The following is a 56,635-nucleotide window of genomic DNA, read 5'->3' on the forward strand; positions in this document are numbered from 1 at the left end:
GGCCTGGCCTGTTCATCAGGGTCCCCCCTACCGTCATATTTTCCATTGGATTTGGACTTTTTTTGAGCCATATTCGCCTTGCCCTTTTGCAAGGCCCATAACTCTGCCCAGGAAGGCCCTAGAGGCCCCAAAGTTGGCCTGGCCTGTTCATCAGGGTCCCCCCTACCGTCATATTTTCCATTGGATTTGGACTTTTTTTGAGCCATATTCGCCTTGCCCTTTTGCAAGGCCCATAACTCTGCCTAGGAAGGCCCTAGAGGCCCCAAAGTTGGCCTGGCCTGTTCATCAGGGTCCCCCCTACGGTCATATTTTCCATTGGATTTGGACTTTTTTTGAGCCATATTCGCCTTGCCCTTTTGCAAGGCCCATAACTCTGCCCAGGAAGGCCCTAGAGGCCCCAAAGTTGGCCTGGCCTGTTCATCAGGGTCCCCCCTACCGTCATATTTTCCATTGGATTTGGACTTTTTTTGAGCCATATTCGCCTTGCCCTTTTGCAAGGCCCATAACTCTGCCCAGGAAGGCCCTAGAGGCCCCAAAGTTGGCCTGGCCTGTTCATCAGGGTCCCCCCTACCGTCATATTTTCCATTGGATTTGGACTTTTTTTGAGCCATATTCGCCTTGCCCTTTTGCAAGGCCCATAACTCTGCCCAGGAAGGCCCTAGAGGCCCCAAAGTTGGCCTGGCCTGTTCATCAGGGTCCCCCCTACCGTCATATTTTCCATTGGATTTGGACTTTTTTTGAGCCATATTCGCCTTGCCCTTTTGCAAGGCCCATAACTCTGCCCAGGAAGGCCCTAGAGGCCCCAAAGTTGGCCTGGCCTGTTCATCAGGGTCCCCCCTACCGTCATATTTTCCATTGGATTTGGACTTTTTTTGAGCCATATTCGCCTTGCCCTTTTGCAAGGCCCATAACTCTGCCCAGGAAGGCCCTAGAGGCCCCAAAGTTGGCCTGGCCTGTTCATCAGGGTCCCCCCTACCGTCATATTTTCCATTGGATTTGGACTTTTTTTGAGCCATATTCGCCTTGCCCTTTTGCAAGGCCCATAACTCTGCCCAGGAAGGCCCTAGAGGCCCCAAAGTTGGCCTGGCCTGTTCATCAGGGTCCCCCCTACCGTCATATTTTCCATTGGATTTGGACTTTTTTTGAGCCATATTCGCCTTGCCCTTTTGCAAGGCCCATAACTCTGCCCAGGAAGGCCCTAGAGGCCCCAAAGTTGGCCTGGCCTGTTCATCAGGGTCCCCCCTACCGTCATATTTTCCATTGGATTTGGACTTTTTTTGAGCCATATTCGCCTTGCCCTTTTGCAAGGCCCATAACTCTGCCCAGGAAGGCCCTAGAGGCCCCAAAGTTGGCCTGGCCTGTTCATCAGGGTCCCCCCTACCGTCATATTTTCCATTGGATTTGGACTTTTTTTGAGCCATATTCGCCTTGCCCTTTTGCAAGGCCCATAACTCTGCCCAGGAAGGCCCTAGAGGCCCCAAAGTTGGCCTGGCCTGTTCATCAGGGTCCCCCCTACGGTCATATTTTCCATTGGATTTGGACTTTTTTTGAGCCATATTCGCCTTGCCCTTTTGCAAGGCCCATAACTCTGCCCAGGAAGGCCCTAGAGGCCCCAAAGTTGGCCTGGCCTGTTCATCAGGGTCCCCCCTACCGTCATATTTTCCATTGGATTTGGACTTTTTTTGAGCCATATTCGCCTTGCCCTTTTGCAAGGCCCATAACTCTGCCTAGGAAGGCCCTAGAGGCCCCAAAGTTGGCCTGGCCTGTTCATCAGGGTCCCCCCTACCGTCATATTTTCCATTGGATTTGGACTTTTTTTGAGCCATATTCGCCTTGCCCTTTTGCAAGGCCCATAACTCTGCCCAGGAAGGCCCTAGAGGCCCCAAAGTTGGCCTGGCCTGTTCATCAGGGTCCCCCCTACCGTCATATTTTCCATTGGATTTGGACTTTTTTTGAGCCATATTCGCCTTGCCCTTTTGCAAGGCCCATAACTCTGCCCAGGAAGGCCCTAGAGGCCCCAAAGTTGGCCTGGCCTGTTCATCAGGGTCCCCCCTACCGTCATATTTTCCATTGGATTTGGACTTTTTTTGAGCCATATTCGCCTTGCCCTTTTGCAAGGCCCATAACTCTGCCCAGGAAGGCCCTAGAGGCCCCAAAGTTGGCCTGGCCCGTTCATCAGGGTCCCCCCTACCGTCATATTTTCCATTGGATTTGGACTTTTTTTGAGCCATATTCGCCTTGCCCTTTTGCAAGGCCCATAACTCTGCCCAGGAAGGCCCTAGAGGCCCCAAAGTTGGCCTGGCCTGTTCATCAGGGTCCCCCCTACGGTCATATTTTCCATTGGATTTGGACTTTTTTTGAGCCATTTTCGCCTTGCCCTTTTGCAAGGCCCATAACTCTGCCCAGGAAGGCCCTAGAGGCCCCAAAGTTGGCCTGGCCTGTTCATCAGGGTCCCCCCTACCGTCATATTTTCCATTGGATTTGGACTTTTTTTGAGCCATATTCGCCTTGCCCTTTTGCAAGGCCCATAACTCTGCCCAGGAAGGCCCTAGAGGCCCCAAAGTTGGCCTGGCCTGTTCATCAGGGTCCCCCCTACCGTCATATTTTCCATTGGATTTGGACTTTTTTTGAGCCATATTCGCCTTGCCCTTTTGCAAGGCCCATAACTCTGCCCAGGAAGGCCCTAGAGGCCCCAAAGTTGGCCTGGCCTGTTCATCAGGGTCCCCCCTACGGTCATATTTTCCATTGGATTTGGACTTTTTTTGAGCCATATTCGCCTTGCCCTTTTGCAAGGCCCATAACTCTGCCCAGGAATGCCCTACAGGCCCCAAAGTTGGCCTGGCCTGTTCATCAGGGTCCCCCCTACGGTCATATTTTCCATTGGATTTGGACTTTTTTTGAGCCATATTCGCCTTGCCCTTTTGCAAGGCCCATAACTCTGCCTAGGAAGGCCCTAGAGGCCCCAAAGTTGGCCTGGCCTGTTCATCAGGGTCCCCCCTACCGTCATATTTTCCATTGGATTTGGACTTTTTTTGAGCCATTTTCGCCTTGCCCTTTTGCAAGGCCCATAACTCTGCCTAGGAAGGCCCTAGAGGCCCCAAAGTTGGCCTGGCCTGTTCATTAGGGTCCCCCCTACGGTCATATTTTCCATTGGATTTGGACTTTTTTTGAGCCATATTCGCCTTGCCCTTTTGCAAGGCCCATAACTCTGCCCAGGAAGGCCCTAGAGGCCCCAAAGTTGGCCTGGCCCGTTCATCTGGGTCCCCCCTACCGTCATATTTTCCATTGGATTTGGACTTTTTTTGAGCCATATTCGCCTTGCCCTTTTGCAAGGCCCATAACTCTGCCCAGGAAGGCCCTAGAGGCCCCAAAGTTGGCCTGGCCCGTTCATCAGGGTCCCCCCTACCGTCATATTTTCCATTGGATTTGGACTTTTTTTGAGCCATATTCGCCTTGCCCTTTTGCAAGGCCCATAACTCTGCCCAGGAAGGCCCTAGAGGCCCCAAAGTTGGCCTGGCCCGTTCATCAGGGTCCCCCCTACCGTCATATTTTCCATTGGATTTGGACTTTTTTTGAGCCATATTCGCCTTGCCCTTTTGCAAGGCCCATAACTCTGCCCAGGAAGGCCCTAGAGGCCCCAAAGTTGGCCTGGCCTGTTCATCAGGGTCCCCCCTACGGTCATATTTTCCATTGGATTTGGACTTTTTTTGAGCCATATTCGCCTTGCCCTTTTGCAAGGCCCATAACTCTGCCCAGGAAGGCCCTAGAGGCCCCAAAGTTGGCCTGGCCTGTTCATCAGGGTCCCCCCTACCGTCATATTTTCCATTGGATTTGGACTTTTTTTGAGCCATATTCGCCTTGCCCTTTTGCAAGGCCCATAACTCTGCCCAGGAAGGCCCTAGAGGCCCCAAAGTTGGCCTGGCCTGTTCATCAGGGTCCCCCCTACCGTCATATTTTCCATTGGATTTGGACTTTTTTTGAGCCATATTCGCCTTGCCCTTTTGCAAGGCCCATAACTCTGCCCAGGAAGGCCCTAGAGGCCCCAAAGTTGGCCTGGCCTGTTCATCAGGGTCCCCCCTACCGTCATATTTTCCATTGGATTTGGACTTTTTTTGAGCCATATTCGCCTTGCCCTTTTGCAAGGCCCATAACTCTGCCCAGGAAGGCCCTAGAGGCCCCAAAGTTGGCCTGGCCTGTTCATCAGGGTCCCCCCTACCGTCATATTTTCCATTGGATTTGGACTTTTTTTGAGCCATATTCGCCTTGCCCTTTTGCAAGGCCCATAACTCTGCCCAGGAAGGCCCTAGAGGCCCCAAAGTTGGCCTGGCCTGTTCATCAGGGTCCCCCCTACCGTCATATTTTCCATTGGATTTGGACTTTTTTTGAGCCATATTCGCCTTGCCCTTTTGCAAGGCCCATAACTCTGCCCAGGAAGGCCCTAGAGGCCCCAAAGTTGGCCTGGCCTGTTCATCAGGGTCCCCCCTACCGTCATATTTTCCATTGGATTTGGACTTTTTTTGAGCCATATTCGCCTTGCCCTTTTGCAAGGCCCATAACTCTGCCCAGGAAGGCCCTAGAGGCCCCAAAGTTGGCCTGGCCTGTTCATCAGGGTCCCCCCTACCGTCATATTTTCCATTGGATTTGGACTTTTTTTGAGCCATATTCGCCTTGCCCTTTTGCAAGGCCCATAACTCTGCCTAGGAAGGCCCTAGAGGCCCCAAAGTTGGCCTGGCCTGTTCATCAGGGTCCCCCCTACCGTCATATTTTCCATTGGATTTGGACTTTTTTTGAGCCATATTCGCCTTGCCCTTTTGCAAGGCCCATAACTCTGCCCAGGAAGGCCCTAGAGGCCCCAAAGTTGGCCTGGCCTGTTCATCAGGGTCCCCCCTACCGTCATATTTTCCATTGGATTTGGACTTTTTTTGAGCCATATTCGCCTTGCCCTTTTGCAAGGCCCATAACTCTGCCCAGGAAGGCCCTAGAGGCCCCAAAGTTGGCCTGGCCTGTTCATCAGGGTCCCCCCTACGGTCATATTTTCCATTGGATTTGGACTTTTTTTGAGCCATATTCGCCTTGCCCTTTTGCAAGGCCCATAACTCTGCCCAGGAAGGCCCTAGAGGCCCCAAAGTTGGCCTGGCCTGTTCATCAGGGTCCCCCCTACCGTCATATTTTCCATTGGATTTGGACTTTTTTTGAGCCATATTCGCCTTGCCCTTTTGCAAGGCCCATAACTCTGCCCAGGAAGGCCCTAGAGGCCCCAAAGTTGGCCTGGCCTGTTCATCAGGGTCCCCCCTACCGTCATATTTTCCATTGGATTTGGACTTTTTTTGAGCCATATTCGCCTTGCCCTTTTGCAAGGCCCATAACTCTGCCCAGGAAGGCCCTAGAGGCCCCAAAGTTGGCCTGGCCTGTTCATCAGGGTCCCCCCTACCGTCATATTTTCCATTGGATTTGGACTTTTTTTGAGCCATATTCGCCTTGCCCTTTTGCAAGGCCCATAACTCTGCCTAGGAAGGCCCTAGAGGCCCCAAAGTTGGCCTGGCCTGTTCATCAGGGTCCCCCCTACCGTCATATTTTCCATTGGATTTGGACTTTTTTTGAGCCATTTTCGAGCCATAACTCTGCCTTGCCCTTTTGCAAGGCCCATAACTCTGCCCAGGAAGGCCCTAGAGGCCCCAAAGTTGGCCTGGCCTGTTCATCAGGGTCCCCCCTACGGTCATATTTTCCATTGGATTTGGACTTTTTTTGAGCCATATTCGCCTTGCCCTTTTGCAAGGCCCATAACTCTGCCCAGGAAGGCCCTAGAGGCCCCAAAGTTGGCCTGGCCCGTTCATCAGGGTCCCCCCTACCGTCATATTTTCCATTGGATTTGGACTTTTTTTGAGCCATATTCGCCTTGCCCTTTTGCAAGGCCCATAACTCTGCCCAGGAAGGCCCTAGAGGCCCCAAAGTTGGCCTGGCCCGTTCATCAGGGTCCCCCCTACCGTCATATTTTCCATTGGATTTGGACTTTTTTTGAGCCATATTCGCCTTGCCCTTTTGCAAGGCCCATAACTCTGCCCAGGAAGGCCCTAGAGGCCCCAAAGTTGGCCTGGCCTGTTCATCAGGGTCCCCCCTACCGTCATATTTTCCATTGGATTTGGACTTTTTTTGAGCCATATTCGCCTTGCCCTTTTGCAAGGCCCATAACTCTGCCCAGGAAGGCCCTAGAGGCCCTGGCAAAGTTGGCCTGGCCTGTTCATCAGGGTCCCCCCTACCGTCATATTTTCCATTGGATTTGGACTTTTTTTGAGCCATATTCGCCTTGCCCTTTTGCAAGGCCCATAACTCTGCCCAGGAAGGCCCTAGAGGCCCCAAAGTTGGCCTGGCCTGTTCATCAGGGTCCCCCCTACCGTCATATTTTCCATTGGATTTGGACTTTTTTTGAGCCATATTCGCCTTGCCCTTTTGCAAGGCCCATAACTCTGCCCAGGAAGGCCCTAGAGGCCCCAAAGTTGGCCTGGCCTGTTCATCAGGGTCCCCCCTACCGTCATATTTTCCATTGGATTTGGACTTTTTTTGAGCCATATTCGCCTTGCCCTTTTGCAAGGCCCATAACTCTGCCCAGGAAGGCCCTAGAGGCCCCAAAGTTGGCCTGGCCTGTTCATCAGGGTCCCCCCTACCGTCATATTTTCCATTGGATTTGGACTTTTTTTGAGCCATATTCGCCTTGCCCTTTTGCAAGGCCCATAACTCTGCCTAGGAAGGCCCTAGAGGCCCCAAAGTTGGCCTGGCCTGTTCATCAGGGTCCCCCCTACCGTCATATTTTCCATTGGATTTGGACTTTTTTTGAGCCATTTTCGCCTTGCCCTTTTGCAAGGCCCATAACTCTGCCTAGGAAGGCCCTAGAGGCCCCAAAGTTGGCCTGGCCTGTTCATTAGGGTCCCCCCTACGGTCATATTTTCCATTGGATTTGGACTTTTTTTGAGCCATATTCGCCTTGCCCTTTTGCAAGGCCCATAACTCTGCCCAGGAAGGCCCTAGAGGCCCCAAAGTTGGCCTGGCCCGTTCATCAGGGTCCCCCCTACCGTCATATTTTCCATTGGATTTGGACTTTTTTTGAGCCATATTCGCCTTGCCCTTTTGCAAGGCCCATAACTCTGCCCAGGAAGGCCCTAGAGGCCCCAAAGTTGGCCTGGCCCGTTCATCAGGGTCCCCCCTACCGTCATATTTTCCATTGGATTTGGACTTTTTTTGAGCCATATTCGCCTTGCCCTTTTGCAAGGCCCATAACTCTGCCCAGGAAGGCCCTAGAGGCCCCAAAGTTGGCCTGGCCCGTTCATCAGGGTCCCCCCTACCGTCATATTTTCCATTGGATTTGGACTTTTTTTGAGCCATATTCGCCTTGCCCTTTTGCAAGGCCCATAACTCTGCCCAGGAAGGCCCTAGAGGCCCCAAAGTTGGCCTGGCCTGTTCATCAGGGTCCCCCCTACGGTCATATTTTCCATTGGATTTGGACTTTTTTTGAGCCATATTCGCCTTGCCCTTTTGCAAGGCCCATAACTCTGCCCAGGAAGGCCCTAGAGGCCCCAAAGTTGGCCTGGCCTGTTCATCAGGGTCCCCCCTACCGTCATATTTTCCATTGGATTTGGACTTTTTTTGAGCCATATTCGCCTTGCCCTTTTGCAAGGCCCATAACTCTGCCCAGGAAGGCCCTAGAGGCCCCAAAGTTGGCCTGGCCTGTTCATCAGGGTCCCCCCTACCGTCATATTTTCCATTGGATTTGGACTTTTTTTGAGCCATATTCGCCTTGCCCTTTTGCAAGGCCCATAACTCTGCCCAGGAAGGCCCTAGAGGCCCCAAAGTTGGCCTGGCCTGTTCATCAGGGTCCCCCCTACGGTCATATTTTCCATTGGATTTGGACTTTTTTTGAGCCATATTCGCCTTGCCCTTTTGCAAGGCCCATAACTCTGCCCAGGAAGGCCCTAGAGGCCCCAAAGTTGGCCTGGCCTGTTCATCAGGGTCCCCCCTACCGTCATATTTTCCATTGGATTTGGACTTTTTTTGAGCCATATTCGCCTTGCCCTTTTGCAAGGCCCATAACTCTGCCCAGGAAGGCCCTAGAGGCCCCAAAGTTGGCCTGGCCTGTTCATCAGGGTCCCCCCTACGGTCATATTTTCCATTGGATTTGGACTTTTTTTGAGCCATTTTCGCCTTGCCCTTTTGCAAGGCCCATAACTCTGCCCAGGAAGGCCCTAGAGGCCCCAAAGTTGGCCTGGCCTGTTCATCAGGGTCCCCCCTACCGTCATATTTTCCATTGGATTTGGACTTTTTTTGAGCCATATTCGCCTTGCCCTTTTGCAAGGCCCATAACTCTGCCCAGGAAGGCCCTAGAGGCCCCAAAGTTGGCCTGGCCTGTTCATCAGGGTCCCCCCTACGGTCATATTTTCCATTGGATTTGGACTTTTTTTGAGCCATATTCGCCTTGCCCTTTTGCAAGGCCCATAACTCTGCCCAGGAAGGCCCTAGAGGCCCCAAAGTTGGCCTGGCCTGTTCATCAGGGTCCCCCCTACCGTCATATTTTCCATTGGATTTGGACTTTTTTTGAGCCATATTCGCCTTGCCCTTTTGCAAGGCCCATAACTCTGCCCAGGAAGGCCCTAGAGGCCCCAAAGTTGGCCTGGCCTGTTCATCAGGGTCCCCCCTACGGTCATATTTTCCATTGGATTTGGACTTTTTTTGAGCCATATTCGCCTTGCCCTTTTGCAAGGCCCATAACTCTGCCCAGGAAGGCCCTAGAGGCCCCAAAGTTGGCCTGGCCTGTTCATCAGGGTCCCCCCTACCGTCATATTTTCCATTGGATTTGGACTTTTTTTGAGCCATATTCGCCTTGCCCTTTTGCAAGGCCCATAACTCTGCCCAGGAAGGCCCTAGAGGCCCCAAAGTTGGCCTGGCCTGTTCATCAGGGTCCCCCCTACCGTCATATTTTCCATTGGATTTGGACTTTTTTTGAGCCATATTCGCCTTGCCCTTTTGCAAGGCCCATAACTCTGCCCAGGAAGGCCCTAGAGGCCCCAAAGTTGGCCTGGCCTGTTCATCAGGGTCCCCCCTACCGTCATATTTTCCATTGGATTTGGACTTTTTTTGAGCCATATTCGCCTTGCCCTTTTGCAAGGCCCATAACTCTGCCCAGGAAGGCCCTAGAGGCCCCAAAGTTGGCCTGGCCTGTTCATCAGGGTCCCCCCTACGGTCATATTTTCCATTGGATTTGGACTTTTTTTGAGCCATATTCGCCTTGCCCTTTTGCAAGGCCCATAACTCTGCCCAGGAATGCCCTACAGGCCCCAAAGTTGGCCTGGCCTGTTCATCAGGGTCCCCCCTACGGTCATATTTTCCATTGGATTTGGACTTTTTTTGAGCCATATTCGCCTTGCCCTTTTGCAAGGCCCATAACTCTGCCTAGGAAGGCCCTAGAGGCCCCAAAGTTGGCCTGGCCTGTTCATCAGGGTCCCCCCTACCGTCATATTTTCCATTGGATTTGGACTTTTTTTGAGCCATTTTCGCCTTGCCCTTTTGCAAGGCCCATAACTCTGCCTAGGAAGGCCCTAGAGGCCCCAAAGTTGGCCTGGCCTGTTCATTAGGGTCCCCCCTACGGTCATATTTTCCATTGGATTTGGACTTTTTTTGAGCCATATTCGCCTTGCCCTTTTGCAAGGCCCATAACTCTGCCCAGGAAGGCCCTAGAGGCCCCAAAGTTGGCCTGGCCCGTTCATCTGGGTCCCCCCTACCGTCATATTTTCCATTGGATTTGGACTTTTTTTGAGCCATATTCGCCTTGCCCTTTTGCAAGGCCCATAATTCTGCCCAGGAAGGCCCTAGAGGCCCCAAAGTTGGCCTGGCCCGTTCATCAGGGTCCCCCCTACCGTCATATTTTCCATTGGATTTGGACTTTTTTTGAGCCATATTCGCCTTGCCCTTTTGCAAGGCCCATAACTCTGCCCAGGAAGGCCCTAGAGGCCCCAAAGTTGGCCTGGCCCGTTCATCAGGGTCCCCCCTACCGTCATATTTTCCATTGGATTTGGACTTTTTTTGAGCCATATTCGCCTTGCCCTTTTGCAAGGCCCATAACTCTGCCCAGGAAGGCCCTAGAGGCCCCAAAGTTGGCCTGGCCTGTTCATCAGGGTCCCCCCTACGGTCATATTTTCCATTGGATTTGGACTTTTTTTGAGCCATTTTCGCCTTGCCCTTTTGCAAGGCCCATAACTCTGCCCAGGAAGGCCCTAGAGGCCCCAAAGTTGGCCTGGCCTGTTCATCAGGGTCCCCCCTACCGTCATATTTTCCATTGGATTTGGACTTTTTTTGAGCCATATTCGCCTTGCCCTTTTGCAAGGCCCATAACTCTGCCCAGGAAGGCCCTAGAGGCCCCAAAGTTGGCCTGGCCTGTTCATCAGGGTCCCCCCTACCGTCATATTTTCCATTGGATTTGGACTTTTTTTGAGCCATATTCGCCTTGCCCTTTTGCAAGGCCCATAACTCTGCCCAGGAAGGCCCTAGAGGCCCCAAAGTTGGCCTGGCCTGTTCATCAGGGTCCCCCCTACCGTCATATTTTCCATTGGATTTGGACTTTTTTTGAGCCATATTCGCCTTGCCCTTTTGCAAGGCCCATAACTCTGCCCAGGAAGGCCCTAGAGGCCCCAAAGTTGGCCTGGCCTGTTCATCAGGGTCCCCCCTACCGTCATATTTTCCATTGGATTTGGACTTTTTTTGAGCCATATTCGCCTTGCCCTTTTGCAAGGCCCATAACTCTGCCCAGGAAGGCCCTAGAGGCCCCAAAGTTGGCCTGGCCTGTTCATCAGGGTCCCCCCTACCGTCATATTTTCCATTGGATTTGGACTTTTTTTGAGCCATATTCGCCTTGCCCTTTTGCAAGGCCCATAACTCTGCCCAGGAAGGCCCTAGAGGCCCCAAAGTTGGCCTGGCCTGTTCATCAGGGTCCCCCCTACCGTCATATTTTCCATTGGATTTGGACTTTTTTTGAGCCATATTCGCCTTGCCCTTTTGCAAGGCCCATAACTCTGCCCAGGAAGGCCCTAGAGGCCCCAAAGTTGGCCTGGCCTGTTCATCAGGGTCCCCCCTACCGTCATATTTTCCATTGGATTTTGACTTTTTTTGAGCCATATTCGCCTTGCCCTTTTGCAAGGCCCATAACTCTGCCTAGGAAGGCCCTAGAGTTCCCAAAGTTGGCCTGGCCTGTTCATCAGGGTCCCCCCTACCGTCATATTTTCCATTGGATTTGGACTTTTTTTGAGCCATATTCGCCTTGCCCTTTTGCAAGGCCCATAACTCTGCCCAGGAAGGCCCTAGAGGCCTCAAAGTTGGCCTGGCCTGTTCATCAGGGTCCCCCCTACCGTCATATTTTCCATTGGATTTGGACTTTTTTTGAGCCATATTCGCCTTGCCCTTTTGCAAGGCCCATAACTCTGCCCAGGAAGGCCCTAGAGGCCCCAAAGTTGGCCTGGCCTGTTCATCAGGGTCCCCCCTACGGTCATATTTTCCATTGGATTTGGACTTTTTTTGAGCCATATTCGCCTTGCCCTTTTGCAAGGCCCATAACTCTGCCCAGGAAGGCCCTAGAGGCCCCAAAGTTGGCCTGGCCTGTTCATCAGGGTCCCCCCTACCGTCATATTTTCCATTGGATTTGGACTTTTTTTGAGCCATATTCGCCTTGCCCTTTTGCAAGGCCCATAACTCTGCCCAGGAAGGCCCTAGAGGCCCCAAAGTTGGCCTGGCCTGTTCATCAGGGTCCCCCCTACCGTCATATTTTCCATTGGATTTGGACTTTTTTTGAGCCATATTCGCCTTGCCCTTTTGCAAGGCCCATAACTCTGCCCAGGAAGGCCCTAGAGGCCCCAAAGTTGGCCTGGCCTGTTCATCAGGGTCCCCCCTACCGTCATATTTTCCATTGGATTTGGACTTTTTTTGAGCCATATTCGCCTTGCCCTTTTGCAAGGCCCATAACTCTGCCTAGGAAGGCCCTAGAGGCCCCAAAGTTGGCCTGGCCTGTTCATCAGGGTCCCCCCTACCGTCATATTTTCCATTGGATTTGGACTTTTTTTGAGCCATTTTCGCCTTGCCCTTTTGCAAGGCCCATAACTCTGCCTAGGAAGGCCCTAGAGGCCCCAAAGTTGGCCTGGCCTGTTCATTAGGGTCCCCCCTACGGTCATATTTTCCATTGGATTTGGACTTTTTTTGAGCCATATTCGCCTTGCCCTTTTGCAAGGCCCATAACTCTGCCCAGGAAGGCCCTAGAGGCCCCAAAGTTGGCCTGGCCCGTTCATCAGGGTCCCCCCTACCGTCATATTTTCCATTGGATTTGGACTTTTTTTGAGCCATATTCGCCTTGCCCTTTTGCAAGGCCCATAACTCTGCCCAGGAAGGCCCTAGAGGCCCCAAAGTTGGCCTGGCCCGTTCATCAGGGTCCCCCCTACCGTCATATTTTCCATTGGATTTGGACTTTTTTTGAGCCATATTCGCCTTGCCCTTTTGCAAGGCCCATAACTCTGCCCAGGAAGGCCCTAGAGGCCCCAAAGTTGGCCTGGCCCGTTCATCAGGGTCCCCCCTACCGTCATATTTTCCATTGGATTTGGACTTTTTTTGAGCCATATTCGCCTTGCCCTTTTGCAAGGCCCATAACTCTGCCCAGGAAGGCCCTAGAGGCCCCAAAGTTGGCCTGGCCTGTTCATCAGGGTCCCCCCTACCGTCATATTTTCCATTGGATTTGGACTTTTTTTGAGCCATATTCGCCTTGCCCTTTTGCAAGGCCCATAACTCTGCCCAGGAAGGCCCTAGAGGCCCCAAAGTTGGCCTGGCCTGTTCATCAGGGTCCCCCCTACCGTCATATTTTCCATTGGATTTGGACTTTTTTTGAGCCATATTCGCCTTGCCCTTTTGCAAGGCCCATAACTCTGCCCAGGAAGGCCCTAGAGGCCCCAAAGTTGGCCTGGCCTGTTCATCAGGGTCCCCCCTACCGTCATATTTTCCATTGGATTTGGACTTTTTTTGAGCCATATTCGCCTTGCCCTTTTGCAAGGCCCATAACTCTGCCCAGGAAGGCCCTAGAGGCCCCAAAGTTGGCCTGGCCTGTTCATCAGGGTCCCCCCTACCGTCATATTTTCCATTGGATTTGGACTTTTTTTGAGCCATATTCGCCTTGCCCTTTTGCAAGGCCCATAACTCTGCCTAGGAAGGCCCTAGAGGCCCCAAAGTTGGCCTGGCCTGTTCATCAGGGTCCCCCCTACCGTCATATTTTCCATTGGATTTGGACTTTTTTTGAGCCATTTTCGCCTTGCCCTTTTGCAAGGCCCATAACTCTGCCTAGGAAGGCCCTAGAGGCCCCAAAGTTGGCCTGGCCTGTTCATTAGGGTCCCCCCTACGGTCATATTTTCCATTGGATTTGGACTTTTTTTGAGCCATATTCGCCTTGCCCTTTTGCAAGGCCCATAACTCTGCCCAGGAAGGCCCTAGAGGCCCCAAAGTTGGCCTGGCCCGTTCATCAGGGTCCCCCCTACCGTCATATTTTCCATTGGATTTGGACTTTTTTTGAGCCATATTCGCCTTGCCCTTTTGCAAGGCCCATAACTCTGCCCAGGAAGGCCCTAGAGGCCCCAAAGTTGGCCTGGCCCGTTCATCAGGGTCCCCCCTACCGTCATATTTTCCATTGGATTTGGACTTTTTTTGAGCCATATTCGCCTTGCCCTTTTGCAAGGCCCATAACTCTGCCCAGGAAGGCCCTAGAGGCCCCAAAGTTGGCCTGGCCCGTTCATCAGGGTCCCCCCTACCGTCATATTTTCCATTGGATTTGGACTTTTTTTGAGCCATATTCGCCTTGCCCTTTTGCAAGGCCCATAACTCTGCCCAGGAAGGCCCTAGAGGCCCCAAAGTTGGCCTGGCCCGTTCATCAGGGTCCCCCCTACGGTCATATTTTCCATTGGATTTGGACTTTTTTTGAGCCATATTCGCCTTGCCCTTTTGCAAGGCCCATAACTCTGCCCAGGAAGGCCCTAGAGGCCCCAAAGTTGGCCTGGCCTGTTCATCAGGGTCCCCCCTACCGTCATATTTTCCATTGGATTTGGACTTTTTTTGAGCCATATTCGCCTTGCCCTTTTGCAAGGCCCATAACTCTGCCCAGGAAGGCCCTAGAGGCCCCAAAGTTGGCCTGGCCTGTTCATCAGGGTCCCCCCTACCGTCATATTTTCCATTGGATTTGGACTTTTTTTGAGCCATATTCGCCTTGCCCTTTTGCAAGGCCCATAACTCTGCCCAGGAAGGCCCTAGAGGCCCCAAAGTTGGCCTGGCCTGTTCATCAGGGTCCCCCCTACGGTCATATTTTCCATTGGATTTGGACTTTTTTTGAGCCATATTCGCCTTGCCCTTTTGCAAGGCCCATAACTCTGCCCAGGAAGGCCCTAGAGGCCCCAAAGTTGGCCTGGCCCGTTCATCAGGGTCCCCCCTACCGTCATATTTTCCATTGGATTTGGACTTTTTTTGAGCCATATTCGCCTTGCCCTTTTGCAAGGCCCATAACTCTGCCCAGGAAGGCCCTAGAGGCCCCAAAGTTGGCCTGGCCTGTTCATCAGGGTCCCCCCTACGGTCATATTTTCCATTGGATTTGGACTTTTTTTGAGCCATTTTCGCCTTGCCCTTTTGCAAGGCCCATAACTCTGCCCAGGAAGGCCCTAGAGGCCCCAAAGTTGGCCTGGCCTGTTCATCAGGGTCCCCCCTACCGTCATATTTTCCATTGGATTTGGACTTTTTTTGAGCCATATTCGCCTTGCCCTTTTGCAAGGCCCATAACTCTGCCCAGGAAGGCCCTAGAGGCCCCAAAGTTGGCCTGGCCCGTTCATCAGGGTCCCCCCTACGGTCATATTTTCCATTGGATTTGGACTTTTTTTGAGCCATATTCGCCTTGCCCTTTTGCAAGGCCCATAACTCTGCCCAGGAAGGCCCTAGAGGCCCCAAAGTTGGCCTGGCCTGTTCATCAGGGTCCCCCCTACGGTCATATTTTCCATTGGATTTGGACTTTTTTTGAGCCATATTCGCCTTGCCCTTTTGCAAGGCCCATAACTCTGCCCAGGAAGGCCCTAGAGGCCCCAAAGTTGGCCTGGCCTGTTCATCAGGGTCCCCCCTACGGTCATATTTTCCATTGGATTTGGACTTTTTTTGAGCCATATTCGCCTTGCCCTTTTGCAAGGCCCATAACTCTGCCCAGGAAGGCCCTAGAGGCCCCAAAGTTGGCCTGGCCTGTTCATCAGGGTCCCCCCTACCGTCATATTTTCCATTGGATTTGGACTTTTTTTGAGCCATATTCGCCTTGCCCTTTTGCAAGGCCCATAACTCTGCCCAGGAAGGCCCTAGAGGCCCCAAAGTTGGCCTGGCCCGTTCATCAGGGTCCCCCCTACCGTCATATTTTCCATTGGATTTGGACTTTTTTTGAGCCATATTCGCCTTGCCCTTTTGCAAGGCCCATAACTCTGCCCAGGAAGGCCCTAGAGGCCCCAAAGTTGGCCTGGCCCGTTCATCAGGGTCCCCCCTACCGTCATATTTTCCATTGGATTTGGACTTTTTTTGAGCCATATTCGCCTTGCCCTTTTGCAAGGCCCATAACTCTGCCCAGGAAGGCCCTAGAGGCCCCAAAGTTGGCCTGGCCTGTTCATCAGGGTCCCCCCTACCGTCATATTTTCCATTGGATTTGGACTTTTTTTGAGCCATATTCGCCTTGCCCTTTTGCAAGGCCCATAACTCTGCCCAGGAAGGCCCTAGAGGCCCCAAAGTTGGCCTGGCCCGTTCATCAGGGTCCCCCCTACCGTCATATTTTCCATTGGATTTGGACTTTTTTTGAGCCATATTCGCCTTGCCCTTTTGCAAGGCCCATAACTCTGCCCAGGAAGGCCCTAGAGGCCCCAAAGTTGGCCTGGCCCGTTCATCAGGGTCCCCCCTACCGTCATATTTTCCATTGGATTTGGACTTTTTTTGAGCCATATTCGCCTTGCCCTTTTGCAAGGCCCATAACTCTGCCCAGGAAGGCCCTAGAGGCCCCAAAGTTGGCCTGGCCCGTTCATCAGGGTCCCCCCTACGGTCATATTTTCCATTGGATTTGGACTTTTTTTGAGCCATTTTCGCCTTGCCCTTTTGCAAGGCCCATAACTCTGCCCAGGAAGGCCCTAGAGGCCCCAAAGTTGGCCTGGCCTGTTCATCAGGGTCCCCCCTACGGTCATATTTTCCATTGGATTTGGACTTTTTTTGAGCCATATTCGCCTTGCCCTTTTGCAAGGCCCATAACTCTGCCCAGGAAGGCCCTAGAGGCCCCAAAGTTGGCCTGGCCCGTTCATCAGGGTCCCCCCTACGGTCATATTTTCCATTGGATTTGGACTTTTTTTGAGCCATATTCGCCTTGCCCTTTTGCAAGGCCCATAACTCTGCCCAGGAAGGCCCTAGAGGCCTCAAAGTTGGCCTGGCCTGTTCATCAGGGTCCCCCCTACGGTCATATTTTCCATTGGATTTGGACTTTTTTTGAGCCATATTCGCCTTGCCCTTTTGCAAGGCCCATAACTCTGCCCAGGAAGGCCCTAGAGGCCCCAAAGTTGGCCTGGCCTGTTCATCAGGGTCTCCCCTACCGTCATATTTTCCATTGGATTTGGACTTTTTTTGAGCCATATTCGCTTTGCCCTTTTGCAAGGCCCATAACTCTGCCCAGGAAGGCCCTAGAGGCCCCAAAGTTGGCCTGGCCCGTTCATCAGGGTCCCCCCTACCGTCATATTTTCCATTGGATTTGGACTTTTTTTGAGCCATATTCGCCTTGCCCTTTTGCAAGGCCCATAACTCTGCCCAGGAAGGCCCTAGAGGCCCCAAAGTTGGCCTGGCCCGTTCATCAGGGTCCCCCCTACCGTCATATTTTCCATTGGATTTGGACTTTTTTTGAGCCATATTCGCCTTGCCCTTTTGCAAGGCCCATAACTCTGCCCAGGAAGGCCCTAGAGGCCTCAAAGTTGGCCCTGCCTGTTCATCAGGGTCCCCCCTACGGTCATATTTTCCATTGGATTTGGACTTTTTTTGAGCCATATTCGCCTTGCCCTTTTGCAAGGCCCATAACTCTGCCCAGGAAGGCCCTAGAGGCCCCAAAGTTGGCCTGGCCCGTTCATCAGGGTCCCCCCTACCGTCATATTTTCCATTGGATTTGGACTTTTTTTGAGCCATATTCGCCTTGCCCTTTTGCAAGGCCCATAACTCTGCCCAGGAAGGCCCTAGAGGCCTCAAAGTTGGCCTGGCCTGTTCATCAGGGTCCCCCCTACGGTCATATTTTCCATTGGATTTGGACTTTTTTCGAGCCATATTCGCCTTGCCCTTTTGCAAGGCCCATAACTCTGCCCAGGAAGGCCCTAGAGGCCCCAAAGTTGGCCTGGCCTGTTCATCAGGGTCCCCCCTACGGTCATATTTTCCATTGGATTTGGACTTTTTTTGAGCCATATTCGCCTTGCCCTTTTGCAAGGCCCATAACTCTGCCCAGGAAGGCCCTAGAGGCCCCAAAGTTGGCCTGGCCTGTTCATCAGGGTCCCCCCTACGGTCATATTTTACATTGGATTTGGACTTTTTTTGAGCCATATTCGCCTTGCCCTTTTGCAAGGCCCATAACTCTGCCTAGGAAGGCCCTAGAGGCCCCAAAGTTGGCCTGGCCTGTTCATCAGGGTCCCCCCTACCGTCATATTTTCCATTGGATTTGGACTTTTTTTGAGCCATATTCGCCTTGCCCTTTTGCAAGGCCCATAACTCTGCCCAGGAAGGCCCTAGAGGCCCCAAAGTTGGCCTGGCCTGTTCATCAGGGTCCCCCCTACCGTCATATTTTCCATTGGATTTGGACTTTTTTTGAGCCATATTCGCCTTGCCCTTTTGCAAGGCCCATAACTCTGCCCAGGAAGGCCCTAGAGGCCTCAAAGTTGGCCTGGCCTGTTCATCAGGGTCCCCCCTACGGTCATATTTTCCATTGGATTTGGACTTTTTTTGAGCCATATTCGCCTTGCCCTTTTGCAAGGCCCATAACTCTGCCCAGGAAGGCCCTAGAGGCCCCAAAGTTGGCCTGGCCTGTTCATCAGGGTCCCCCCTACGGTCATATTTTCCATTGGATTTGGACTTTTTTTGAGCCATATTCGCCTTGCCCTTTTGCAAGGCCCATAACTCTGCCTAGGAAGGCCCTAGAGGTCCCAAAGTTGGCCTGGCCTGTTCATCAGAGTCCCCTCTACGGTCGTGTTTTGCATTGGATTTGGATTTTTTTAAAGAATGAGATCGCGAATACAAGCGGCCGAAATGAACTTTCTCCGCAGGGTGTCCGGGCTCTCCCTTAGAGATAGGGTGAGAAGCTCGGTCATCCGGGAGGGGCTCAGAGTAGAACCGCTGCTCCTCTGCGTCGAGAGGAGCCAGCTGAGGTGGCTCGGGCATCTTATTAGGATGCCTCCTGGACGCTTCCCTGGTGAGGTGTTCCGGGCACGTCCCACTGGGAAGAGGCCCCGGGGAAGACCCAGGACACGCTGGAGGGACTATGTCTCTCGGCTGGCCTGGGAACGCCTCGGGGTCCCCCAGGAAGAGCTGGTGGAAGTGGCCGGGGGGAGAGAAGTCTGGGCCTCCCTGCTTAGGTCGCTGCCCCCGCGACCCAATCCCCAGACAAGCGGCAGATGACGGACGGATAAATAAGTAATCAATCCTGTTTCTAGTGAATATGTGTAATTCATTCAATATTCTGATATTGATGCAATATTTAAAGTTTTTAAAACAGAAACTGACTCTGCCCCAACATTTTTCACTTGGGGGCACATGTGCTCCAGCAAAAAATAAATTGCGTAGAGCCCTGTTCAGTATTTTTGATAACCTTCAGGGTTTAAACTTTAAATATTCAACATGCACGTAAACACTTTGTTTAAAAAAAGTTGCTGCATATATTTGATGGGAATTACTATTCTGTAGTTACATTACATTTACATTTATTCATTTAGTAGACACTTTTATCCAAAGCGACTTCCAAGAGAGAGCTTTACAAAGTGCATAGGTCACTGATAGAAGAACAAGATAGCCCCAAAGCACTGCGGGTAAACAAAACAAGAAGCACACATTGTGAACAACCAAAAATAAGTGTCAAAGGGAAGAACCATAAGAGCATGTAGTTAAGCAAGTTACAAATAAAAAAAATGAATCTCTAAGTGCAAGTGTGTACCTGTAGAAAAAGCAAGCAACAGTAAAAAAAAAAAATCGATTAACTAAAATAGAATATTTCGCAGCACATACAACTGTTTAAATCAGTTACCACTAACCAACAAGAGCAACAAGTCTCTAAGCAAGAGTCATTGTGATCCTTGAGGAAACTAGCATTGGGTTCAGCAAACCATTCCTAAGTACCGTTGTACTCCCGGAACAAGTGCGTCTTGAGCCCTTTCTTGAGCTGGCGAGAGTCTGACAGTTTGCCTCCCCAGGAGACCTGGTAGGATCTTCCCGATAGGTAGGATGAGATCCACTGGAGTGCAGTGCCAGTGATGCCCATCTCAGAAAGTCTGTAGAGCAGGATCTGGTGGTTGGAGGATCTGGGCAGCATACTGCAAATGGCATGTGCAAATAGGTGGTGGACTGAAGTAAATAAATATAGGTAAAGTGTTATATCAGTGTGAGTCCTTGGCCATAGGGTTATGGTGAGATAGCATGTAGTAGTGTTGTGCAATAATACATAAATACAAAACTTGCAGTTTGTTTACTCTTAGAGATATTCAAAGCCTGACTCCAAATGAGTGCAGATATCAGCATGTTCACTGTAGGAGTCTTGTTGGAGAGTGTTGGTTTGTGGAGGAGTGATGTTTGGACTTATTCTGTCTGAGATGCAAGTCAGGGCCTTGGGTCTTACCATTCTCTATGAGGAAAGAGTACTCACATTCTTTCTGTGTGTGTGTCAAGCGTGTGTGTGGGGGGGGTCAACTTGTCACTGTGTGTGTGTGTGAGCAGCCCCCACAGCCCACTCACTGCTCTTTGACTCCAATGTCCATATAAGGCTGATGGCTCCATGGCAACCACAGAGCTTGAATAGCAGTGTCAAATCCCTGAGCACACACACACTAAGCCCCCTCCCCCTCCTCACACACTCCTCCCCCCTTTTTCTCTCACACAGAACAGAGGCTGAGAAAAACGGAGGGAGAAGCAAAGGAGAGGAAGACAGAGGGAGAAGGAGAGGACAGACTGAGAAGCAACCAGCCTATCCGGAGTCTAGACCTTTACATCTTAATCCAATCTGTGCACTGTGGAACCACAGAGAAGGAGGAAAAGAAGATTGATCCCGTCCCCCGTTGCTGAGCCACACGGGAAGCTCACTCATAAGGACAGCAGGAAGGAGGTAGTGTGAGGCTAGGCCGCTAGCCTTCAATTCTCAGTGGACAAGAGCTGACAATCATCGTGAGACAGTGTGCTTTGGAAGCAGCTAGCCCCCTGAGAGTAGCTTAGCTGCTAGCTAGCCAGATCAGAGCTATTTAGAAACTAGCTAGTCTGGTTAGAGTTACATAAAAGCTATCTAGCCTTGTCAGGGTTAGATAGCAGCTAGCTAGCCTGGTCAAAGCCACATTGCTTTCGGCTGGAGCTATTGGACAGAATACTACCATCTCAACCAAGCCGGGCTCTGGTAGCCACCAACAAGGAAGAGAGTACTTCCTGTAGCAGGGGAGTGTTGGACGTGCAGGCTGAAAAGACCCCAGCAGAGGCAGGCTCAGTTCTTTAGGATATTGCAAGAGAAGTGGGCTGAACCAAGCTGTTCTGCTGGTGGTTGGACCGGAAGAGAACTTGTGTGGCAGAATGTTGTTGTTGCTTAAGAGACTGAAGTTAAACTGTGCTTTGGCTATGTTTTCCCTCAAACCTGGACTCAGTGTGTAGAGGGCGGATCAGGAACAAGATTATCTGACACTGGACTGTCTGAAGGGAAGGCATCTATGACTGCCTCTCCTGAGGTAAGCTGCAACAGTTCCCAGTAATATTATGTTAAACACGCCAAGGTGTTGTGTGAGGGTAAGCTTGGGAAAAAAATAATGGTTCTCCAGACATGTGCTGAGGGGTAGCTAGTGGCTAAGCTACTTCAGTCATGACTGATGCTAAACACAACATTTGTATCTAACCCTAACGTATGCAGACAGACAGACCACAGACAAATAATTTGTTTTACTACCCAGTATTGTTAAAAAAAAATAACTCAACTAACTCACTGTTTTTCATGTTAAATATTTCAGGTTTGAAGTGCAGAAGACCATACTTCCTACAAATTGGGCTAAAAGTACATTGTAACTTAATAATAACAGGAAAAGGGAACCAGAAAAGAACAAAGCATTTTGTATTTACATACAGGCAAGACAGGAATTCCTAGAGTCTCACTGTTTCCAGGTCACGGCTTGATAGTTCTGATCCTGTGCTGGGTCATAGTGCCCTGTAGTTAGCATACCGCTAGGTTCTCAGTCTCAGGTGAGTCAAACTCCAGGTTAGTCTACCTGCACCCTGGGCCCTGGGGCCCTGCATTTCCTCTAAAGGTCTGAGGAGCGAGCGATGGCCATGGTGAGCGGGGGGTGGGGAGATCCCAATGGGGGCACCAACGGGCTGGGGGAGAAGAACTACCTGAGGGAAGAAGATGAGACCTCGCTCCAGGCAGGAGGCAGCGACATGGAAGCCGGGGATGAGGACAAGGCGTGCGTGGTGGACTGTGTGGTGTGTGGAGACAAGTCCAGTGGGAAGCACTACGGAGTATTCACCTGTGAGGGGTGCAAGAGTTTCTTCAAGAGGAGCATTAGACGCAACCTCAACTACACCTGCAGGTGAGGGGCATGCTGGCTAATGGAGTCATCGGTTGAAAGTGTGAGTGGGGAAGAACTTTGAATAGAGCGTTTATGCATTATGCCTGTATCATTGAAGCACCATTTTGAACTACAACTGCTTGATAAATTTCTACATATTTAATAGTGAAGCCTAAGTTAGTCTATTACGGATGTCACAGCTGCACAGAGGAAATGGATGCGATTTGGTGTAGTGAGTCATTCATTAATATATAGTTGACTTCATGCAGAGTTGTTACAATGGCCCACAGCATTGTTTGTCCTGTGTTTGCCCACAATTGTGTGATTCATGTCAGTGAAATTAGTGCTGTTTTTGATATCATTGGTCTCATAACATTATCAAATGAACATCATTGTGGTGTTCATTATGGCTGATGTTGGGACATGATGCTTTATCTATAGCTGATGTTGGGATATGATGCTTTATCTATGGCTGATGTTGGGACATGATGCTTTATCTATAGCTGATGTTGGGACATGATGCTTTATTTATGGCTGATGTTGGGATATGATGCTTTATCTATAGCTGATGTTGGGATATGATGCTTTATCTATAGCTGATGTTGGGATATGATGCTTTATCTATAGCTGATGTTGGGATATGATGCTTTATATGGCTGATGTTGGGACATGATGCTTTATCTATAGCTGATGTTGGGACATTATACTTTATCTTGTCTTTGTGTACAGTTTATTCTATTTAGTGTTGTTCCACAAACTTTGTTTTATTGTATTGCTAAGTGTTGGATTGATATTTATATAATTTGGTTGTGAAGGGGATGGTTCAGCCTATCTTGATAGGAAAACACTTCAGTTATATAAATGATGGGTAGGGCTGGATGGTACGGCCTAAAATGTGTATCCCAATATAATTTGAGAGCAAGGACGGTAACTGTATGTATCACAATATGTTTGTTTCTTAATATTTCTAGTACATTTGTTTCGGTAGTCTAAATCCATACCGTAGGGCAAATTCATACTGTTATATTTCTATAACATTCATACCATACACCCCAGGTATTCGGGTTAGATAAATTATGATACAGATATGTTAGGATTACATAAAGCCTAACCCCTTGTTATGTCTGAGTTATGTGTTGTGTATGAGTTGTGATGTAACTCGGGTAGATAGGGTTAGGGTTACCTAGGTTAGCTGGTGCGATGCAGGGTTAGCTGGTATGGGTGAGCTGGTATTATGCAGGATTAGTTGGTATGGGTATAGGCTAGCTGGTACGATGCAGGGTTAGCTGGTACAATGCAATGTTAGCTGGCATAATGCAGGGTTTGCTGTTATGGATTACCTGGTATGATGCAGGGTTAGCTGGTACTAGTAATGGGCAGGTTACCGGTTTCAAGGTATACCGCGGTTTCAAAAAGTCACAGAGCTGTATGAGCTGTTTTTTATGTCTCATCAAAGACTATTTTCATTTTGCTTCTGTATTAGCCCTACAAAAAAGAAGTTTATTAAAGTACATTTACGTTTACATTTAGTCATTTAGCAGACACTCTTATCCAGCGCGACTTACAGTAAGTACAGGGACATTCCCCCGAGGCAAGTAGGGTGAAGTGCCTTGCCCAAGGACACAACGTAATTTGGCAGAGACAGGAATCAATCCGGGAACCTTCTGATTACTAGCCCGATTCCCTAACTGCTCAGCCACCTGACTCCCCTATACTATAAGTATACTAAAATATGGATAGTGCCCTTTTAGTTCACTTTTGATATACGTTCAAGAAGTATGCTTTGAAAAGAGTTCACTTTTGATATACTTTTAAGGAGTTTACTTAGAAAATAGTTCACTTTCGATATACTTTTAAGTATGCTTTGAAATGTGTTCACTTTTGAAAGAAGTGTACTTTGAAAATAGTTAACTTTTGATGTACTTTTAAGTATGTTTTGAAAATAGTTCACTTTTGATATACTTTTAAGAAGTATGCTTAGAAACAGAAAATGGTAGGCTATACATTTCTTCTGGAGTAGGATGTACATTTGCTATTATTATAATACAGCAAAAACAGTCAAAATAATTTTAAAGTACATTACAGGTTACATATTTTATATCCATCTCATTCTAATTATTAATGTCTAGAAAAATCTATTATGCATTGCACATTGAACTTTTTTTTTACTGAAGCTGTAACCTTAATTACTGCCAAAACATTCTGAAGCCCTATACTCTTATACTGATAATTATCAATTGGAGTATTAATGGAAAACAAAAAAGCTATTTGAGAAAAAAGCAGACGGAAGGGTTGCATTATGCATTTGAAGGTTATACTGTCAAACTGACTGAAGAATGAAATAACAACGTGAACAAATTAAAATAGCGTGGCTCATGGGCTGGTCAATTCCCATGAGGCAAGGCGGTAAATAGTGTTAAAATTTGCTGAAAAATTTGCAGATTGTTCAAAATACAAATGGGACTTCATGAATTTCATTCTTTAAATGTGTCTGCTTAGAATGAAGTGTTTTGTTGCGTGGTAATAAAGATTACTAGCCCGACTCCCTAACCGCTCAGCCACCTGACTCACAATTAAAACAATAAATATGTATTGTAGTTTTTTTCTAAAAAGAACAACTAAGAGTTGAACTATTCAACTTGACATGTTTACTGCTGTTCAAATAATTTGATATGTTCCTTAAAAATGTAATATATTTTGTGCAACAAAATACGATGCAGGGTTAGCTGGTATGATGCAATATTAGCTGGTATGATGCAGGGTTAGGGTTGTCTGCTATGGGGTAGGGTTAGCTGGTAGTTAGATTTATGTAGGAATTTCCATTGGAATTTCTATGGGCATATGTGAAGACCTCTGTGACCATTTACTCTTTTCTAGGTCCAACCGAGAATGCCAGATTGACCAACACCACCGTAACCAGTGCCAGTACTGCCGTTTGAAGAAGTGCTTCCGTGTGGGCATGCGCAAAGAAGGTACCTACTGATGAGCTCTTCCATCACTTTCACACCAAGCATTCTCTTCCGCACATTCATCAGTGATTCTCAAACAGTGGAATGCAGTGCTCCCTCTAGTGTTACTTAGAGGAATCTCCGACATTTAAAAAGTGAATACAATTTATTATTTAAAAAAAATACTACTTTGAATGAAAATACCTTAACCATTACATAATTGAAATGGGATTTCAAATTATAATTGTTTCTTTCCTGTAATATTGTTGTTTCAATATTACCCTATTTTAATGAGCCAAAATGTAAAAGCTAAATGATTGTGCCAAGATTGAAAGCGCAGAGGTAGCTAAAATGATTTGGTTTGAATGGTTTAAATACACTGTAATCATGGCTCCAAATGGGAACTATCCAGAAGAGATGTACCATATGTTGTACACTAACGAACCGAACCCTACACAATGCTGCGTACTGTGCCCTTAGATAAACTGATTAGTCAAATCAAATCAAATCAAATTTATTTGTATAGCCCTTTTTACACGCAAGCATGTCACAGAGGGCTTCACATGCGCCCATAGAACTGCCCCTCAACCAACCTAAACCCTCAAGGAAGACAAGGAAAAACTCCCAGAAAAACTCCCACCGGGAGAAAAAATGGAAGAAACCTTGGGAGGAGCAATTCAGAGAGGGATCCCCTCCTCCAGAGACGGTTGGTAAGAGAGAGGAGCAGAACACAAGCTAAACATAGTCATACAGTGTCAATGGGTTTTGAAACACCAAAATCCATTGTTCGGCTTTATAGACGTTGGATGGGACCGGGAAACTCGCTGTTGGCCGTCATGGAGACTGGATTCCGGGTGACGACCTGGTTCAGCGTTGGCAGACCGACGACCAAGCAGGTCCTGACAACTCAAACCCCCCACACCACAGGGAATGTGTGGGGGGGGGACAGAGAGGAGAGCAGGGATTAGAGAATGCCAGGAGCAGCTAACAGTTACAGTCAAAATAGAATGAGATCCCCACCGGTCAAGTGTGGACTAGTGCAGCAATTTAACAGAGCAAAAAGGGTATTTGATGCAGCCCCACACACCAAAACAACGACAGCCCCCCTCAGTTGGAACATGAAATCTGTTCCAGGGGAAAGAACTCTAAAGTAGGTTATACTTATACGAATAAGGATGAAAACAGCCAGTCCCCCGTTGTCTCCAACTAGTAATAAAAACTATAACAGTAACAATATACAGCAATGGAACTATAATAATAATAATACTAACAATATACAGTAACAGGTTTACTTTATTTGTAACATCTAGCTGGGCAATGTGAACATAAGCTATAATTAAAATTTAAAAGTTACATGTGATACACACATAGGCAAGCACACATCCCAGGTTTACATAGAAAGTACACACATACTTCCCTTTAACAATCATAGAATTGACTAAACAAGAACGTTTTTAATCTAGTTTTAAATGTCGAGACAGTATCAGCTTCCTTAATTGAGATGGGTAATTTGTTCCAAAGAAGAGGTGCTCTATATGAGAACGCCCTACCTCCAGCAGTTTTTTTCTTAACTTTGGGTATTACCAGATAGCCGGCATTTTGAGATCTTAGAGACCTTGCGGGGCAATAGGGTGCAAGGAGACCGGAGAGGTACAGTGGTGCCAATCCATGCAGAGATTTGTAAGTTAGTAGTAGAACTTTGAAATCAGCTCTGGCTTGGATAGGGAGCCAGTGTAAAGAGATAAGAGTCGATGTTATATGATCAAACTTTGTCAAAAATGATTAGTGAAGACCTTGATGGCAGGTCAGCTGATCTGGCAGGTCAGCTGATCTGGCAGGTCAGCTGATCTGATCTGGTGCATCTCAGATTTAGAGAGCATGTCCAATTTATCTCCTCTGTTCCTTCTGAACCCCACCTCCAATCCCATCACCCAATCATCCATAATCGCTTCCATCTCTCCTCCTCTCCCCCATATTCCTCCCCCCTCAACTCCCTGTCCTCCCCCTCTTTCCCCTCATATCCTCTCCCCCTTGTCCCCACTCCCCCTCTCCCCCTCATCCGTCTCTCCTCCCCCTCTCCCCCTTGTCCCCCCATCTCCACTCCAGCAGTTCAGCGCGGGCGCATCCCCCCCTCACACGCTAGCCTGAGCCCTTCCATACCCCCAGCAGGGGGCACCAGTGGCCTGGGAGCCGGCGACTTCTACAGCAGCAACAACGGTAGTGGAGGGCAGCCGGTGTCGGAGCTGATCTCCCAGCTGCTGCGTGCCGAGCCATATCCAAGTAGCCGCTACGGCCACCAGTACAGCCAGCAGGGGGGCCCAGGGGGCCAGGGGACCTCCATGGGCATTGATAACATCTGCGAGCTGGCCGCCCGCCTGCTGTTCAGTACCATTGAGTGGGCCAGGAACATCCCCTACTTCCCTGAGCTGCCCGTCTCAGATCAGGTGGCCCTGCTGAGGCTGAGCTGGAGCGAGCTGTTCATCCTGAACGCAGCCCAGTCCGCCCTGCCTCTACACATGGCGCCTCTACTGGCTGCTGCGGGGTTCCACTCCTCGCCCATGTCAGCTGAGAGGGTGGTGTCCTTCATGGACCAGGTGAGGGTGTTCCAAGACCAGGTGGACAAGCTGAGCAGGCTGCAGGTGGACTCTGCTGAGTACAGCTGCCTCAAGGCCATTGCTCTTTTCTCTCCAGGTGAGTCATTACACTTGTAATTTCACAAAAAGCTAGGCTGCATGTATCAAGGTGGAGACAACCACCTCAACATAATGCAGAAGATGAGATTTGTTGGGACCATTGGCAACTTGTCGCTCAGTCACATATTCGTCAAGTTATCACACTATTTAAAAATCTCTTTAATCCAATTCAATAAAATGACAATCAACTATATATACATGAATCCACTTAGAGGCTAAATGTATGTCACTGACAATACTTTTGTCCACAACTGCACATCAACATGTTGGATGTTAACAGAGCATGCTCCCTCTCCCCAGATGCCTGTGGGCTGACAGACCCGGTACACGTGGAGACCCAGCAGGAGAAAGCCCAGGTGGCCCTGACAGAGTACGAGAGGATGCAGTACCCTGGCCAGCCGCAGCGCTTCGGCCGCCTGCTGCTGCGCCTGCCTGCCTTGCGCGCCGTGCCCGCCAGCCTCATCTCCCAGCTGTTCTTCATGCGCCTGGTGGGCAAGACACCCATCGAGACGCTTATCCGAGACATGCAGCTGTCTGGGAGCTCCATCAGCTGGCCCTACGTCCCGGGACAGTAACCCCTGCAAAGGTCACCCCTCCTGGGCAGGGGGGCTTGGCACACAGGCCCCTCCTGGTTGACTCATTATTACCCATCTGTGTGGATTCACAGCCAGCTGAATATCATACGTACTGTACTGCCTTCCCCTCTTGATCATAACCAACTGTTATCATCCAAGCTCAGACTGGTCCCAGCCTGGCTCAGCTCTGTTCTGTTCTCTGTGCAGTCCCGATCCTTCCATTCCCTGTTACAGGGTTCTGGTCCTTCCCAACCCCATTACAGAGTTATGGTCCATCCCAGCCTGGTGCCTGTGTCCCGGTGCCCGCAGTGCTGCTGGGACCCACTATGCCATCCTCCTATCACAGACTACGGATGTGACGGCACACACACAGGGCTCCAGATGGCCTCTGCTACTGTCCTGCTCTGCTGTCTCAGCTGCACCAGAGTCTCTATAACCCAGAACCCTCACACAGCCAGACCACACAGACGAAGATGTCACCATGTCAACCAGTCAGATCATATGGTTTTGTGTGTGAGAAACAAAATACTTGCATTGTTGAATCATTCATAGGGCTCTTGATGTTGTTGCTTTTGAGCAGTTTAAATAACACAGTGAACCGGACTGATACCTCTGCAGTCTGCCATGTAGAGGGGACCTCTGGCAATATGCAGCTGCTCTTTCACCACAAGCCGCCTTCTTCTTCATGAGAACTGCCTGTTCTACTTCAACACCGGGGCTCCAGACACTCACAACCCTGGACAATAAACACTGCTAGTTCATATGTCTGCACAATCTGTCAACTGAAATGTTCTTATTGCAGCTGAACAAGATGATGACATGGCTAGATTCTGAGACTGTGACAAGCTGATTATTGACCACTGTTCTAACATGTGACAGAAAAGGCAAATGGGTTTTCCTGTGACCTGACCATGCTGGACCCTTCCAACATGACAAGCCCTGAGAGGTGTAAAGTGTACCAAACATGGGGAACTGAACACTCAACTACTGTTCTAGAATATTCCTTTGTCTTGTTGCATGTTTAGATTCTGTGTTTAATTCTACTATTTACACAATGGGATAAATTAGGCCTTTTTCTAAAGTTGGATGGTTACTTTTTTAACTTTAATGTTTCACATGAAATACCTCTTAACATCTACTGAGATACCTGAAGACTGTCAAGCTGGGACAGCAACTTGAATAAAAGTTGCATAGTGAGGCTCTGAATCGTGTGGGCCCTTTTTCAAGCATGGCAGGTTGCCGTGTTTTAGGGATAGTGTTAGCCCAGGAGAGGGACCAGCACCATGGGTCTTCATGGCTACAATGCCAAAACACTACCTGTTAGAGAGACAGAGAGAGGGTAGGCCCTACCAAGTCATTCTAACAACTGTTTACCTCACAAAGCCCTCATCTTAAATAGATTAATGTTCAATTAATGTTCTCTCTCTATCTCTCACCACCACCCCCCGGGCCCCTCCCCCCACACACACACACCAAGTCATATACTGATAAATGTATTATTCATGTTTTAGTATCATTGTGTTGATGAGTTATTTTGTTTGTTTCAAGTGTATGGAAGCATTAAAAGACCAAAACCTAATTGAATGTTTGTTTGTTGGTCTTTACAGTTGTCAAGTAAATTCAAATAGAGTTGAAGGTAGTCTGTGCAACAGAAACAAGCTTTGTTGATTTTATAAATTTTGTTGTTTAATGACAACATTACGTCTGGACAAATAATTGACATACATAAAATACCTGGAAAATGCACACAATCAGAATTCAAACAGCATGTCTTTGGTAAAAGTTTGGACCTGAAGTGACCAGACTCAGACCAGACTCCCATCCTGTCCCGTTAAATTATGTCTTGGAGGAGAGGGGGTACTGGTGGGCTGCTGGGTGATGAAGTAACCAGTAGATACCCATGCTTCTTGTACAAAATGATGTATTCATATTCATACAAGGGGAATTTGCAGAGTTGCAAAGTTTTGATTTGCAGTAAAATACTCTACCACTAAGTATACTCTTGACAACAGTTTTAACCTTCATGTTGGATAAGAGCTGTTTGTCCATAAGGCTTAAGGCCACTCTCCTGTCCTGGATAACGGTGTTCAGGGTGTTGGGGTTGTTGAGCCCCTGAACACAGGGTGGTGTTCAGGGCTGGATGGACAGAGAGACCAATTTCAGCACAAGCCACTGTCATAGTTCTTCACCAGTCGCTTTATGTGGCAGAGTTTCTGTCTGAGCTCCTGACTCCGCTTTTTCTTGGTCAGGTAGTCTGGGGTCTGCAGAGGGTTAGGGTTTACAGAGGGTTAGAGTTTACAGAGGGTTAGGGTCTACAGAGGGTTATGGTCTACAGAGGGTTAGGGTCTACAGAGGGTTAGGGTTTACAGAGGGTTAGGGTCTGCAGAAGGTTAGGGTCTACGAGGGTTAGGGTTTACAGAGGGTTAGGGTTTACAGAGGGTTATGGTCTACAGAGGGGCACAGGTACAAGATATCGGCCAGACATCACCTATGCATCATACACTCACCACCCATTCATAACCATTCTGTTAAGCTGTAAAGTCCCAGAAATAAAATAGAAAATTCTGTCATTAATACAGCAGGTTGCTGTCTTCATAGTAACATAGCTTTAATAAACAGTGGCTTCAAAAAGTACTCAAACCCCTTTATTGTTGGTATGTTTTATTGTGCTTTAATTATTAACGGATAAAACTGCCATAAAATAATAATAATTAAGCTACACAGTTATCTGTATGTCCTCAAACTGAAATCTCTCATTTACATAATTTGTCAGACCCTCTGCTGTGGTACACCAACAACGATCTCAGCAGCATTCCATCAACCAGCCTTCATGATAGAGAGGCTGGACACTCCTGCTGTACAAGGCAGGTGGCAGCCCTTGGAGTAAGGGAAGATTCTCATTTCTGACTGTACAAAAATGTAACTGTTTGGGCAGAACTCCAAGCGCTATGTCTGATGAACACAAGGCACTGCTCATCACTTGGCTAATACCCTCCCCACGATTAAGCATGGTGGGGCAGCATCATGGGGGTGCTTCTTACCGGCAGGGAGACTGTTCAGAATTAAGGAAAGGATCAATACATCCTAATACATAGAAGTTCTTGAAGAAAACCTGCTCCAGAATGCACGCAACTTCAGACTGTGGCGACGGTTCACATCACAATGACCTGGGGCCTCATGTATAAATGTTTAACGTTTGAAAAGCTTGCGTACGCTGGTTTTCAAGTACACTTTGTGATGTATAAAGATTTACTTCACGTGAGAATCTGTGGGCCGTCACGGAAACTTTTGAGCAGATGTGAGAATGTGCGGACCGTCCGTAAAGTCTTGTCTGGCTCTGTAATGTGGCAAATTCGAACTGAAAAGTGCCAAAACTCACCAAATATTACAGAATAAAGTTTCCACTACTATGTTTATGACGTTCACTATTCAAAAAACATACAAATAAAAGTTTGATCATTAATGTGGATGATCACATCAAAATGCCAAAACCCAAAACGGGAAATGCTATATAGCCTTCTGTTTAATCCACCACCACTTAATAACTTCTGTTAAACTTGAGGGTGTCAAACAAACGACAAAATGACTCAGGAAATGCATGTCACGCTAACCCTATAGCTGCCATGCTGTTACGATGCGCCACCACTTGTTTCTTCATTTAAAGATTTACATTGGACCATTTCTTCTTAATTTCTGCCATGGTCCGGTTCACTGAACCCACAGCATTTAGCCCTATAATAATAATAATTTAATTTGTAATGCACTTTACATCTAGCTAAATCTCAAAGTGATACAGGTTAAAAACAAGAAAGGGCGCAAATAGTGACAGTTTTCCAATCCACCAACTTTCTGTTTTTGTCGCTAATACCTGATGACAAGCCGCCAAACAGAACACACTTTCTCGCCTCCCCACTCGGTTGTCAGAACCTCGTTCTCACAGTCAATATATTTCTTCGAATAAACGCAGCGGAGTTTAACGTTCATTTTTGGTGCAGCGTTTATTTGAGGGCAGCGTTTATTTGAAGAAATACGATCATTCAGAGAAAGAAATGACCTCAGGAGTGCATTTACAGTCCATCTGCATATTCATTTAAGGGAGGAGGCAAGGCGGGGTCAGTGGTTCGTTCACGTGCGGTCAGTCTCACGTTGGTTGTGATTTATAAAGGGAAGGTGCGCAGGACCTGGCGTATGACCGGTTTTATACAGCTTTCATACCAGCTTTCATACCATTTATGCATTTAGCAGAAGCGTCTGCTAAATGCATAAATGTAAATGTAATACAAGTGAATATTTCTGTGCGTAGGTACTTTTCGAGTTTTGGCCGTATGCCATCTTCTGGTATGAAAGCTGCGCGATCCTTTATACATGAGGACCCTGGAGCGCACAGCCAAGACAAGCGTACACTTGCCGACAATATTGTATCAAACTCAATCTAGCCTCACAACCCTTGGTCACTGCTGCTACTTGGTAGTATTCAGAACCGACTTCTCCCATCCAGTCTGATGGAACTAAGGAGACCTCCCAGGGAGAACAAGACAACTTTCCCAGATCCAGGAGTGCAAAGCTTGCAGAGACCCAGGAAGATTCACAGCTCTAACTGCCAAAGAGGCTTCTACAAGTGGATTTACCTGAAGTAAGTGACAGAATTTTAAGGAGATCAGTTTTAGAAAATGTATTGTAATGTTTAAAAAAAAATCTAATGTTTTCATTTTTTTAGTTTTATGTAATTACGTGCAGATTAATAGGGAAATATGGCAATTGTATCCACTTACAATTAAATGTACAACACAATAATATGTGCTAAAAGTGAAGAGGTCTGAATACTTTCTGAAGCCACTGTTTAATGGATATAATGAATAAATATACTGTAGATATATGTTGATCAAACACATACATATAGGGTAAGGGTTAGTCCATGGGTTAGTCCATGTCCATAGACTAGTGGTGGGCCGTTATCGGCGTTAACGTGCTGCGTAACGTAAAAATTACCACATAGAACGTGACGTGGTAACGTAGATGCAGCTATGAAGCCGCCGGGTTTGCTTCAGGAAAAATGTATTTTTAAGAACCTTCCCATTGGAAACCTCGACAAGACTAAGGTTGTTTGCACCTTGTATGACGCGGAATTCGTTTACTGTACGACTTCCAGTCTCAAATACCACCTAAACGCGAAGCATCCCTTAGCTAATGCGGAAGATGCCGGGCCAAGCACAGATGTAGCAGGAAGAGTCGTCGTCAAACTACTATGTTTGAGTGCAACCGAGGCTGTCAGCACAGCTCTATCAGCCAAGCTAACTAATCTCCTTGCTCACCTGGCTTGAGAAACCCGTTCTCAAAGACTTACTTTTAGTCATTATTTGGGTAGCACACATATTCTTAATGCCTTTGGCGGAATTCAAATGAGCCATTTTAATCTAGATTAATTCCAAGATTACAGAGAGATTAATCTAGATTTTTTTTTAATCTATGCCCACCACTACCATAGACATATAGTATACTGTAGATAATAGATCTAGATATTAATAAATGGATAATGGTCTTACTCTCTTCAGGTCCTTCAAACGGTTGTACTCATCGGCCACTCCCTGAACAACAGAGAGAGAGCATCAGGGAAAAGAGACAGCACCAAAGAGAGTAGTAGAGAGAGAGCACTAGAGAGAGAGAGCAACAGAGAGAGAGAGCAGCAGAGAGAGTAGCAGAGAGAGAGAGCAGCAGAGAGAGAGAGCAGCAGAAAGAGAGAGCAGCAGAGAGACAAGCAGAGAGAGAGAGCAGCAGAGAGAGAGAGCAGCAGAGAGAGAGAGCAACAGAGAGAGTAGCAGAGAGAGAGAGCAGCAGAGAGAGTAGCAGAGAGAGAGAGCAGCAGAGAGAGAGCACCAGAGAGAGTAGTAGAGAGAGAGAGCAGCAGAGAGAGTAGCAGAGAGAGAGAGCAGCAGAGAGAGAGCAGCAGAGAGAATAGCAGAGAGAGAGAGCAGCAGAGAGAGAGAGCAGCAGAGAGAGAGCAGCAGAGAGAGAGAGCAGCAGAGAGAGAGCACCAGAGAGAGTAGTAGAGAGAGAGAGCAGCAGAGAGAGTAGCAGAGAGAGAGAGCAGCAGAGAGAATTGTAGAAAAAGAGCAGTAGAGAGAATAGTAGAGAGAGAGTAGTAGAGAGAGAGCAGTAGAGAGAAAGAGCAGTAGAGAGAGAGTATGTATAATATAATGTAAACATACACATTTCACTGTCAACCGTTTCTTACCTGTTACTTCACAGAGCTCTCTTACCTGGTACTTCACAGAGGTCTCATCCAGGGAGTCCAGCTCACAGCTCAGTTTGTGCAGCTGGTCACTGATGTCATCCATGTCAGCACACAGGCTCCTGTAGACCTGCAGGGTAGCTGCAAACTCCCTCCGGCACTGCTGGCGCTGCTTGTCACAGCTGATTTCAGGGTACATGCTGATGAGGAAAGGAGAGTAGTGTTGGGAAGGAGGAGATAGGGAAGGAGGAGGAACGGTAGAGCAGAGGATAATAATGAGACAATCAATAACAATTCTATCCAGTGTGACCTGCCTATGCAGTACGTCCCCAGCATCTACCCCATCCTCATCAGCATTTTTCCTGTATCTCCCCCACCTCCTCCCCAGTGACTCACCTAAACAGGAGGTGGCTATGGTCCTGGCCCTCCTCCCTGGTATCTTCCCCAACTCCTCCCCAGCTCCTCCTCAGCTCCGCAGTCTCTCCAGCTGTGGTGTAGCCAGTCTGGTAATGCTTGGTCTCCAGCTCTGGTGGGGGGGTCTGGCAGCGCAGGCTCTTCTTTGGACTATCAGCCTGCTCTGATGTTCTGGGACTCGCCCCTGGAGGCCCGCCCTTAGGCCCGTTGGTGTTGTCATGACAACTACAGACATCACACACTTTAGTATGATTTCCTGTTTGGCAACTACCGCTTGTGACTGTGTGTGCTGCTGTTAGCTCAGGGAACAGAGGTGTCAAGGCAGAAATGATCAGTGTGTGGCTTGTAGCTTGTTTAAGGCAGAACATATTGTTCAATATGTTCATTTAACAATAATACAGATTCAACCGGATATTTGACCTCGTATTAAAATTGAGCTGTTAACCTCAGTTTGCGCTAGCATTGTTACCTAAGCAACCGAGTTTGAACACTCACGCATTGTAGGTTCCCTCACTGTAGATGCTTGCTGGTCCGTCGCCATAGGCGACCACGCTGTTCTGGACCCTGAGCAGGGGATCAGCTCTCTCACAGATGACAAGCGTGGGGGCCTGAAGGACGCTGCGGCCCTCTCCAACATGGTTCACCTGAAAGGAGATGGCGCAAGTCCAAAGATGGTCTGGACCTTGATAAGTATCACTCCCTCCTTAAATCCCTCCTGCTCACAACAAACTTTTCTCTACCTTCTCCTCCCTTCTTAACCCACCTCCCCCACCCCCTCATCCCAGCGTGATCTCTCAATTACCCTGGGATCTTACCCCCACATCCTCTGCCAGGAACTTCGGGGTTACCAGAGATGACGAGCTCTCCCTCACAGCCCACATTGCTGCATTCTCCCGGTCAAGTAGATTCACCCTCTACAACATCCGGAAGATCATGAGATACCTGTCTGAGCATTCCACCCAGCTGCTAGTCCAGGCACTTGTACTCTCCAAGTTGGACTATTGCAACTCTCTGCTTGCCGGTCTGCCAGCATGTGCAACCCGCCCTCTCCAGAGGATTCAGAACGCAGCGGCCCGCCTGGTCTTCAACCTACCCAGACGCTCCTATGTTACCCTACTCCTCATCTTCCTTCACTGGCTACCCATCACGGCCCGTATCAGATTCAAGACCCTGGTACTGACCTTCCGAGTGGTGAACGGGACTGCACCCGACTACATCAAGTCTCTCCTGCAGCCTTACATCCCCCACCCACCACCTACTGTCTTCTTCTGACAACCGTCTGGTGGTCCCACATCTCAAGACTGCCCGGTCCCAACACAAGCTCTTCTCCTGTCTGGCCCCCCAGTGGTGGAATCAACTCCCCACCTCCATCAGAGACACTGAGGGCCTAGTTTACTAACATTGCGACCGCAGCTTAATCTGCGCTTTTGCCCAACCGCAAATAGCGGACGGTGTCTTTCCACATTTTGCGTGGTATTTATGAAACCAGATCCTCGTCGGGCAATCAGCACCCATTAGTGTTAATTAGCGCGCAGTTAAAAGACGGGAAAAAACGCCTGCATGTTACTACCACCATGGGTGATTCGAGGAAAAGAAAAAAAAAGTTAAGCAACAGGAGCTAGAAATATACACACCCACTTTCCCTTACACCCTCCCAGCAGCGGTAATCTGCATTTTTACTCAAGTGCGCTGCCTTTGTAAATATGGTGTTATGTCTTTACCCGCTATTTCACGCCTGAAATGGGCGCAATCTTTTTAGTAAATGAGGGCCTGACTGTCTCTCCACCTTCAAGAAAAGGCTCGAGACACACTTATTCCGGGAATACAACCGTACCTAGGAATGATTTGCTGGACCTGATGTTAGTTTCCTCCAGGATCACAATGACTTTTACTTAAAAACTGTTAAGGTAATTTCTTTATAAAGTAATGCACAGAGTTGTCGGATTCAAAGAAAGTACAATGATTTAATGCTTACCAGCAAGGAGACAAAGTCTGATCGCAATACAAAGTTTGTCTGGTTCACAAATTGTCATGTAAGACCATTTAATGGAAAGAAGTCTCCTCCTCAGCATGTCAGCTGTCAATATAATCAATCCCAGAGGTAGAGTGCGCGTGAATGAAACACTTACAGAGTTCTCTGACCCTTGGCTTCACCATATAATTCACTTAGCACAGAAACACATTTACAGGGCTCTCAAGTTTTACATCTATGAACTACTTGTTCTGAGCAGGTGTTGTCAGTGAACAGGCTGTAAAACTGTTGGTTAAGAGACTCGTGAAAAACTGATGCTAATTATCTGGGATTTTTTTTTAACAGCAGTCAAGTTGTCATTGTTTGTGTCAAACAAGTTGTGAATTTGTTGTAACATTAAAACAGGAGATCATGACTGTGCTCAAAGTGATGCTCGAGCTCCAGTGGTTTGCTTTGTAGGTGAACAAAACTTTCGGAAGACGTAGCAGAATCCCGAAAAATGACAGGATATGTTTTTTTTCCATTGGTTGTTGCATTAAATCTTACCCAGATACAATGGTGCTATTTTCCGATTGACTATTGTATAGACCCTTTCTTTTTTTGATTGGCTGATAAGTGGCAGGCTCGACTAAGAACTCCAGGGGAGACGCCCTTGACTGCCGGTTCCATAGTGAGGGTGGGGCGGCCAGAGGAATTAGGGTTGAGTGCTGCTGCATATTAAATATATTATAAAAAAAATAAAAAATTCGACGTGAGAAATACAATGTGTGGCGGGAGGGTGTGACTAAAGACCGAAATGAGTGACTGTCACTCTCAATGCGTGACACTTGAGAACCCTGCATTTATTTCACCTCTAGTATGCTAATAGCAACCTAGGTCAGTTTGTTTACGTAAGCCTAGTGTCATCTATAGGTCATGTGAGAAGAAGGGTTCTCTGCTGGCAAGGAATACTAGCACCATTTTTATTTTCAGGATATAACGTTACATCCAAAATCTCTCAGACGGAAGAAACTTGTTGCTGTTGTTGGTTAGCTGTAACTGATTAAAAAATATTGTACTCGCTGTAAAATATTTTTACTGTTGCTTGCTTTTCTACAGGTACACTTTGCACTTTTTTGAGGTTCATGTTGTTTAATTGTAACTTGTTTAACTATATGCTCTTATGGTTCTTCCCTTTTAGCACTTATTTTAGTTTTTTACAATGTACGCTTCATGTTTGGCTACCCGCAATGTTTGGGGCTATCTCTGTGTTATAATCAGTGACCTATGCACTTTTGTAAAGCTCTCTCTTGGAAGTCGCTTTGGATAAAAGCATCTGCTAAATAAATAGATGTAAATGTTAACACCATCATGGAACACCCCTCATGGAACACAGTCTAACCATAGCCCTAACCCTTGTACGAATCTCTCACACTAAGGCGGTATTAACGAATCTCCATACTATTAAATCAAATAGTTTTACAGAGGAGGATGAGCAAACTCAAGCTTCTCAGGCCTCAAACATCTTTCAAAGCATGAAGCTACAGCAGGATACATATAACTCCATCAACTTGATACATATAGACCAACAGTCATTAACAGTATGATGCTGTGAATCTAACAGCAGAAATCTACACCGTCATCAACAGCTATACGAGTTATACATTTTATACATAACATCTGTTGTTTCCTGAGACAAGCAGAACTGTGCTGTTTTTAAGATTAAACGATTCACGGCTGCACACTGTTAGCTTTGAGGCAATCCAACACTTGTGTTCATTATACATAACATCCATTATATATGTTCCCATGTAAGGCTATCGCCTTCACTGGCCTTCTGTTACTTAGGTTTAAAATGCAGGCCTGCCTGTGGGCCCTGGACCATTGGATAACACAAGCTTAGCATTGCAAAAGGTTAGCATATCACAAGCCTAGCAAAACACAAGCCTAGGTTAACACAAGCCTGGCAATGCACAAGCCTAGGATAGTACAAGCCTAGGATAGTTCAAGCCAGAGATAGCAGGAGCATAGCATAGGAAACAGCATGTGAAGGGCTTGTATATCCCAAGGATAACACATGCTTAGAATACCACATTACTCTATCCATCTATTTTCTTCTTCCCTCAAATCTAATGCTGACGCTTGGACCCCAGGAAGATTTCCCCCACTTTGGTGACAGCTAATGGGGATCCTTTTAACAATAAACAATGAACGCTCACATGCAAGCTGTTAAACACCATTTGAAAATGAGTTGAACGTTTTTATTTGTTCCTTAGATCATGGTGACCATATAATGGCTTGAAGAATGCTGCTGACTAACTGTAAACACCAATGTTTGCTCTCTGGCCTTCAACACTAAGGGTGTTATCAACCTGGTTAATGATGTACCACAAAGAAACCAGGTGTGCCACTGAAAGACAAACAGACCCACGGCACTAGAAACCACAGTCATAACTCACACCAACTTCATTCAGCAGATCATAAGATTACAATAGGGAGTGCTATTTAGACAATAACCCCACCCAGTCCTGAACCCTCTACCCCAGTCCTGAATACTTTAGCCTAGGCCTGCACGATTATGGCCAAAATGTATTGTATTGACGTATGATTAACTATCACGCTTATTTGTTGATTTTAACCCAAACAAATGTTATTGTCATATAGGCTAATTATAACTGCTTTCACATCCATATTGTGCAACATTCCTGCTAATGTACAAATATGTGCATCAAAATAAAATAGGTCCTCTTATTCACCAAAATTCAGTGCATCTCATTAACCCGTTAACGAGTGAGTTCTAAATATTTCCGCCGCTTCCACCAGAGTGAGTTATTTTTGCAAAATGGAAGCTAGCTAGCTTTAGTTAGCTTCCGTTACCTAGCAACCTAACATAATACTCATACCTATGCTACTACCTGCTAGTGCTACTTGTTAGCCTCCTAATTGTACATTTTAAAGCCATAATATAGCATTTGTCATATAGTTTTGTCGATCGGAAAATATTTGGTTGGAATGTTCAGAATCACACATGTGACAGTACTCCGTGGGGCCCGCTTTCGAACGATCACATATGTGTGACGCTACTAATTAACAGGTTAAAGAATAAATAAAAATTGTGATTGTGATTAAAATTAGATTAATTGTGCAGCCCTGCTCTAGCCACACCTGATAGTCTTGTACCCATGGGCGTATCTAGCCCTATTTTGGGGGACTAGAGCCCCCCAAAAAGTTTCATTAGCCCCCCCCCCCCAAAAGAAAATATATATTATTAAAAAAATATATATATAATATATATCTATTTTTATTTTCTTTCATATTTTAAATCTAAATTTGTTAATTTCTCTTCCTAAAACCCACTAGTGGACACTATCAAACATTTGTTCTGGGGGGAACATGCTCTCAGACCCCCCTAGTTTTGCTGGGTCACAGGAAAAATAATAGGTTTTATCTAGGGGCTTAGCCCACCCTAAAATGGGAACTTAGATTTGCCCCTGCTTGAACCCTCCAGCCCAGGGGTCCCCAAACTACGGCCCGCCAACGCATTTGGACCGGCCCTCTGAACAATGCCACTCTTTTTTTTTTTATTTATTAAGTAGATGTTTTGATTGCAATAGCAATGAATATGAAAAAAGTGTTTTACAATATTAATAATGCTCTTTTAATAGGCTGTGATATGTACGGATGTACGGTGCATAACATAGTAATAAACTAATCTAGCATAATAAATACTAGTGCTGTCAGTTTAACGCGTTATTAACGCCGTTAACGCACACCCATTTTAAGTGCGTACATTTTTTATCGCGCGATTAACGTTCTTTTTGGCCCAGCAATTATTGTAGTCTTTTTCACATGCTGTCACAACAACTACTGACGTTAGAAAAACTACAACACTAATAATTGGACAAAAAGAAATCAAAGGACATTTAGAATAGACGAAAATGTGTGATTAATTGTGATTAATCGCAAGTTAACTATGACATTAATGCGATTAATCGCGATTAAATATTTTAATCGTTTGACAGCACTAATATATACATTTAAAATTATAATAAAATCTCCACAATAATACTGGTAGTTACTCCGGCCCAAGTAGTTTTTCTGTTCCGACCCGGCCCCACATTAAAGAAAGGAAAACTATCTGGCCCTCGCAGACAAAAGTTTGGGGACCTCTGCTCTACCCCAACCTGATAGTCCAGAGCCCCCTACCCCAGTCCTGAACACTCTACCATAGTCCTGAACACTCTACCCCAACTTGATAGCCCTGAGCCCTCTACCCCAGTCCTCAACATTCTACCCCAACCTGATAGCCCTGAACACTCTAACCCAACCTGATAGCCCTGAGCCCTCTACCCCAGTCCTGAACACTCTACCCCAACCTGAGCACTGTTAGTTGACACAGGCCTGCTATATATAGACTTGTCAGATATAGAGCATCCTGTTAGACATACACCAGTTGATGCAGGCCTACTTGATATAGACCTGTTAGAAATACACTTGTTAGATATAGAGCACCCTGCCATTTATAAACCTGCTTGATATGGACCTGCTTGACACAAAGCACTAAATAAAGACTTATACAAAATGCGTAACATGTGAATGTGACCTGACTGCTCCCTGCTCACCCAGTCCTGGACGTCCTGTCCCTCTGCAGCCCTGAGCATCGGCCGCTCCCAGCAGATGTTGGCTTTGCCATGGCGCCAGATCTTACTGCGTGTCTTGTAGGCATAGTAAGCAGCCATGGTCAGAGCTATGACCACAAGCAGACCCAACACCAGCGCCACAGCCTGGGGAACAGACAGCACAGACACAGTCATACCCAACACCAAGACTAGATATCTACTATACATACCTGTAAAGCGCCCTGCTAAATATAGACCTGTTGGATGAAGAGAACCCTGCTAGATCTTGACATACTCGATATAAAGCACTCTGCTAAATATCAGAGCTACTGGATGTAGAGGACCCACCTCCTCAGGGTCCATGAAGCAGTAATGTTGCAGGTACTGGTTGTACATGGGGAATCCCCCTGGGAGCCCGGACCCCACGCTGCCACTCAGGCTGGGCCCCTGCAGGGTCTGGCACATCCTCAGCATGGGGTTGTACAGCACACTCTGGGAGCTCTGGGACGCTGGGTTCACCCCGATCACAAACACAATGTCAATGATGCCCTGGAGAACAGCCAACACCACGTCACACACCAACACCGCCAGGTAGAACCTGCGGCCACGCGCAGCACGCGAGCGAGAGAAACTCCCCACCAGGAATCCCAGCGACACCAGAAAGTTGATGGCTGCCATGGAGATCATGGCGGACTTAGCAGAGTAGGGGGTCATGTAGGAGCTGGCGTAGCCGTAGGTGCCTCCGTAGTAGCCCACCTGAGCCCCCGCGGCGCCCAGCCCATAGCCCCCCAGCCCCGCCCCATGGCCATGCATGTCCCACACCAGGGTAGATGCCACGCAGGCGAAGATCAGGAAGCTCATGAGGATGGTGACGCCCTGGAAGGTCTTCACCAGACCGGGCGGTGAAAACCAGTCGTGGAAGAACTGAGGACGCTCGTCCTGATAGATGGAGTCTGGTGGAGGGGAGGCCTCGTGTTGGCTCCAGGGGAAGAGGCTGCTGCGGGGGTAGAGGCTGTTTCGTGGGGGGTAGAGGGCTGGGGAGGGGCTGTGCTGGGGGGGGCTGTAGAAGGGAGGGCTGTCATTGTAACGACTGTCATGCATGATTCTGACAAATCGAATGCCTGTAAAGCGAAAATATGATATTTTCTCTTATACATCAGACAATGGGAAAGTTTCAAACTTACAATCAATGATACAATCACACCATGACGCTGTTCAATAACAAATTTTCTGTTTCAGTTTTGTCTCAGTTTGTCTCTACCATAGTCTGTCTATCGCTGTCCATGCCTGCTTGTCTGTCTGTCTCTGTCCTACCCTGTCTCTGTATCTGTCTCTGTCCTACCCTGTCTCTATCCTACCCTGTCTCTGTCCTACCCTGTCTCTGTATCTGTCTCTGTCCTACCCTGTCTCTATCCTACCCTGTCTCTATCCTACCCTGTCTCTATCCTACCCTGTCTCTGTTCTACCCTGTCTCTATCCTACCCTGTCTCTATTCTACCCTGTCTCTATCCTACCCTGTCTCTATTCTACCCTGTCTCTGTCCCAGCCTATCTATCAGTCTGTGTTTATGTCCTAGCCTATCTTTTTCAGTCTACAGCAACTGAACCCAACAGACCTAAATAATTTAGACGTGCGGTGATCAGTAGAGGAGTCAGTCAGGCATGGTATTCACAGCGTGTGGATCTGCTAGCCAGTTGCCAATGTCCATCTCTGCACCATGTGGTGAAGCAGCACAAGAGACAGCAACACATTAAAGTACACTTGGGACCCCTAGACAAACACAGTTGTGTTATATACACCAACAGATGTGTTCCTACTCTATTCAAAGTAAGTGAGGTATAATATTCCAGGACAGTAAGACATACACATGCGCTCATGCTATGTTCTTCATTCTGTAGTTTTTTGACATGAACTAAGAATATATGTTAAAGCAATTACTCCTCATTAGACTACAATCTCACCAGATTAATTTTCCAGTTCATTCATACATTTAAAGCACACAACCAGATTGCAGCAACTATTGCAGCATTTAGTGTTTCTTTACCTAAGATAAGTGACGCTGAAAAAAAGTTTGCTGTTTACTTACGCAATGAAGATAGCGCAAGTTCAGCTTTGTTCCATGAAAGTTTATTGTTGATGAGAGTGACATCACAAATTACTTCCACTTGCGTAGGTCATTTATTGTAGGTGCTGGCACATCTCTGCCATTAGTGCCTATTTAAACTTGTCTGGCTGTTGACGACCTGTTCTGTTGACTACCTGTTCTGTTGACGACCTGTTCTGTTGACTACCTGTTCTGTTGACTACCTGTTCTGTTGAGTACTTGTTGTAATACTGCTCTGCGCATGTCAGGTAGAAAACATGAGAAGCTGGTGATGACCCAGTCACAATGGGAACTCCGGTCATCTCTGTCTCTGCCCAATAGATATGGAGGACATTTAGGAACATTACTTGATAAATTCACACACTATGACAGGGAAATATATAATTAAATCACTAATAAAATACTTTATAAAAAAACAAGACTTCAGCTTATCGAGGGGGGTATTCCAGGTAGCGAGTTTAACAAACCGTAAAACTAACCCTGAACTCTGATCTGCTCTAAAATGGGAAAACTCTTGACTCTTTGGTTCCAGAAAAGCTGATTTGAATTTGTTAAGTCAACTCGGAGTATGTCAACTCAGAGTTAAGTGCGGGCATGAGAACTATTAAAAGCCAACATCAATGGAGCTCCGATACTAGGATCCACCATGGCACCCGGCGACAAAAAACGTTGTCCTACTTCACCACACTTCAGATACAAGTTTTATGTTGTGTTTATGGTCAGTCTGAGCACATATTCTGGAACAAAGCAGCACGGCTGTAGCAGTGTATACAATTGGCGTGGGAGACAATTGCTCCCGAGTCAATGCATAGGCTACATTTGAATACAATAGCCAGTCCATACATTGAACATTTAACCCCACTGTCCGTTAATATTACAGGAGAAAAAGTGGTGGACTTAAAATAATAATAAAATAGCATGTTCAATGTTATATTAAATATTAAAACATACTACGAACAGGTAAGGCATATTTTGCTTAAGTCTATACGCTTGTAATTTTGGCCTCGACATAACCTTTGTTTTATCATATTCGACATGATACAAAGTAAATATCAATTGGTGCCTATTTCAACTTGTGGTAGCAGTTACCCCCAACAGAATGCTGTTCATCACAGGATGATGATGATTAAGACGACAAAGACACATTGCTGCCGCAGAAATGTATGCAGAGAATTATGTATGGTGGCTACTGTTAGTTCTCTCCCCATGCACTTTTATGTACAGGCTTGTGTGGAATTGTCACTGACATCATGAGAATAATGAATATTGTAAGGCTGGGTGTCAAACCTGCCCCCACCTCTCATATGCTAAAGTCTGGAGTTTCTGGACGGTCTCAACTTGATACCCTAACCCTAACCCTATTCAAGATGTGGTCTGATTGGTTGTTCTTGTGTATAAAGGGAATTGTAATGCATTGTTCTTTGGATTCTTCATCTCCTGAGACCTTCTCCTCAGTTCTCCCTTGTCCTACTGTCCTACTCCTTGCTCACCTCTTGCTTTCTCTCTGATTTACAATGATCATGGTAGAGTGGGTAAGATTTAAAGCCTTCATTTTGTAACATGTTTGCCTTGTAATTGATTTCATTCATTTGCAATGTTATTAAATGCGTATTTCATTTAACCGTACTTTGACCATTCTTGCTCTGCTTTAACCCATATTGTCAAATACCTGGAATTCTATTGGTTTTGGCATTAATGGTTCATGCTAATACACTGTTCAGTTTCCCATCTTCCTTTAAACCATAGGGGAATTCGTTTTGGTTGCTTGGCCAATATTTAACCCCCTACAATATCAAAAACAATTTGCACATTCTGATCCTGTTGAACAGAGCATGGATGCTGTAAACATTGAGATGTTAATTTAATGGCAGGTGAATTCTGCATGTGGAACTGTGAAATGTTATGTAATCTCATGTATTCCCAGTTACAAGTAAATGAGTTGTACAAACTGCATCTCATGAATAAAGTGCCAAAAACTGACACAGAGATGGTGTAGGCCTACTTACGGTAGAAGAATAAAGGCTGATCTTGAAAAAGATTTACTGGAACATCAGTTACAGCATGGTCACAAGTGATGTAAATTGTAGGAACAATAGCTAATACAAATACTCATTGTTGGATTTCTATTTGTAGGTAATGAAGAAGACCAAATACAATTTCAATTATTTGTCTTTATTTCAGTGCCAAAAAGCATTTGGCCGGTTCTGAGTGCACGTCACATCTCTAATGTACGGTGTGTAACATTAGCGATGTAAGGGCTGAGAATGTTGCTAAAATAAATTACATATTGTGACGGGAAATGGTAACGTTAACTTAGGTATTCATTAGGGAATTTAAACATACTAAATCACAGTTTTAAAATCTCCCAGCGTATAACTAAGATAATTAAATTTTGTTACAGATCGGTCGGCTGAACCAGAAAAGGATTACCCATGTCTGCCAATGCTATTAGGCTCAGAAAGTGGGAGGATCTAGGTAGAAACGCAGAGTTTGTCATGGAAAACCTGCTAGCGAGCAGGTTAGGTTCACAGAGTAAGTTACCATGGACAATGACCAAATGTTTTCTGCGTAATATGATACTCTAATAATCATACTTTTATGATCAGGTTTAATTTTGGAAAGGCAGACATTTTACAGAAGTATCATCTATAACATGATTTTAGTACAAATAATATTGATTGTCTTTGATATACAGATTTTTGGTGATGTTGTTGATATTCAAACGCTATTCCTGTCAGCAGTATGCAAATTCCCACACTATCCTCCCTGATATCTAAATGGAACAAAGACAAATTGCTTCAAAGTGTAAACAGGTTTGCTGATCAGACTCCCTTTATTTCTCAACAATAAAGTGGAGACATGATGCAACCACATGGCAAAGCAAGTATGTTGATTTAGACTTTTAAGTCTAAATCAACTTTTAACTGAGACCACTGAAGGAAGAATGTCTCCTGGGGAGAGCTGTCCAAAGTTGAGAGTTTATGATCTTCCCTCTCTACAGTCCCACACTCAAACACTGCAGTGATGGCAGACATGTAACAATCACAGCATTGCGGAGCAACACATCACAAGAATCATATGTGTGGTGACAACATCACACAGTAAAGGCCCTTGGAAGAGTTTCAGCTTGGTCTCTAGGTTCTTCAGCTTCAAGTCTCTGTGTTCTGGTCGTATTCTCGGATACGGTCCTTGATGTGGCTGAGTTTAGCTTTCAGGTATTCACAACGTTCCTTCTTTTCCAGGAAGGCTGGGTCCTAGTGAACACACACCCACAAAACCACACGCACATGTGCAGACACACACACACACCTTTTCAGCAGCAGCGCTACTGCTCAGTCTATTATGACAGGAGCATGGTCTGGTTGAACGGCAATGTTGCTCAGAAAGCCGGTTCTACCTGGGTTTACAGGGAGCTGGTTCTACCTGGGTTTACAGGGAGCTGGTTCTACCTGGGTTTACAGGGAGCTGGTTCTACCTGGGTTTACATGGAGCTGGTTCTACCGGGGTTTACAGGGAGCTGGTTCTACCTGGGTTTACAGGGAGCTGGTTCTACCTGGGTTTACATGGAGCTGGTTCTACCGGGGTTTACATGGAGCTGGTTCTACCGGGGTTTACAGGGAGCTGGTTCTACCTGGGATTACAGGGAGCTGGTTCTACCTGGGTTTACAGGGAGCTGGTTCTACCGGGGTTTACAGGGAACGGGTTCTACCTGGGTTTACTGCAGCTAAAAGCGAGAATAGTTCCACTATAGTTAAAGGCTGTGGCAGTTGCTGGATAATTTGGGGAATTATTTCAGACAATGAGAAAATATGAATGAATGGCAAAGACAATAACTATTTGTCACTTACATTTTTCTTTTGCTCATATTTCTTCAATATATTATCAATTCTCATCTTTTCCTGTAAGACAGAATTAATATTATATATTACATGTTTGGTCTGTCTGTCTGCCTGTCTGTCTGTGTAGATGCTATGGTTGTCTGGCTGCCTGTCTGTCTGTTCATTTGTCTGTCTGTCTGTTTGTCTGTCTGTCTGTCTGTGTAGATGGCCTGCCTGCTTGTTTGCCTGCAGTCTCTCTCTTTCTCTGGCTTACTTTCTTACTCTCCATGCCTGCTTGTCTGTCTGCCAGCCTGCCTATATGTCTGTCTTCCTGCCTGCGTGTCTGCCTCCCTGTCTGCTTGTCTGTCTGTCTGCTGGTCTCACCCCCTGGTCTCCGTTCCTCAGCAGAGTGTCCATCATGGCGTCCATGCGTGTGAACTTGGCCAGGGTGGGGCTGACCTCGGCATGCAGTTCTCGGTACTCCTGGTACTGGTCGTTAAACACGGTCCGGTAATCATCCCGTTCCTCCAGGCGCTGCACCGCAGGGAACTTCCTGTAGTGAGCAGGAAGTACAGGTTAGATTAGCCTGTCTGTCTGTCTGTTTGGCTGCCTGTCTGTCTGCTTGGCTGTCTGTCAGCCTGTCTGTCTGTTTGGCTGCCTGTCTGTCTGTGAAGATGGCCTGTTGGTCTCCCTGCCTGCCTACTTGTTTGTTTGTGTCTGCATGTGTGTACCATTGGGAACAGGACACAAGCTTGTATAACACTATATTGGTCTCATTAGGTATCCACAGTGTTGTGGTCAAGACCACCTTAACCGAGACCAAGTCATGCGATACTGAGTCAAGACTAAGACCAAGGCAGGGAGATACTGAGTCAAGACCAGACCACTCAAAAACAAACACACAGGCAGCAGGGTTTGACTAGGTTCTGGATCTGATGTTAGTTTTCTCCAGCATCATAATGACTCTTATTGAGAGACTTGTTGCTTTTGTTGGTTTGTTGTAACTGTCTTAAAATTATTGTACTCACTGTGAAATATATTATTGTTGCTTGCTTTTTCCACAGGTACACACTTGCACTTAGAGATTCATGTTGTTTAATTGTAACTTGCTTAACTACATGCTCTTATGGTTCTTCCCTTCGAAACTTATTTTTGGTTGTTCACAATGTGTGCTTCTTGTTTTGTCTACCCGAAATGCTTTAAGGCTATCTTGTTGTTTTTTTATCAGTGACCTATGCACTTTGTAAAGCTCTCTCTTGGAAGTCGCTTTGGATAAAAGCGTCTGCTAAATGAATAAATGAAATGTGAATAAACACATTCACATAGAGAAATTTCAAATCGCAACACTCCGCTCGCTTTCCCACAATACCCCACGCGAGCGTTAAGGCCCAGCTTTAGGTGTTAAATACGCCGCCTGCTCCGCTGTAGTGGACACGCACTGTTACAATGTCTGGCTCCGCACCTGATTAGCTACAACATGTGTGGCCTGGCTCATTATCACAAACATAATCTGGCAAGCAAATTAAACTGTATAACATTACATAGGTAGCTAGCTAATACTCACAAAATATCTTTGTGTAGAGGGGGAAGAGATTTCTGAAGAGTTTTGGTACAGGGGCAGATTGCAAACGTTAAGTCACTAGCTTTGATAGTGTCAGTTACGCTTAGCTTACCTTTTTTAATGTTTTCTTTCTAAATGCCGGTAAAAGTTTGATGTAGTCCCAGTCGTCTCAATGAACGTCTTTGCACAAACTGTGTGTTTTCTTTTGGACGCTATTGTAAACTCTTTGTGGTTCAGCTAACCAAATCTAATTATAGCTGATTTGGCCAACATCTTCAGACATTCACTTTCACCTGTCTCTCTCCTTCACTTTTAGGGTGCGAGGATTGGTGATGGGTCATTTCAAATGAGAAATTAGTGTTATTGGTTGCATTTGAAGTGTGACGTTTTACATCCAATGACAGTAATGATATTAACAAATACATTTAACATAGACAGGCAATTTGGTGATAAGTTGTGGTCTTGACCAGTCTTGAAATAAAATCCAGAGTCATCTTTGTTCGAGATTGAGACAAGACCGAGACCTTCAAAACATGGGCACCCTAACCCAAAACATGGGCACCAGTCTCAAGTCCTACAACACTGGGTGTCCGGTCAACTTAAACATGGGCACCAGTCTCAAGTCCTACAACACTAGGTGTCCTGTCAACTTGTTATTAGGGTCAGGTATTTTTCTTTGTATTTGTTACTTAAGTGTACTTCAGTGCTCTGGACTGGTGACTACAATGAGGAAGACCATGTTCAGATTTTCTGACATGGTCGCCTTACTTTTCCCTATCTTTGAATATCCCTAATCTGATGCGAATGTACTGAGGACATTATCCAGCTAGTTAATGATCTAAATTAGACTGCGAATTACAAGGATCCTTGGGTATATCTCAGTGGTAGAGCATTTGACTGCAGAAAAAGAAGTCACAAGTTTGAATCCCCCTTGTATGTTTCTTTGGAGGAAAGCATCTGTTAAATAATCATTATTATCTCCTGCTCCTGCTCTCTCTCCTCCCTCGAGTCATCAATGTGATGTCCTGTGTAGGTCACACTGCTCACTCACAGGATGTAATCTGCGATTACTCTGGGTTTGGAAGTGTAGTCTGGTGCAGTTGGGAGCCCAACGAGCCAATGCTGGCTGTTTTTGTGCTGGCTGGGTCTGTGCTGGCTGGTTCTGTGCTGGGTAGTTCTGACCTGCCTCTCAGAACCCATCTCATCTTCAAATACAATCCTCCTGGGGGTGGAGGGGGCTGACGAGGCCACGCCACGGAGATGACACTCCTGGGATGAAAGGTCAGAGGATGTTATTATATACTGTAGGAAGATGCTGATATATTGGTGGGTATTATAAAAAATGTTAACAATATATTTAATTAATTTTGGACTTACTCTACTAATATCCATTAGCTTCACCTCCTCTCTGCCTCTCTCAAAGTGCTGCCTCTCTCTGCCCTCTCTGCCTCTCTCCCAACGCTGCCTGTCTTGCCTCGCTGCCTCATGTCGCCACATCTTCAGACACACCAAGAAGCTCACCAGGTACATTGCCATGGTGATGAAGATGAACGCAGCACCTGCCATCTGTCCCCCATCCACCCTGCACAGTCTGGACAGCAGGGGATTGACCCCGACCGTCATGTAGCATAGCCCTCCCCTGTTCAGGTCGTTGAGGTACACAATGCCAGCAGCCATGTAGAGCAGGAACAGGACTACGTTGATGGCAGCTTCCGTCAGTGGCCACCAGGGGGCGTCTAGCAGAATAGAGCGGTAGTACATGGTGAAGCCCATCACCAGGAGCAGCAGGGTGGCCACCCAGGACAGCCCCACCACGGCCAGCACAAAGGGAGTCATGGGGCCCCTGTAGTGGTACCCTGGCACCCCACTGTGCAGTCCATACGCGCTGGACCACTGGCTGTCCTTCTGGATGTAGGCGCAGACACAGGCGAATACCATGCCTGCGAACAACAGCTCCATCCCAGCCAGCAGGCGCAGCATGCCTGGCCAGGACTTCAGGTAGGAATATTTCATGTTGTAGACCTCCAGCTTTTCTGCGTACTGCTCCGCGAGGTGCAAGCTACTGAGCTCAGACCCCTCTAGGGGGTTGTGGTCTGTGGGGGTGGAGGATCCCCTGCGTTGAGGGAGGGGCCTCACAGGGGGGCTCACCCTAGTACCGTTAGGCAGGATGTGGACCCCCCCAGGTCCCTGCTCAGACTCTGCTGCTCCACTGCTCCACTTCTGCAGGAGACTTCCCCATGACCGGGTTAGGGTAACCCTAACCCTTCCCCATGACCGAGGGAGATGGCCCCTCCAGCCTTCCCTCAGGCCCCCCTGCTGAGTGCCTGCACCGTCCTTATGATCAGACGGAGGAGTACTGCCTGATTGGCCCGTGGATACCACATCATCGGAACAGTCGTCCACTGAGTTTGTTTGTTGCACTGGGGTGTCAGTTCTAGAGGATGATGAGTCTCCCTCCCCGCCTCTCTTCCAGATCCTGCTCCAACTGTTCATCCCCCTGTACCCTCTGTAACCATACTAGTCTATCTTCTCTAAGTACACTACTGTACCTTCTCTAAGCACACTAGTCTACCTTCTCTAAGCACACTAGTCTACCTTCTCTAAGTACACTACTGTACCTTCTCTAAGCACACTAGTTTACCTTCTCTAAGCACACTAGTTTACCTTCTTTAAGCACACTAGTTTACCTTCTCTAAGCACACTAGTCTATCTTCTCTAAGCACACTAGTTTACCTTCTCTAAGTACAGTACTGTACCTTCTCTAAGCACACTAGTCTATCTTCTCTAAGCACACTAGTCTATCTTCTCTAAGCACACTAGTTTACCTTCTCTAAGCACACTAGTTTACCTTCTCTAAGCACACTAGTCTACCTTCTCTAAGCACACTAGTCTATCTTCTCTAAGCACACTAGTTTACCTTCTCTAAGCACACTAGTCTACCTTCTCTAAGCACACTACTATACCTTCTCTAAGCACACTAGTCTATCTTCTCTAAGTACACTACTATACCTTCTCTAAGCACACTAGTTTACCTTCGCTAAGCACACTAGTTTACCTTCTCTAAGCACACTAGTTTACCTTATAAGCACACTACTCTTGGTGGTGGAGGGGGAGGAAGTGGAGGAGGAGGAAAATGGCAAAGTTGTCAGTATAGGTGATCTGTGTAAACCAGAAAAAACTGTTATTTTTATTCATCTGAATGCTTATGTATGTAACATGCAGTTTGGAGTAATTAAGGTCATATAAATATTTAGGAACTAGTATGTAAAGTTTACTGGTCTCACAGTCTGAGGAAAAAAGTAACGTCATGTCTACAATCTTCACAGTTTACAATCTTCATGGTATTGACCATTAATCAACCTTTAACTTAACATTGTGGATAAAAGAGAACCCAAAACCCAAACTAAATACAATAAGAGTTGTGATTCAGATGAGATGAAGTTTAGATAAATATATCAAACACGATCTACCACGTTAAAATCAAGTCAGACCTCTTACCTTGTCTCTTTAGACCAGTGCTGACCAGTGAAGACCAGTGTTGACCAGCAGAGGTGGGCTGGGAGATTAACAGCAAGTCAGACCTCTTACCTTGTCTCTGTAGACCAGTGCTGACAGGCAAAGGTGGACTGGGAGGTAAACAGCTAAGATGGCAGCTTCCAGAATGGACTCTGCACTGCTGGGTAGGGTTATGGTTCCTCCAGCGCAGCTTAATCATTAGCTACCCTCTGCCTTTCAGGGAGTGAGGTGGGGACAGACTGGTACAGCTTAATCATTAGCTCTGTGGGTGCTGAGAGCCTGCAAGGAATGGCCTGATTCCTGACAGAGAGAGAGGAGAGGGGGGAGAGACAAAGAGAGAAATGCACAACTGAGCATACAGATAATGGAAGGCATGAGAGACAGCAGGGTGTTTCTGGGAAACAATATGAGCAGTTTTATATGGGTTTAATTAGTTAGCCTATGGTGTCATTGCAGTGTTGGTGAAAAAGTTTCAGATCTTTTCAAAATTCCTACACAATAGTTAATACCACACCATGACTTGTTATCTTTATTCAATTGGAAACCTTTATGTTGCTTTGGATAAAAGTCCTAAATTAACACACATTGTTATAAGAATATCCAAGTTCTGTTATTGCTATGAGATCAGGGTGGAGTGCAGTTATGCAACACTAGAGGGTAATGTGTTCTCTTCTTCTCAGGATTGCTGCAAGCTGCCAATACACACTCTGCACATGATGCCGCAAGCTCTGTTGCCACCAGCTCTACCGCCTGAAAGAGTGGCTTCTTCTCTTTCACTTTTCTCTGAAAAAGAAGTGAACCTAACCCTTAACCCTTTTGCTCTATTTGACTACACTAGGACGTTATTAACCCCTAATGCTTAGTATTTTTATTTTCAGTACATCCTCAGTTTACAGATTTTTTGGGACCATATTTGCCTTGCCCTTTTGCAGGGCCCATAACTAGGCCTAGGAAGGCCCCACAGGTCCCAAAGTTGGCCTGGCCCGTTCATCAGAGTCCCCTCTACGGCGTGTTTTGCATTGGATTGGGAGATTTTTTGGACCATATTCGCCTTGCCCTTTTGTCGGGCCCATAACTCTAGGAAGGTAGCCTGGCTGCCAGCCCAACTTCTCCCCGCCCACAAAAAAAATTGTTCGGGAAGTTGGGTCTGGAGAGTCTCGTATTGGGGACAACTACAGAAAACCAGAATCGGGACGGACCAATGAAATTGCCAGGGCGGGCTTTATACGATGATGGACAGATGATCAACAGTAACGTAATCAACAACGTCACGAAAGAGCGCTTGGGTTACATTTACATTTATTCATTTAGCAGACGCTTTTATCCAAAGCGACTTCCAAGAGAGAGGGTTGAATTTGTTTTCAACAAACAACATATTACGTTGCTCTGATTGGTTGTAGGTCTATCCAATTGAGCGAAGAGGCATTTGTTTTACGAGTTCGGTTGAAACACGCCCCATAGTCACAGCCCAACGGAGAGTTTTCAGACTCATATTCTGACTAGAATTATGAGTGTGACGACGTCAGGCTACAGGGAAGGCCCCACAAGCCACAAATTTGGTCTGGTAACTATTAATAAGAATACAAAAAAAGCCAGAGCTTTCCAGGTTAAAATAGAATATTCATATAATGGTTTTAAACACTGTTTGTATTTGATTGTAGCCTCAAGTGGAGTGATGATTTAGCTTCAAAAGTAAATAAATAAATAAATACTTATTATATATATATATTTTCCAACTGCTTAACCTAAGTTAGTACAACTAATCAGAAACCCCCAATTCAGCAGCCAATCAGAGACAGGTGCTTAATAAAACTTTAATAAGGTGCTTAATAAAACCTTAATAAGGTGCTTAATAAAACCTTAATAAGGTGCTTAATAAAACCTTTGTGTGCTCTTTCTTCTTTCTCATCCATACCAAGACGAGGATGAGTGCATCCACGCTGGCGAACAGATCAATTAGTTGAGACAAACATTCAAACAAGTTAGAATAAGTTTACATTGAGTTGGTTTTCTACTGGAACGAAGATTTAAACAAGTTAAAGATTAAGTTTCACATTGAGTTGCTGTATACTGAATTGAAGATTGCGAGTATCGGGGAGATCGTATCGCATTGGTCAGGTTTTTTGAGGAGTTTTGAGATCGAGGTGATCCTAGATTGGATTCGATATTCGATGGCGAGCTACAACCCAACGGAGAAGACCTACGGAGAATTGCATGCAGAAGATTGAAAGACTTTGTACTACACACCAGTCCACTCTGCAGTGTGGTAGGGTGTGCATACCGGTCCTAGGTATAAAATATCGTCAAGATTTGTGCGTTAGCTACATTGTTATTTAGACCATTGAAATTTGTGTATTTTATTTTCTTTGGTTACCCGGGTAACATTTAAAAAGAGGTTTATTTAAAAGGTAACATTTGAAAAGGTAACATTTAAAAAGGTTACATTTAAAAAGGGATTGTTTGAAAAGGTAACATTGCAAAGGTATTATCCTAAAGAATAATATTACTGAATAAATAAGTTGAGTTAATACACAAATAAAATAAGAAAGTAATAGATAATAAATAGCCGTTAATACATAATAATAATAAGCAATAGTTAAATAAATAAATAGTAACAAATAATAATATTCGTAAATAGTAAACTGATATTAACAAATAGCTTAATAATAAATACATAAAACGAAACAGTTAATAAGAAACTGATAATCAATAATTGGGACAAAAATATTATATTCAGATTTTATTTTATTTCTATCCTCTATGTAATAAAAGGGATTGTGATTCCCAAAGGGAAATTATTGGTGTGTTGAGATTCTGGGTATTATTGTCTATGCTGGAGCCAAACTTAGACTTCTGTCAATCTAGTCCTAAATACACCACACATACTTGAGTAACTTATTATCAATAAGGATTACATTTCCTCTTACCGGAGGAACCCTAATGAATACAAAAAAGTTATAAATGAATATGTAATGAATAAAAAAGTTTCTAGTGAATATGTGTAATTCATTCAATATTCTGATAATGATGCAATGTTTAAAGTTGTAAAAACAGAAACTGACTGTCCAGCAAAAAACAAATTGCGTAGAGCCCTGTTCAGTATTTTTGATAACCTTCAGGGTTTAAACTTTAAATATTCAACATGCACGTAAACACTTTGTTTAAAAAAAGTTGCTGCATATATTTGATGGGAATTACTATTCTGTAGTTACATTACATTTACATGTATTCATTTAGCAGACACTTTATCCAAAGCGACTTCCAAGAGAGAGCTTTACAAAGTGCATAGGTCACTGATAATAACAACAAGATAGCCCCAAAGCATTGCGGGTAGACAAAACAAGAAGCACACATTGTGAACAACCAAAAATAAGTGTCAAAGGGAAGAACCATAAGAGCATGTAGTTAAACAAGTTACAATTAAAAAAACATGAATCTCTAAGTGCAAGTGTGTACCTGTAGAAAAAGCAAGCAACAGTAAAAAAAATAAATAAATCGATTAACTAAAATAGAATATTTCGCAGCACATACAACTGTTTAAATCAGTTACCACTAACCCACCCTTCCTACCCCCTCACCCTCCATTACTGACCCAACTAAATGTCTAAACTCCTTCTCTCCCCTGTCCGAGGCAGAGCTCTCTGACCTCATTCTCTCTCATCGCCCCACCTCCTGTCCCCTTGATCCTGTCCCCTCCCCTCTCTTTCAAACCATCTCCCCCTCTATCATAACTTTTCTGCTCCATGTTCTAAACTCCTCTCTTACCTCTGGCACCTTCCCCTCTGCCTTCAAACAGGCCAGAGTTACCCCTTTACTCAAAAAACCCTCCCTTAACCCTGCCGTCCTCCAGAACTACAGACCGGTATCATTGTTGCCCTTCTTTTCTAAAACAATTGAACGTGCTGTATCTAACCAACTGTCTAACTTCCTTTCTCAGAACAACCTGCTCGACCCCAACCAATCGGGCTTCAAGACCGGCCACTCCACAGAGACTGCCCTCCTTTCAGTCACCACTGCCCTCCAGTCTGCCAGAGCGGCTTCCAGGTCATCCGTCATCATTCTGCTGGACCTTTCTGCGGCGTTTGACACGGTTAACCACCAGATCCTGCTCTCCAGACTTTCTGAGATGGGCATCACTGGCACTGCGCTCCAGTGGATCTCATCCTACCTGTCGGGAAGATCCTACCAGGTCTCCTGGGGAAGCAAACTGTCAGGCCCACGCCAGCTCTCCACTGGTGTCCCACAGGGCTCCGTCCTTGGTCCCCTCCTCTTCTCTCTGTACACCACCTCACTTGGACCAATCATCACCTCCCATGGCTTCTCCTACCACTGCTACGCTGACGACACGCAGCTGTACCTGTCATTCCCTCCGAC

At 46.6% G+C, this 56,635-nt stretch overlaps 2 protein-coding genes across 3 annotated transcripts; one reads left to right on the forward strand and one right to left on the reverse strand.

Moving 5' to 3' along the window:
• Positions 1-21,588: 21,588 nt before the first annotated feature.
• Positions 21,589-29,628, forward strand: nr2f6a (nuclear receptor subfamily 2, group F, member 6a). 2 transcript variants are annotated; one of them, XM_047027582.1, is made up of 4 exons: positions 21,589-21,854; positions 24,711-24,805; positions 26,888-27,472; positions 27,775-29,628. In XM_047027582.1, the coding sequence occupies exons 1-4, from the start codon at positions 21,589-21,591 to the stop codon at positions 28,047-28,049; spliced, it is 1,221 nt and encodes a 406-aa protein (XP_046883538.1). In that variant the 3' UTR covers positions 28,050-29,628. The 2 variants fall into 2 exon arrangements, with proteins under 2 accessions (XP_046883538.1, XP_046883539.1); XM_047027583.1 differs by having other exon boundaries at positions 26,891-27,472.
• Positions 29,629-29,701: 73 nt separating this feature from the next.
• On the reverse strand, positions 29,702-52,352 carry LOC124472625. Its single transcript, XM_047027584.1, has 13 exons — positions 52,244-52,352; positions 50,123-51,904; positions 49,797-50,014; positions 47,569-47,737; positions 47,215-47,265; positions 46,520-46,620; positions 41,611-42,367; positions 41,266-41,427; positions 35,188-35,336; positions 34,675-34,917; positions 34,307-34,478; positions 33,593-33,634; positions 29,702-30,310 (listed from the first exon to the last, which is right to left on the reverse strand). Exons 2-13 carry the CDS (start codon positions 51,236-51,238, stop codon positions 30,209-30,211), a joined length of 3,282 nt encoding a protein of 1,093 aa, XP_046883540.1. The 5' UTR covers positions 51,239-51,904; positions 52,244-52,352; the 3' UTR covers positions 29,702-30,208.
• Positions 52,353-56,635: the final 4,283 nt, after the last annotated feature.

Source organism: Hypomesus transpacificus, chromosome 10 (genome assembly GCF_021917145.1).
Source record: "Hypomesus transpacificus isolate Combined female chromosome 10, fHypTra1, whole genome shotgun sequence".
Taxonomy (NCBI): Eukaryota; Metazoa; Chordata; class Actinopteri; order Osmeriformes; family Osmeridae; genus Hypomesus; species Hypomesus transpacificus.

Bases quoted from the DNA above. Each gene is read 5' to 3' on its own strand.
- LOC124472625 (XM_047027584.1), bottom strand. From the start codon at position 51,238: ATGAACAGTTGGAGCAGGATCTGGAAGAGAGGCGGGGAGGGAGACTCA. The intron at 34,918-35,187 runs GTGAGTGTTCAA...TGATGTCTGTAG, and splicing joins AGTGAGGGAACCTACAATGC to TTGTCATGACAACACCAACG. The intron at 33,635-34,306 runs GTAAGAGAGCTC...TCTGTTGTTCAG, and splicing joins AGACCTCTGTGAAGTACCAG to GGAGTGGCCGATGAGTACAA.
- nr2f6a (XM_047027582.1), top strand. From the start codon at position 21,589: ATGGCCATGGTGAGCGGGGGGTGGGGAGATCCCAATGGGGGCACCAAC. The intron at 24,806-26,887 runs GTACCTACTGAT...TCTCCACTCCAG, and splicing joins TGTGGGCATGCGCAAAGAAG to CAGTTCAGCGCGGGCGCATC. The intron at 27,473-27,774 runs GTGAGTCATTAC...CCCTCTCCCCAG, and splicing joins CATTGCTCTTTTCTCTCCAG to ATGCCTGTGGGCTGACAGAC.